The sequence below is a fragment of the Garra rufa genome, chromosome 22, assembly GCF_049309525.1.
Source record: "Garra rufa chromosome 22, GarRuf1.0, whole genome shotgun sequence".
In the NCBI taxonomy this organism is placed as follows: Eukaryota; Metazoa; Chordata; class Actinopteri; order Cypriniformes; family Cyprinidae; genus Garra; species Garra rufa.
In genome coordinates, this window is record NC_133382.1 from 24,815,951 (window position 1) to 24,888,039 (window position 72,089).

Genomic DNA, 72,089 nt, shown 5'->3' on the forward strand with positions numbered 1-72,089 from the left:
AACATAAAATAAGCAAGGGATTTTTAATAAAGAATTTATGAACTTGTAGAAAACTTGTTTCATTTTAAAAAAATTTGCATTAACTATCAAAACAAACTTTTATGATAGCCATTTTGTAAAAACTTCTTCCTTCAACCCCCCCTCCCTCTCTCCCTGCTTCTCCTCCCTCATCTGTCTGGTTATTATTCCTACCTGTCAACTGCTTCCCCAGCCCATACATACACCTTTCCCCCCTCTCCATTTTCCTCTCGCTCCGAGTGAATTTATCACCTCTCCGGTGCCCCCTCTAAACCTGTTAAACGCACTGAAAGGAGGAGCATTTTCTCAGGACCTGACAGAGTCTATGCTGCGCCTGCAAAATGTGACTCATGGAAACAGCAGAGAAAGAGGGAGAGAGTGAGATAGGGCGAGCGAGATATGAACGTAATTGATTCTGACCGCCGAGGTGGGATCCAGGTTTCCCGAGGGGGATCATCACAACGGGAGGCCACACTGTAACACTCCATCTGGGAAAGGGGGTGAGGGAGGAAGGAGGGATAGCTGGAGGTGATAATGATAAAATGCTTTTCTTAATTGCAAATTGCGAGAACTCATTAGTCCTGCAAACTGGCGTGAAAGTGAAAACAGGAAAGGACGACTGGAGTGAAAAAGGGTAAACTCCAATTGTTACTGTGTTTGACTAGAGTCTGTTAATGAAACGTTATAGAAAGGGGGAGTGGCTTAAAATACTTGTTGATATCTATTTTTTTTTCATCCTGTAAAGGCTCCTTAACACCAAGAGCGATAACGATTAACTATAAATAAGATAACTATACTTGCGTGTCTGTTTTTGTTGCATTTACACGACTTCAACAAGTAGATGTCCTCAGCAAGCGTTTCCAGCGCATCTGAACAGTGAATCTAGCGTAAACTATCTAATCTCTAACATAGTCATCAATGTAGTGGAATAAAAACAATACATAACTCTTTTCTACCGCACCTTTAAAGGAGGCAAGACAATGTAGTCGAAACTAGCGCTGAAATCCTGAGGTAATTTTATGTTTTATGTTACTCTGTTTGCTGTGCAATGTCTGTTTGCTTCTCTACAATGTCGCCTGCTATTTCAAATGCACTAGCCCTTTAAAACTGAATGAAGTCTGATTAGCTGCTAATCTTTCCGAAAGTGATCCCAATGATATCGTTCCCATGTATCATTACAGTTGTGGTGCAAACTCCGCTATTCTCTTAAATTTGAGACGTTTTTTAGAACGTTATCTTTATAGTCATAGTTATCGTTCTTGGTGTGAACGGGCCTTAAGAGTGGGAATGGCCATTTGTAAATATTATGGGTGTGGCTTCCAGTCTAAAGCATCTGGCTATTTTTAGCTGCTTGATATTGCAAATTGGTGTGTCTTACCCATAGACTGTAAAAAATATGGACGTAGTGTCCGTGACGTCACCCGTAGGTTTCTGAAGAGCGTTTTTGAAGCCTATAGTGGGCGGGAGTCAGCCGCTACCATCTTGGAATCGCGTCACCGCGCGTCACTCCCGGATAATCAAAAATGGGCAAAAAAGCGGGACGTGGGTGGAGCTGGTTGCTGAAACCACGCCCGCTTAGCGCGACAGTGGTGACAGCGGCGGCAATCCCCCTGTCACTCAAGTGAACACGCCCTTAATTATGCAGAACTTTAAGGCTTAATATAACTTAAACGGATGAGTTCAAATTCACCCCCCTCACAGTTGACATGAAGGGCAAGACTAGCTATATAGACCAAAACCACTTTTTGTACCAGGCTGTAAACATACTTTTTTTCTGCTGTAAAGTTGGGCATTTTAACATGGGGAGTCAAGGATTGACTCTCTTTTGCAGCCAGTCTCTAGCGGCCAGTCGATGAATTGCAGTTTAAGTCACTTTCGTGTTGGTTTCAATAGAGAGAGCGGGAGGTTGCCGCTTGGTCTTACCATATTGTACTACAGGCGTTGAATGCTTAAATCTGACTGGCTGATGAACGTTCTAATGGTGTGCATTTTTTTTTTAAGGAAACGCAAGGCGAAAGTAGTTCCAGGGAGCTCTTGACCCAGTTAAATCCATAGATATATATACGTAGATACCCCATTGGACCGCTCCAAGCACGTAGATGCGTCCGCCATTTTGGAACGGTCCACTTGACGTCATTCACCATACTGTAGGTTCGCAGACCAACGGCTGTTCAGGACTGTGGCATTTCAAATATTCAGTGATTACTATGGTGATTTACAAAGATCTATGGGTGAATGACGTCAAGTGGGCCGCTGCAAAATGGCGGACGGCTTACGTATAAAGGCCCATAGAAACAGTCACTAATGAGGCATCTACGTATATATATCTATGGTTAAATCTACATCACTTCCCCACACGATTTTAGTTATTTCAAAGGTCCTTACAGCCCAAAACAGCAAAATAACCAAAACCCACAACGACACTGGCCAAACAAATAAACACAGTAAACAATAGGATAAAAACGACAGATTATTTCTATGTTTTTGCCACAATATGACATTTTATTATGTACGGAAAGCAAATACTCTATTTTTCCCACTCTCTCTCCCTCACAGATGCACACACATACAGTTTGTACACACATTAGCATACGCGCTAATTTTGTTAGCGCTGCTCTGATGATTAACAACTTAAAAACCACATGACATTTCTCACAAGCGAGGTAACACAGCGTGGTCTTGAAGAAAATGAACTTAGTTTCACTATTAGTAGAGACGATGCTGCCAATCACTTTTGAGAGAAGCACAGACTTGAGAGAGGTCATTTATGAGCTTAATCTCTCTCTCTCTCTCTCTCTTTCTGTCTAAACTTCATTATTAACTGCATTAGTTTGCTATCAACAGCTCAAGTGTCATTACTAGGTCTAAAATCACATTTTGGAACTAGCAACGAAGAGTTGGATGAGCTGTGTAAGAAATTAATCCTATTCACAATAGCGGTTTAAGGACAAAAACGGACGGATGTCTTGAAATATATCATCTGATCGATGTCTTGAGGTGTGGTAACCGTAGTATAAGCGGAATAATTGAGTTTGGTCCATTGAATTCTACGAAAATAATGCACATCGTGTTCGTAATTCGCATTGTGGCCGCATCACCACCTCGGGTGTTCAATGGCCCGTCGTCAATTGTTTTTTACTTATTTTAATGTATTATCTTGCTGTTTGTAGAGCAAACAGTCTTACCGGTTACTGCACGCTGTTATTCTTCTTGTTATTTGCCTATAGCGAATAATGAACCGGAAGTCTCATCCATAGGCTTACTTCCGCGTTGAGGAAAAGGAGAATACTTGTAATGTCTCCTAGGTACTACTCTATATCGCTTCTGACATTTTCCCAGCATCCAGTGCGAGGAATATGCATTAGCTAATTAACCTATCAGATAAGGTTAAGAATTTCAGAGCATGCCTCAGGTAATTGCCATCAAAGGAGCAGAGAAGCATCATCAAAGGTTACATGTGCAACAGTGTGTGTATGGAAGCACAATTTCAAGCACCTCCATGCATCACGTATGTACGGAAGAAGAAATGATGTGTTATGCATTCATGTCTTAACGCGTGTAGGTGGCCGGTTTTTGAATATTAGTTCACGTAGCGCTCACACGCACATAACATCAACATAATATTCATGCACGTCTGCAGGCCTGCGGTATGTCATTAGCCTTATTTGCGAGCGGAGAGCAGAAAGACGTCGGATTGGGTGAATGTAGGTTATCACTCAGGCAGACCTAATTCCCTGGAGCCCCCCCTTAGCTTTCCACTGTCAGGATCCTCCCTGTGGGAAGACATTGGAAAATAGCAAGGGGGTGGGACGGGGGGAGAGAAAATGCTCTACATCCTTTCCTAATTACTCCAGACTGCTCCGGTTAGCCTACCTGGGTCTCATTAAAAACAGTCAAACTTGGAGTACTTTCTCACTCCCCTTTCTAGATTAGTAAATATTGCTCTCATTAGGATTCTAAAGCACTGACAACCGAGAGCCAATTATCACTAATCTATTCCGGGGAATGAGCGAGCGCTGATTGGCTGAGAATGAAAACAGGAGTGCGTTTAATCAACAAGGTAATATCTAACTAAAAATAAACAACAAATATGTATTCCTGAACAACTTTAAAGACTTGGATAGTGTTTACGTAATGACTAAAAGCTCACTTGCTGGAGTTGGGGCCTCTTTGTTGGGGTGGCAACACTTTGACCACTGATGATGAAATCAGGAAGTGTTCTAGATGAGCAGTTTAGTGGCTCTTTTGTCTGTGTGTGTAGTCGTGTGTGTGTTCCAGGTCAGAGTTGTGTGTGGGTATAGTGAGATGTCCTGGGCAGATGGCTACTGTCCCTCTGGGCGGTCTACAAGAGACCCAGTGGAACAGAGTGATTCTGTACCATCTGGACCACACAGCACACAGGAGAGACCAAAAAGCAGCAATGTCACTGACAAGGGCTTCGTATTTACAAGTGTCTCCAGGTGTAGTACAAATATATTGCAATGGGAATAAACATTCATATTCAGACCTCATAGATCTTTTTATAAGTTTTTAATGAAGCACGTTGCATAATATCATCAATATCATGTTCTCTGACCCATAAAAACAAGAATGATGGGAAGCGTATGAAAAATTGCATAATATATGAGACTTATTTTTCTTTCACCACTGGCAAATTGTTTTTCCCTTGTTTTATGCAGAAATCTAACTAGTGTTTGAAAGTTTGTTGAATGAAATAAAAAAAATAGTTTCTGTGGTGGCAAAGATGACTTTTCAGCAGCCATTACTCTGGTCTTCAGTGTCACACAATCCTTCAGAAATCATTCAAATATACTAATTTGATGTTCAAGACATATTTCTTATTATTATAAATGATAAAAACAGTTGTGCTGCTTAAAAATATGGGTCACTCAAAAATGAAAATTCTGTATTCATTAATTACTCACCCTCATGTCATTCCAAACTGGTAAGACCTTTGTTCATCTATGGAACACAAATTAAGATATTTTTGATGAAATCCGAGAGCTTTCTTACAACGGTGTTTAAGTCCCTTTTTAAAAAAAAAATATAATAATCTAACATTACCAATTTAAAGTTGTAATATTTTGAGAACAAAGTAAAAATTCTGAGAATGAAGTTGAAATGTTTCAAGAATAAAGTCAAAATTATGAGAATAAAGTTGAAGTGTTTCGAGAATGAAGTCAAATTTTGAGAATAAAGTCAAAATGTTTCAAGAATAAAGTAAAAATAATGAGAATAAAGTTAGTGTTAAGAATAAAGTCAAAATGTTTCAAGAATAAAGTCAAAATTATGAGAATAAAGTTAAAGTGTTTAGAAAATAAAGTCAAAATTATGAGAATAAAGTCTAAGTGTTTCGAGAATAAAGTCTAAGTGTTTCGAGAATAAAGTCAAAATGCTTCAAGAATAAAGTCAAAATTATGAGAAAAGTTGAAGTGTTTCGAGAATAAAGTCAAAATGTTTCAGAAATAAAGTCAAAATTATGAGAATAAACCTAAATATTTAAACAATTAAATCAAAATTATGAGAATTAAGTCAAAATATTTAGAATATAAAGCTGTAATTATGAGAATTAAGTCAAAATATTTCAACAAAAAAGTAAAAATTCTGAGAATAAAATTGAAATGTTTTGAAAATAAAGTCAAAATTATGAGAATAAAGTCGAAGTGTTTTGAGAATAAAGTCGAAATATTTTGAGAATAAAGTAAAAATTATGAGAATAGTCTAAATGTTTCGACAACAGTAAAAATGACGAGAATTAATTCGGAGCAATTACGAGATTAAAGTTACATTATTTTGAGAGTATATTCTAGCCTTTTGCTTATGTTATATTAATAGCAACAAAGCACAAATTATTATCGCAAATTATTGCGATTACTGGGTGGCTGGCATGCTACAAATAATAAATGGAAGATGTTAAATATTATTTCCAATCATTTACGGTATTATACCGTGAATAAAACAGCTTGTGAATAGTCACTTACAATATATACCATAGAAGAGAAAACAATATAACTTATGTTAATGAGTCTTCAACTTTTAGAACATCTTATGGTTGTGTTTAATTAAATACATGTGAGGAATGAAAGATCGGATGCTGCAGATGTTTTTGCGGAGTAGGTGGTGGAATTTTCACAAAGAAAACAGTATAATTCAATGAAACGAATGTCTCAGTGTAATCAAAAAGATGACTGATTAACATGAATACAGCTATCCGTCCCGTCACATTAAAGAGCGTGAACACATTATTGCAAGACACATTGTTTGCATTTCGCTATAAAACTGACAGATTTTTAAAGATGAGACTTTGTTTTATATTAAAAGTACCAAAAGCACAAAGCTTATTGCTATTAGAGGGTGGCTGGCGCACTACAGACAGGCCAAATTAATGCATTCGAAGACGTGAAATATTTCTGCAAGTATAACACATGGCATGATTTCTGCTAATAAACCCACATATATTCAAATAATATAAAATAAAAATAAATATGGGTCATTCAAAAATGAAAATTCTGTCATTAAATACTTACCCTCATGTCATTCAGCTATGGAACACAAATTAAGATATTTTTGATGAAATCCAAGAGCTTTCTTACAACAGTGATGAAGTGCCATGGTAAAAAAACAATAATCTAAGATTGCCAGATTAAAGTTGTAATATTTTGAGAATAAAGTATAAATTATGAGAATAAAGTCGAAATATTATGAGAATAAAGTTGAAATATTTTCAGAATAAAGTCAAAATGTTTCAACAATGAAGTAAAAATTACGAGAATAAAGTCAAAATTATGAGAATAAAGTTAAAGTGTTTCAAGGATAAAGTCAAAATTATGCGAATAAAATTTAGGAGAAATTATGAGAAAATTTGTATTTCGCTATAAAACTGACAGATTTTTAAAGATGAGACTTTATTTTATATTAAAAGCACCAAAAGCACAAAGCTTATTGCTATTATTGGGTGGCTAACAGATTACAAATAGGCCTAATGAATACAATCGAAGACGTGAAATATTATTTCCAAGCATAATGTCTCTGCAAGTATAACACATGGCATGATTTCTGCTAACCCACATATATTCAAATAAATTCGGGTGGCCCGGCAACTTCTCCCGGTGCTCTCAAGATGGGCTATTTACATGCGCAGGCTATACTCTCAAAATATTATAACTTTAATTGCTATGATTTAATTCTCAAAACATTTTGACTTTAATCTCGTAGTCTTGTAAAAAAAAAAACTCAAAAGAGAAAATGACAAGTTGATTTTTCTGATTAGAATTGTGATATAATCTCGGAATTGTGAGAATAATGTCAGAATTTTGAAATACAAACTCAAATTTACCCTTTTTGCAAACAAAGACTTGGGCTGTCACTTACTTTATAAAAGCATACTGACTCCTTTAAAACCTTTATAAACTGATCTAGTTTTTAAAATATTTAGATATTACATATCATTTACCAATTTGCTTTTTACATTTCAAACAATATTTCTCATTTAATCCTCTATAACATCAAATAAATAGATCATCTGTGAGGTCTGATACATGTCCTCTCTCTCATAAAGTGTTGGTCAACTAATAGCTTGCTAAAGCATCTCATTCCAGTGAATTCGTTCAGTTCACATCACACTCTGGGCTCCAGACAGGCCTGTGTCTGAAATGCAGGTGATGGTTATCTACTTCAGACACACCCTTTACTTCATTCATTCATCTTCAGCTCAGCATCATCTCTCTATTTCTCTTCCTCCGAGCAAACCAGGACGGATCGATATGAGCTTTTCGCTTCCATTAGTCTCCATGCAGGTTAATGCTGCATTAAAACGTCTACATGCTCGCCGTATCTCGGCCGCTTCTTTTTTTGGATGGCAGAACTTTCTCTGTCATTCTTTTAGCAGTATCCATTCATCATAGTTCATGAAGAATTCATCCTCGTCACGGTCATCTCTGCAAATGAAATGGAGGGTGTGCGCGTGCATGCGGTATAGTTTCGCTGTCTCTTCTTGCATGTTTTATTCTCCCCAGCATCGAAATCTCCTCCTACTTCCTTTCTCTCTCCTGCAACCTCCTTTCTGCCTCTCTTTTCTCCAGCCCTACATCCTTCATTTACTTTAAAACAGACACTCTCCTCCTTCTAAAGCTCCATCCTCTAATCCTGTTAGAAGGATGGGCTTTGATCTCCAGTGAGTGATCATGTTTCTGGTGTGAAGAGAGAGAGAGTGGAAGTGAGAAAGAGTGCCACACAGATTAAAGAGGAATATGCATCGCTGTTGACGTTCCTTCACTACCTGCATCTGAAGTGACTGCACTATTGGGACAGAGAAGTTATGATCATTTAATGTAGGCTATAAATCAGAGCCAGAGCTGCTTCGGAAGCACAATATAAAATCTGATAGAAGAACTGTAACTCACAATTATAAGCCGTATAAAATACCGGATGTTGCACTTGCGACCAAAATGATCACGCTGGGATGGGAAACTGCACTTTCTAATCGTTGTTTGAAACGTGTGTGTTAATATTACAATATAATGATGACATACAGTGATAATTTAATGATGTAAGACATTCAAGCAGGCATTATAAAAGCATTAGCACTCCTTCAGTGAATATAGGTTGTTGTATGTAATTCACAGACTAATATGAATCCATCATGTGTCCAGCTGAAATTGATTTAATTCTTGCCTAACACTGCTCAGTGTTCTGTGCAACCTACAAATGAAGTCTTGCGGTAAATGTCTTTGTATGGAATAAGATCAGCTTTAAGATGCTTTTCGCTTGTGCTCATTATGAAAAGGTCGTTGAATACAATAAACACACCAACTATTTCTATCGTTAGATATTTCTTTTTTTATTTAGGCACCAATAATGCAGGAACGATGCTCTCGGGCTTAGTTTAGCTAAAGCCACAAACAGACACGTTTAACTATCACAGTGGCAGAAATGGAAATGCTACCAGACACTTGTGTCATTACTGGCTTTCAATCACTTTAAATATAAGACCACGTTTTGAACAAACATCTCTTTTCATTCTCTTTTTAGGTCGGGAGCAATTCACCAAAGACGAGTTCTACAACGAAGACACTTAAGGGGTAATTTCAACAAGACAAGCAGCATTTATCTGTTTAATGTCTCTTAAGATCAACAATATTGACTTTAGGTTCTCTAAAATATGAATTCAACTGTGAAAGACAAAATGCTGAAATGTCGCTTTGGGATTTGCTGTTCGTTCTGTGTCAAGAATGAAACGTTTTTCAGTTTACTTTACACAGCACCCGTTCAAGTATGAGTGTTACAGAACGAACACCAGTCAAAGGTTTGAACACACTTAAGTCAACTTTGAAATAAGGCAAATGGAATTACACTGCTGTTCGAGTTTGAGATAAGTATGATTTTTAATTTTAACTGAGGGACTCATATGTGATTATTACATAAGGTTCAAACACTCACCGATGCTTTAGAAAAAAAAAAAAAAAATGCATTAAGAGCTTAACTTTTGGAATTCAAAGATCAGAGTCAATTAAACTTACTTTGCCTTCTGGGAAACATGTAAGTATCTTCTGTAGCTTCTAAAGGGCAGTACTAAATGAAAAAAATATGATATTTAGGTAAAATGGCTCTCAATGCATCGTGTTTCCTTCTGGAACATCAATGAGCGTTTGAACCTTATGAGTCTCTCAGTTGTCCTCAGTGAGAAAAGATGAATCTCAAAATCATACAGTCATTGTTGGAAAGGGTTCAAATACACAAACTAAGAATTTGTGGGACCTGAAGGATTTTTCCTATCCTATCACAAAAAAACAACAACTATTAAATTCAACTACTATTTTCTCTTCTGGACTATATGTAAACATCTTTTATGTGAAATATCTCATTCAGGTCAGTACTAAATAAAAAATAACATGCATTTTGTATGATCCCTCTTATTTTGGTAAAGTAATTAACATTTTGCAGATTCTGCAAGGTGTATGTAAACTTTTGTCTTAAACTGTAATCACTTTTTATCAGCTTTAACAATTTTATCTGCTAAATAAAAGTATTAATTTCTTTTAAAGAAAGAAAGAAAAAAATGTATTGACCCCAAACTTTAAACGGTAGTGTATATTGTTAAAAAAACGATTTCTATTCTAAATGAATGCTATTATTTGAAATTTTTTATTCATCAGATAATTCGGAAAAAAGTATCACAGGTTCTAAAAAAAAAAAAGAAGAAAAAAAAGAAAAATTAAATCAGAACAACTGGTTTCAGCACTGATTATAAATCAGCATATTAGAATGATTTCTGAAGGATCATGTGACACTGAAGACCGGAATAATAATGCTAAAAATTTAGCTTTGTATCACAGGAATAAATTCTATTTATTTAATAATATAAAAATACAAAACCACTATTTTAAATTGCAATAATATTTCACAATATTAATGATTTTTCTTTACTTTTAATCAAATAAACGCAGCCTTGATGAGCAGAAAAGACGTCTTTAAAAAACATCTCACTGATCCCAAACTTTTGAACAGCAGTGTATACGATGATAAAATATATTTTATTTTAAGGCTGGAATATGCTACTACTACACAGACTACACACTACCAGAGTTTCGAACACTACCAACTGTTTTAAAATCGGCTAAAAATATCAAATATGGTACTGGATGGAATCAGTCTGAAGCTACAAAAAAAAAAAAAAAAAAAAAAGCACTCATCATACAGTGATTTTCTCAAATTTGTCAACTTCGACCACCCAAAATGGCAGACTGGCTCTAACTTTCGGAAACTAGAGTAAACAATTCCAAACTGCAAATTGGGGTAAAAACCATGTAGTGTATTTTAGCCTTCAAGCAGCCTAGTTTCCAACTCCACACACTCTGGGCAGTCTCTCAACAAAGTAATGAAGAATCCACCTGGGAAGTTTTTTGAACAGTACTGAAGGGATGCCATGTGAGCTGGGCACTTGTTGGCTCCTTTCTTTACTATTTAATGAAAAGTTAGTACATAAAAGACACTGACGTGTAATTTTTTACCGTCTAAAAATGTGTTTCAACATTTTACATTTGTGACCCTGGACCACAAAACCAATCGTAAGGGTATTTTTTTTTTAAATTGAGATTTATACATCATCTAAAATCATCTAAAACTGAATAAATAAGTTTTTCATTAATGTATGGTTTGTCAGGATAGGACAATATTTGGCTGAGATACAACTATTTAAAAATCTGGAAACTGAGGGTGTAAAAACAATCTAAATATTGACAAATGAAGTTCTTAGCAATGCATATTATTAATCAAAAATTAAGTTTTGACATATTTATGGTGAAAATATTTGTAATATTAATTTTGACCCATACAGTGTATTTTTGGCTATTGCTACAAATATACCTGTGCTACTTAATACTGGTTTTGTGGTCCAGAGTCACATTTAAGTGTGCTCAAACCTTTGACTGGTAATGTATCTGAAGCTGAAGGTTTGCTTAAGACATTTAAGACACTGTAACAGGTAAATATATTTCATTGTTAATTTCCTAGAACAAAACAGCAGGGGAAATCTTTGTGTAAATATATATTCTCAATATACAGCTGTATATAGTATTTTTCAGATATATTTGTAATCTATCTATACAAGTATACATATATAACAATTAGGAGGGGTTTTAAACATTCCTTTACCCTGACAACTTTTTATGAACAGAAATATGTTTGAATAGACTGATAATATAAATAAATCACCACACATTTCACCATGAAAAAAAACACAAATATTTTAAATATATAGCATTTCCATCCAAAAATACAATAGAATATTTATGAAACATATGTATGCACACATTCATACTAAATTTAACTGTTAAAGCTTGGGCAAATTGAGTTTCTTAGGGATATTTCACATCCTTATTAGTGGACCTGCTAGTCTTAGACTTAAAAGTCAGCAGAGGTTTTCCGGCAGTATTTATGTTAGCTGTGGAATGAGGATTGAAACTGTGTGATTATGTATATGTGTTTGTGGAATGTCACTGATAATTTGTGTTACTTTGAGTGTTCTTTGACATGTCATTTCAAGCATGCTAATCATGCGCTATTTGTATTCAGACTATAGCAAATTTTCAATTTGTTTGAGTGGCGATGTGTTTTTGATGAGCCTTTGTTAGTCCGCTTCACCTGATTCACTCAGCTGAAGCTGTTACTAACACTGCATCCACAAACCTTAAAAATGATTATCATCCTTAGGTTTTTATATTTGCTGGTAGTTATAATACATCTGCACCTGGACCAAGATTGAATTTACGGCTTGTGAATTTTATAGATTATTTTTGTACGCTTTTATGCATAAAACACATCAAAATGTTAAAGACCAAACATAAAACATTACAAAATTCAAGCATTACAAAACAACATTTGTGATAATAAAAAACAGTGCAAAACAAAACATAACAACGTAAAAGTCTATTAGTGGATATTTTTTTGCATTAACGTCAACACACCCAGCATAAACCACACAGTCGACACATGGAGCGAATAATAAGTTACCCATTTGCAGTTAATTTGGCCCACCAGTAAGCTTGCTCTCCCCTTTGAAGTCCAGGACATCCCATAGCAGGATGGGGTTTTCACAATTGTGCTGCGCCCTCCAATGCTCAATAACGTCCTGTTTCTTATTAAACACCTTACTGCAAAGAATGCAGTTAAACTGGGATCCTACCCTAAGGGATATGCCTTTACTGAGGCCCCTTAATACATGGCCATCCTTACCTATCATCTCCTCTTCTTCCTCCTCTCCTTGACTCTCTTTAGCTTCTTGATGGTGAGAATGGAGGTGGCGTTTGAACTTGGAAAAGGAGAAGAACTCCTCGTCGCAGGTTCCGCAGTGCACTAGGTTGCGTTTCTCATTGAGCTGCCTCCAGTAATGTGCTGCATGTTTGACCAGTTCATCCTCTGCTTCACGGCCTCCACGCATGGCCCCTTCCCTCAGTCGCACCTGGACCTCCTCTCCGTGCACGTACAACAAATGCAGCTTCATGTCAGCAAACGTAGGGGTGATGGCTTGGCAGCGCCCACACTTGATTTGTAGCTCAACGGGGTCGACGCGTTGTTCCGAGGCCTGTTCGTCAACTTCTGAAGACCTGCAAGACAAGGAACATCTAAAGTGTTTTGCAAAAGTATTCATACCCCTACCTTTTGTTTGTTTTGTTATGTTGCTACTTGTTATGTAAACTACTTTAAATTAATTTTTCCGCATCAATGCATCTTTGCAAACTTATTAAAAATAAAACACTTAAATTATTCCATTGCATAAGTATTCAAACCCACCTGTGGCAAATTTAGTATGGGTATGATTTGGAAAGAGACATGCGTCTTAATAAAAGGTCTAACAGTTAAAAATGCATATCAGAGTAAAAACCAAGCCCTGAGGTTAAAAAAAAACCCTGCCCGTAGAGCTCAGAAACAGGATTGAAAAAGTTTGAAACAACCTGGACTCTTCCTAGAGCTGGCTTCCTGGCCAAACTGAGCAATTGATGGAGACTGGTGACCAAAAACCTGATGTTCACTTTAGATGAGCTCCAGTGTCATATGTGGAGATAGGACATACCTATAGAAGGACAAACATCACTGCAACACTCCACTAATCTGGGCTTTATGGCGGTGTGGCAAGACTCAATCCTCTCCTCAGTGAAGGCACATGAAAACACACTTGGAATTTCCAAAAAAAAAGCACCTAAAGGATCCTCAGACTGTGAGAGACAAGATCTCTGGTCTGATGAACCTAAATTCCAAGCATCATGTTTGAAGGAAGCCAGGCACTGCTCATCACCTGTAGAGTAGCATCCCAAAACTAAAGTGTGCTGGTAGCAGCAGGGACTGAGATAGCCTTAATGAAAACCCAGTCTAGAGCATTCAGAACCTCAGACTTGGCAGAAGGTTCACCTTCCAACAGGGCAATGACCCTAAGCACACAGCAAGAGTGACTTATAGACAACTCTGTGAATGTCCTTGAGTGGCCCAGCTACAGTCTGGCCTTGAACCCAATCAAACATTTCTGGAGAAATCTAAAAATGTCTGCCAGCCTCCATCCAAGCTGACAGAGCTTGAGAGATGAAGAGGTCAGAAGAATGGCAGATAATTGCCAAATGCTGATGTCGCATCATACCCAAAAAGACTTGAGGCTGTAAAGGTGCTTCAGCTAAGTACTGAGTTAAAGGTATGAATACTTATGCAACATACTTATTTCAGTTTTTGTATTTTTTACAAAGTTGTGACAAGTCTGTTTTCGCTTTGTTATTATGGTATATGGAGTGTAGACTGGTGTGGGAAAAAAGTAATTTAAAGCAGTTTAACATAAGGCAGCAACATAAAATGTATAAAACGTGAAAAAATTAAAATATGAATAGTTTTGGAAAGCACTGTATGTCAGAGATCGACAACTTTGGTCAAGGAGGACCACTGTCCTAATGAAACACACCCGTTTGTAGCTTTCTAGTGATCTTGAAGACATTGGTTAGATTGTTAAGGCGTGTCTGATTAGGTTTGGAGCTAAACTCTACAGGACAGTGGCCCTCCAGAACTCAAGTTGCCCTGATCTAGATCAAGAACAAGAGAGCTTCAGAAAGAGTGATCGCTCAATGTTTGTTACTTACTCTTCCACAGACATGTTTTCTTCGTGTTGACTGATGGACGGTTCAACTGTGAGTATTACCCTGTGCACCTCTCTCAAGTGGCTAAAGTAGACACCAACATATCCAAATGACTTCTCACAGAATTCACAGCAAAGGCTTTTCCGGGGTCTGCTTTCCGCATGGTGCAGCTTCATGTGAGTGCTAAGACTCCCCGAGTGAGCGTAGGCCTTCCTGCATACCGGGCAGACATAAGGCCGCAGGTTACTGTGGCTGTTCATGTGGCTTTGCAAGTGATGTTTGAACTGAAAGCATCTGTTGCAAGTAGGACATCGGTGCAGCGGACGACTTCCTGTGTAAACCACTCCTCCACCACCTTTACATTCTACCACAGACTGCTGCTGATCTGTAGCTTGCGAAGACTGTGGAGTACTTGATATCTGCTGTCCTAATAAGAGCTCCTGATCAAGGTTCTCCGATGTTGATGAGGACGGAAGCGGAACAAGTTGTGGAATAGTGGTTTCCATTACCAGTACCGGCTTGGGACGAATACTCCGATACTTCTTGGATATGTCCAGCAGCTTTTCTTGGGAGGCAGAATTCAGCAGCCCAGTTGAAGGTTTCTCAGGTACCCTTCTTCTGAAAAACGACAAGGATCTTTTCTTTCGGGCTTCAAAGGCTAGAATATCCTCCATGGTTTTCCTCTTCCTTCCTCGTTTCTTGCCCGGAGGTTTCTTGATTTGAGTGTTGTTCTGGTCTTGGCTTAGGCTTTCACTTTTAACTTGATTGGACTTGATTTTGATGTCTGGAAGGCTTTTCAGGCTGCTTTTGGCTCCGGTCTGCTTGTCTGAGAATGGGGTGCTGGCAAGGCTGGTTGGTGCCAGGAGGGAGTTCTTCACCTTGGCATAGGGCAGGATGGGCAGCTTGCCCTTGGGTGGAGATGGAATGATCTGAACAGCTTTGCTAAAGATAGTGGGCGAGAGGACCGTGATGGCACTGCCAGCTGAGGCTTGACCTTCTATTTGGGTTTTAACTGGTGAGATTTTCTTGACAAGGGAGGTTCCAGAAGGATACTGCTGGTTTTTAAATGGACCGGCTTCGGTTTTTTGATCTGTCTGTGAGCCTGGCAGCATAGGTGCAATGTTGATTTCAGATGACGTAGGAGCGTCAATCATAACAAGCTGCTCAGATACTGGGTCTGAACTCTGGTCTGATTTCACAGCTTGTATGCTTGCAGAAACCTTGGCTGGACTCGGCATCTTGCTGCTGCCTTTTTCTGGAGCGCTCTTGCTTCTCACCGGTTGGTATCTAGGAATAGGCAGCTTAAGGTTCTTCTGGATTGGCTGTTGCTGTTGTGTCTGAGGTAAGGCCACCAATGAGAAGGTCCCCTCTTGTCCAGCCACCTGCATGAGTGCATAGTTCTGGGCAGGGACGAGGATGGATTTGGGGCTGACAGCCGTGGATGCTTCTGGAAGGGCTGAGGGAGGTTGGCAGGACAGAACTGCGGATGATGGAACCACTGCTGGGGCTTTGGGGGCAATGCTGCGAAACTGAAGACCTTTCATTTGGGACTGGGGCCGTGCATCACCTGTCAAAAACAAGATAATGCCTAAGATGTAACAAAAGTGAACTGAAAAAAAGAGGCTCTAACTTCTTTTTTCTTACATACTTGCACACCAATTTACCCTGGGGCAAAGAGTTTGAGCCCTCTTTGATTTAAGCTCTACGTACTGCTCTTGTTCATGCTGCTGCTCACAAAGTCTTATACCTCCTCATGCTTTTTAATGCACACTGACACTCTTGCAGAAGGAATAAGCCACTTTTAAAGCATAGCAGCTGCTCAGCAGCAGACTCGTTATTACATGAACAAGAATAAGAGTTAAACAATCGTCATGACTGTCCACACAACCTTGTGGCCTTCTGCCTAAGAATTGTTCACAAATATGAAAACAACTCAGCAGTGATAAAAGTTTTTTTTTTAATTTATTCATTTGGCAGACATTCATCCATAGTGGCTTACAGTGCATTTGAGATATGCATTTATCAGTTTGCGTTTCTTTTGGAATCAAACCAGTGACCTTGTCACTGCTAGTGCCAAGCTTTAACAGTTAAGTGTCAGGAACAAAATACATACTACATAGTTCGCTATAACTTCTGTACAAAGTTTGATTAATCAGAATTTAGTATGGAGTAGCAAGGTACAACTTATCCAGACATCAGTCAGGAAAAAAAGAGTCAAGTGTAGCTATAAAGATTGCTGATGAAGGTGGAAAAAATTTAAATGATGTTTCAGCACTTAGACGTCTGTAAGCACAAAGAAGCCCATTTAGGCCGCTATAGAATTAATTAGGCTAAAAACAGAAACATCATAAAGAGCTAGGCTTTTACCAGGCCTAAAAGGGGAAGTTGAGAACAGTTGAAGGGGAGGAGAGTACTCTATTTTAGGTGCAAGAAATGGGGGCTTATTTTTAGCCACAGTGTCACATAGAAAAATAAGAGCATCACAGACCAATTAGCAGAATGGAAGGTGAGGAGTTCAAAGGTGAGATCTGGTGTTTTTGTTAGACGGAGGGTTACGCTCCGGGCACCACGTATATCTGTGTGTAGGTCTGTTTTTTCTTGTGAGTTCCAGAATGTGTTTGTGAGAATGAATTTAGTGTGCGTATGTGTGTGTTTACACCCCATGCGTAAAGGAATGCAGGCCAGATGTTGGTCAATAGGTCATGGGGACTTACCTGATAGCCTAACATTACAAAATATCATTTTGTAGTTTCATTTTAAGTGATTATAGGGATAGACAGATACTTGGAAGTGATTTTTAAAGTGAATTTCTTTTTCAAACATTTCATAGTGATTTAAACTCAGTAACAGTTACACATAAACATATAAAAAATGGGGCTCATTTTTTATTTTGTGACTAGTTTTTTAGGTTGATTTCATCTGTATGATGTACATATAAAAAAGTACTCTGCCAATTTATCTAATCAAATACTACTAAAGTCTTGCCAACTACAACAGCAGTTATTATTTGACCCTACTGCATATTATTATTTCTATACTCACTCTGTGTGTGTGATTTCAGAGGGCTGGAACGGTGCTCTTGGGTTTTCATGTCTGCCACACTGTCACTGAAGATCCTGAACAAAAAAACAAATACAGAGAACAGAACTGAACGTCTGCTGTGTAATTAACACAATAGATGCTTTAAATTACAGTGTTTAGAGGTGTCTGCCTGCGTTCAAACGATGTCTTCTCCCCCCACTCTCTTTCTCACTATCTCGATCAAAACCAGAGGACATTCCAGATGTCACACAGGCTCAGATTAGAGTCAAGGCAAAGGCAGAAAAACAACGGGAGGGGAAGGATAGAAAGGGAGTGAAAGACTGTTAACCGAGGAGGAGGGGACACTGAATGAGCCAGGTGAGATGGGAACCAACCTAATGTGTGTGTGGAAGTGGGACGAGGACGGGCGGGATGTCATTTGGCCTGTACATGAAGGTCCTCATCTGTGGCAGAGAGATAGCAGCCTTGAAGTGTGTGTGTGTTGCGGGGGACTATATTTTAGGGAGGGGTTTGTCCAGTACCCTGTAGGTCTGAAAGGAGATGAAAGGAAGGGATCTGCAGGAGATAAGAGAGGTGGACACACATGGCCGTTCTGGCTAGAACATCCATATCCAGCGGCCATGAGTTCCGACTGCCACACACACACACACACACACTTACATACGCAGCACATCTGTCATATCTCTATGCCTCTACAAACTTCCCGATCGCTAAACACAACACCGGTCTGTCGTAGCATATTTTCACTTGTTTAATCAAGCCTGCGTTGGCTAATTCCCCTGTTGTTCTGGGCAAGCTGTGAAGTCGTTAACACGTGTGAAAATAAACAAAATAGGGAAAAGATGAAGAGACAATAAACTGCACATGCTAAAGATTCTTAGCCAAGTTCCTCCAGAAAATTTAACGAGAATGTTCCGTCTCAAAAGAGAAAGTCCACTGATCTGTTTGATATGACAATATGGAGAGTGTTATTTCATAAATTTACCCGGGGAAGCATCATTTATGTTTTTTAAGCTTTCCTATTTAAAGTTAGTCAAACGTCTGGACACATTTGCTTGTTACTACAATTCTTTCAAACTGAAATAATAAAAGAAATAATGCAAAATGGCAGTATTGCAATTATGGAGTTTTGATAAAATGATAATTTGTAGGCACAATTGATATTTTTCTATGTCTACAAAACTAACTTTAAATCAAGTGTGTTTAACTTTTGACTGGAAGTGTACATTGGCACTATATAAGTTTTTATTTCACATTTCTAATTTATCCTCACAATTGCGGGTTTACGTCTTGCAATTTTGACTTTTTTTCTCAATCGTGTAATATAAACCTGCAATTGTGAATTGTGAGAGCATCAATTCTGAGAACATCATTTTTTTCCCTCTCAGAATTGGACTTTATAAATCGTAATTGACAATTGCAAGAAACAAACAAAATAAATAAATAAATAAAAGGACTTTTTTCCTCAGAATTGTAAATATATCTCACAATTGTGACCTTATTTCCCTCAAAATTGAATTTATCTTGCAATTGTGACTTTTTTCTCTGAATTGTGACCTTTTTTTCCTCAAAATTGAGTTTATCTTGCAATTGTGACTTTTTTTTCTCAGAATTGCAATTCTGACTTTATAATATGCAAATGCGAGTTAAGAAAGAATTGTGAGCTATGAAATTTGAATTCTGAAAACATCAATCTTTAATTGTACTTTATAACTTGTAACTGCGAGGTTACATCTTAAAATTCTGAGAAAAAAAGTCTGAATTGCAAGATATAAACTTGGAATTGTGACAAAAAAAGTCGGAATTGTGAGTTTATATCATGCTATTCTAACTTTATAACTTGCAATTCTGACTTTTTTCTCTGAATTGTAAGATATAAACTCGTAATCGCTAGTTATAAAGTCAGAAATGCAAGATGTTAAAAAAAGTCAGAATTGTAACTGCGAGTTTATATATTACAATTCTGAGGAGGAAAAAGTCAGAATTGCAAGATATAAACTTGGAATTTTGAGGGAAAAAAACAGAATTGCAAGTTTGAATCATGCTATTCTAACTCGCAATTCTGACTTGTGAGCTACTAAAAAATAAATAAACAATAAAAATAGTAATTATTTGCAATTCTGAGAACATATCAGTCCCCCCCCCCCCCCTCAGAATTGGATTTTGTAACTCGTAACTGCAAGAAAAAAACCTCACAATTGTGACTTTTCCCTTCAGAGTTGCAAGTTTATCTCGCAATTGTGATTTTTTTTCTCAGAATCTTAAGTTTATATCCAAGTAAAAAAAGTCAGAATTGCAAGGTATAAACTTGGAATTGCGAGTTTATAGTTTGCTATTCTGCTATTCTGAATTTTTTCTTAGAATTGTGAGATATAAACTGGCAGTTCTGACTTTATTCTCAATTGCATAATATAAACTCACAATTCTGATTTTTTTCCACTCAGAATTGCAAATTTGGACTTGATAACAAGCAAATGCACGTTAAGTCAGAATTGAGAGCTATTCTGAGTACATATCAGTCTTTTTCCCCCACAGAATTGGACGTTACAACTCATAACTTGCAATTGTGAGAAAAAAAAACCTTACATTTAATTTCCCTCAGAATTGCAAGTTTATATCTCAAAATTCTGCAAAAAAAATTAGAATTGCAAGAAAAAAGTCAAGATAAAAACTCGCTATTACCTTTTATTTATTTTTTATTTAATGACGGCTTCCAGTAAAAGTATTTGGCACTTAGTTAAAACAAAAATTTGTTCTTAGCCAAAAATGTTCTTAGCCAAGTTCTTCTCAAAAGAGAAACTCCACTGATCTGTTTGATATTACAACATTATCTAATTAGCTATTATCAACAAGCATTATCTGATCATTCATGGGTTTTTAAGCTTTCCTGCTCAGAAAGTATTGGAGATTTCTTTTCTTTTGTATTGTGACATACATAGGAGTCAAACAGAATATTGCACAAGAAAAAAAATTCAGGCTGGGGACTTGGTTCTATATATCAGCTGTTGATTGGAAGGAGACAGAAAAGAGGAAAAAACATTTTATTGCGTTGCTGGATGTGTATAAGGGTGTGTGTTTGAGTGAAAGGTCAGTTGTCTCTCTCAGAAGAGGAGACATTTTCAGAGAAAACACAGAACTGTTTGCCAATCTCTGTTTTTTAAAATTCCTTGTTTAGAAGAGACTGTACCTCTCTCCACAGCAGACTTACAGACACCGTTTTTGCAGGAACGTGGCTCTCTCTCTCTCTCTCTCACACACACACACACACACACACACACACAGTATCTTATCTTGTGACAGCCAAGGCAACAAAATATTAAGCAGAGGAAATGAAAACACTAACATGCCAGTACATCGTAACACGCTACGTACATGCGCCTGCAAAAAGACTGCGCTCTGCAGGAACAATACAGCAGATGTTAAAACATGTCAGTCAACCAGAGCCCCGTAACAAAAGAACCACATGAAATAATATCAACTCTGCATAACACACGCACAAACACACTCTTGAGTAATTAGCTGTCACCTGAGCCAATCAATGTGGAAGGGAAAAAATCTATTCCAATTTCAAAACTACAGGCTTGCCTGTACACGCAGATGTGGACTAATCAATAAGAAAAGCATCCCACATTAGAAAGACGAGAGAATACACAACCAAAATATTCCCACTGACTATAAACCATTTCAATGTAAATCACTGCATACAGAAAGAAATCTCTCCCATAAATGCTGCTGAAAGATATTTTCCAAAATATCCTGACTGTTCTTTTTTTAAACAATGAAAGTGAATGGGAACAAAGATGGTCAGGCTCCCAAAAAGGACAAAACAAAAGTATACAATACTCCATATGATTTGTGAAGTATGTTCCAAGCTTTCTAATATTTTCCTGTGAAATGCAGAATAAAATTTAAGTAATTTTTTAGTGAAAAATGTAGTAGCTTTCAAATCTTTTTGTGCGTTCAAATATTTTGTCAAAATGCGTCACAACAGGTTTGAATTCAATGACGATTTTGAGAGAATCAGATCATAAAAGCGGAATTTACTGAATAATGCGAAATGTCACAGAGTTGGCTAAATTTTGCATGAATAAATCAAAACTAGGTCACTACACTCAAATGAAAATGCGATATGGACTAACGTCAGTGAATATTAAGCTGCAAATATGCTATTTAAATATGAATCCTGCTTGTTTCTGTGTGGATGAATGATGCAGACACACGGTTTCGTTTACTATGCACATACTGAAGAGCACCTAGGGCTGGGCGATATGGCCTAAAAATAAAATCCCAGATTTTTTCACAAAAAATCGGATTTACGATTTAAATCGTTTTTTCCCCCCTACTTCTTTTAGCATGCAAAGAAACCCCAGCTTCTCCACAATATATATGGGCACCATATATTTTGCAATACACATTGCAACTGCATCAGTGATCGCTTTCCACCAGGCCCCATTCTTATCATACCAGACACAGTAAATGTTTGTAAGACAAATAAATATGAGATGGGAGGAAAATATATATTGCCATGCTTTTCTCTTGCACTTATATGGTATACAAAAATATACAATTTTGAATACAGAAATATTAAATGATTTAATAAACTGAAAGGATCTGCCAGCAGGTGATGGTAAGACACTGATTTAATTACTGAATCATTTCATTCATTTGATTCGATTGGTTCATTCAAGAATAAAGCAAGTGACTCTTTATGAATGGGAAATTGAATCATTTCACTAGATTCATTTAAAAACGCACGTTCATTCATAAATGAAACACCGCTGTGTTTGAGTGGAGATGCGCAGCGGCTCAGTTGCGACTTGTTTCACATTACTTTTGACGACGAAATAGAGCAAAATCAGGCAATAGTGTTATAGTCAGACAATGTAAGTCACTTAATAATAACTTCTTGTTTATTTAACTGTTGTAATAAATCAATATCTCGGTGTGATATTGACCTAAAGTGTGTTGAATCATGATACCGAGTGTGAACTTACCCTTCATAGCTCATCTCGGCTTGTTTACAAGAAGATTTATACAGACATTCCCCTTAGTAAAATTACCGATCGCCGCCATCTTGAATTTAGTCACGATAAGTCGAGTGACGAGCAGGAAGGAACTTATCAGGTTATCAACTTATCAGGTTGTAGTTTCCTTCCTGCTCGTCACTCGACTTATCGTGACTAAATTCAAGATGGCGGCGACCGGTAATTTTACTAAGGGGAATGTCTGTATAAATCTTCTTGTAAATAAACTACCAGTGCTTTTTCAAAGTTCTCAATGTCTCGTTTTAAATGTCAGAGCCCTTGGAAGTCTACCAATGAAGTGTGGCGCTACTTTGTGCCTCGTAAATGGTGTAAAACAGTGATTTATTTACATGGCTAGTCCGATGCCCTATTCACCCTCATTGACAACCTGTTGTTAGCATCGGCTAACTAACGCCAGATTTCGGACTGCAGTGGACAAGCCGAGATGAGCTATGAAGGGTAAGTTCACACTCGGTATCATGATTCAACACACTTTAGGTCAATATCACACCGGACTTCTCCTTTAAGTCACAAGTGTATATTAGTAGCAAAAATACATTGTATAGATCAAAATTATCGATTTTTCTTTTATGTCAAAAATCATTATGATATTAAGTAAAGATCATGTTCCATGAAGATATTTTGTAAATTTTCTACTGTAAATATATAAAAACGTAATGTTTGATTAGTAATATGCATTGCTAAGAACTTTGCACAACTTTAAAAGTGATTTTCTCAATATTTCGATTTTTTTGCAACTATAGATTCCAGATTTTCAAGTAGTTGTATCTTGGCCAAATACTGTCCTATCCTAACAAAGCTTATTCATTCAGCTTTCAGGTTATGCATAGATCTCAAAAAAATTCAAATAATTGACCCTTATGGCTGGTTTTCGCGGTCCAGGGTCACAAATCAATAATTAGAGATTCTTTTGGTTTACTAAAATTAAATGGGAGCATTAAAATGGAATCCAAACAATTAATGGAAAACACATTAATTGAAACATTAATTAGTGGAAAATGTGTTTAAAAAACGTTTCATGGGGCCTTAAAATGTAATTTTTGTTAAACTTTTTAAAAATTGCTGTTAAATTATGTATGTTTCATGATTTCGTTTAATTTAGTTAAATTTAACCATTAAAACAGAGTCTAGAAAAATTTTAATGGGGGGAAAAAATAGAAAACAGAACACTTAAAACAGAATAAAACGAAAATGAACTGATGTCAAACCTGGAGTGACAAACTGCAAATGAAACCATTTTATGGAATATTGTGTGTGTGTGTGTGTGTGTGTGTGTGTGTGTGTGTGTGTGTGTGTGTTTGTTTTTGTGACATATCAGGACACAAATTTGTGTAATAACATGGGTATGACATAGGTATTACAAGGAGAGGGTGACTTATGAGGACATTGTCCATGTCCCCACTTTTCAAAAGGCTTATAAATCATACAGAATACGTTTTTTTGAGAATGTAAAGATATGCACAGTCTCCTGTGAGGGCTAGGTTTAGGTGTAGGGAAGGTGTAGGGTGATAGCAAATATCGTTTGTACAGTATAAAAACCATTAGGTCTATGGAATGTCCCCACAATTCACAAAAACAAACGTGTGTGTGTGTGTGTGTGTGTGTGTGTGTGTTTTGTGATTTTTGGAGCTTGTAAATTTTATGGAAAACACTGTTACACTAAATTAAAATTATTATTATAAGTAAAAAATAATAGTTTCCTAATTATACTTCTCAGGCCATATTTTCCATCTGAACGCTTCAGAAAAGGACGATTGAAATGGAAATGTTGCAGGAGTCAAAAGATAACAGTGTGTCATAATTTCTCTTGGCAGTGATTTTTTTTGCTTGAAGACACTGTGGTGAGGAGCCTCATTTCCGCAGAGCCGACCAGACAGGATGCTGTAAATCAAGGTATTGAACTTTGACCCACGCAATGCAGTCGCCAAGGGCAACTCAGTGTGTGTCACCTCTATGGTGAAGTGTTGGAAAGGAAGTGACTGCGACAGTCAAAAAGACTCTCAGCACTTGGGTTGATGTTGCATGAATGTCCACAGTAGGAGGGGGGCAAGTTCTACAATTATGAATTCAGATGAGTAACTGTAGCTCAGAAATTACTTCTAGTTAAAGTGAGAAGGCATAGGCAGCAGGGAGGATTGGTCTTTGATAATAGCATTCACCCAGATTAAGTGATCAGGGAGTATATGAGGAAGGCCAAGAAACTGTAATGAAAGTGTAAGAACCTGTGGCCAGGGGCTAAGTCTATGTGAGTCACCTTATAGAACCTTTAAATGACCTTTTGCTATTTGGTGTGACATTTGTATTCATTAAGTAGGTCACACAGTAGAGAAGACTGCATAAACCCTCACACTCCATCTTCAACCAACTCCCATAACACCACGCTTTCTCATTTCATCACTATGCCCTCATTTCCAAATTTCCCTCCACTTCCTTTTCTTTGCCTCTCAGTACTAGGTTTGCGTGGTTTGCTAATGCTACCTTTAATGATTTCTATTTCCTCTTTTAGAAGAGGTAGTTCACCCAAAAAGGAAAACTGTGTCATTAATTCCTTAGCATCATGTTGTTCCAAACCTGTTAGACGTTTGTTCATCTTCGGAACACAAATTAAGATATTTTTGATGAAACCCGAGAGCTTTACAATCCTGCATAGACAGCAATGCACAGAAAGCTCTTGGATTTCATCAAAAATATCTTAATTTGTGTTCTGAAGATAAACAGAGGTCTTACGAGCTTGAAACGACCTCACTCAGTACCTGTGGCTTAAGCAAAACAACTAAAAGGGTACTAACAAAGAACAAAAGAGAGGAAAACAAAGCAAGGAAGGCCAATGTTACACGAACATAGTCAGAAAAGACCTGCATTAAGCTTTCCTGAACGATGGAAGGTGTGGTTAAAGATCTCGGTCTTCAAATCTGTGTATAATATCTGCACAGAGAGGCCAGGGAAAAGGAGCCTGTTATAATATGCACATTTTTAATGTTAGAGAATATGAAACTGAGCATCAAAGCTTATGCAGATACTCCTGCCTCAGTACTTGCTCAGGTTTTGGGGACCCTAGGGATTTAAGGGTGAACTCAGGTAGCTTTAAAAAAGTAATAAGAGGATCGGTTGTCTAGATAGGGTAAGAAGAAAGTCTGTTTGCATATAAACATGGTCCGTTGTGCGATCAGTGACCAACGTTGCTTTTAAAAAGTCAGACACAAGTGTGTTTCTACTCTCTGCACTTTGGGTTAAAAGGATTGATTAGCTAAAAAAGAAAATTCAGTCGCATTTACTCAATTTGTTCCAATCTCTTTTGTCTTCTGTGGAACACAAAAGGAGATGTTAGGCAGGATGTTCGCATTACTCTTTTCCGAATATAAGATAAGGGGCTGCCAAAGTGCGATAAAAGAAGCAATATGACTCATACAATAGCTTTGTGTGAGGAATAGGGGTGGGAAAAAAAAATCGATATTGCAATATATTGTTGTGCTCTCTGTCGCAATAAATAATCGATACACTAACGGCCAATATCGATATTTTATTACAACACAAATGATTAATTTACCCGTCGTCAGTGTCACTGTCACTACCCAATATCTACCATTCTGTTTGCGGGGGGCGCTGTTCGAGTAAATAGGGGTAAATAGGGGTAAAGTGGCAGAAGCAGCGGCCAGTGAAGAACACAAGTTATCTTACAACATCAGAGAAGAAGCGCAGAAAAAAAGAGAAGTGAGAAGAATGGCGGAAGATAACGAAAAACAAATCAAAGACGCACCCGCTAGTTGAGCATGCTGATCAGTTACGCCTGTTTCACACATACTCCGTCTGCAGTGCTAATGCGTTGAGTATTTTTTTCCGCACCCATGTTAACGGATTAGAGCGTTCACACTGCACGCGGTTGCTGTGCAAGTGCATTGAATAATACGTTGTTTATTATACGTTGAGTTTAAACGTGAATATATCTAGAATTGTATTAGTGTACTGTGATAAAAGAGTATCACAATGCTGAAAAAGCACGTTTGTATTTGAAATCAAAATAACGGATAAATGGTGTGTTTGTGGTAAACAGCCGCGGATCAGGAACGGACTGCAAACGTGTCCTGTGTGAAAGCAAAACGAGTCCGTGCTGCTTCTGCATCGCACACGTAACGCACACGGACTGCATACGCACTGCAGACGGAGTGTGTGTGAAACAGGCGTTAGTGTTCCTCAAGAAGAATATGCATTGATGAGACCACTGTCCAGGTTAACATAAAGCACTTTACAGTAACTTACTACTGACGTTTCAGTATCATGGTTTACACATGTTAGTTAATGTTCATGTTGTTTTTTAATGTTCAGGCACTTTTATCTGTCTAGCTGAACAGTGTTTACATTTAAGACCAGGAGGCAGTGAGTTATTATGCAAATGCATATTTCTTTGCACAGTGTTGGAAATGTTGGCATTAATAAATGCATAAGATTTCCTTATTATGGGTATTTTTTTCTTTTTCAGTCACATATATCGTGATATATCGTTGATGAAATTTCTTCCAATATATTGAATATCGTAGATATCGTGAATCGTGATATTATCGATATCGTGGGCCACATATCGCCACAGAATTGAATCGTGAGTTACCTGTATCGTCCCACCCCTAGTGAGGAACAGACTAAAATTTGGAAGTGGAATATGGTACACAAGCCATATTCCAAGCCTACTTTTGAAGGGTTAGTTCAACCAAAAATGAAAATTAGCCCATGATTTACTCACCCTCAAGGCATCCTCGGTGTATATGACTTTCTTCCTTCAGTCAAATCCAAGCAGAGATATATCAACAATTGTCCTGGATCTCCCAAGCTTTATAATGGCAGTGGACGCGTGTTTCTGTTCAACAGTCCAAAAGAAGTCCAATAAAGCACATCCATATTTAAAACTTAATAATCACTTTTCTCTAGCTTGCGGCAACTGTCATACATTCAAGTTGTTCCAGGTGGATGATGTAGGACTTATGCATTGCGCATGCACCGCTGATCTCGTAAAAAACAATGTTTGTTTACAGGAGCAAAGGAAGCAAACTTTTCCTTACTTTAGCAAAGGAAAACCACTCTTCTCTTGGATTATCTCGAAATGCCTCCTTTGTCATCCGCCCGGAACGGCTTACATGTCTGACAGTTAGCGCAAGCTAGAGAAAAGTGATTATTAAATTTTAAATTAAGGATATGTTTCTTACAAAAATGCATCGATTTGCTACAGGAGGCATTTATTCACCCCCATTATGGATGGATGCGCTTTATTGGACCTCTTTTGGACTGCTGAACAGAAACACCCGTCCACTGCCATTATAAAGCTTGGGAGAGAAAAGTTATTATATGGATATTTTTCTTATAAAAATGCCTCAATTCGCTACAGGAGGCCTTTATTAAACCCCCAAAACCATGTGGAGCATTTTTTATTATGAATGAATGTGCTTTATTGGACTTCTTGTGGACTGTTGAACAGAAACACCCACCCACTGCCATTATAAAGCTTGGAAGATCCAGGACAAATTTTAATATAACTCTAATTGGATTCAACTGAAAGACGTCAGTCACATACTGTACACCTAGGATGCCTTGAGGGTGAGTAAATCATGGGCTAATTTTCATTTTTGGGTGAACTAACTCTTTAGTGAGGGTTTGTAATTTTTGGAGACAGCCCTTTTGTCAACATCCACTTGTATTGTAAAAGAGTAGCATGAACAATCTGGTGAGTAAACGATGACAGGATTTAAATGTTTGGGTGAACTATTCCTTCAAGCTTCAGCATGCTGTTTTACCCCCGATCCCTCTGAAATCTCCCAGGAATCACCCATATTGTGTTCAACAAAGGCACCAGTTGTAAATCCAGACTTCAGAGCGTGTGTCATGTGATGGAGGAGCTGTCTCTCATTTCCCTGCCATAGAGAGAGTCTCTCTGATATAGCAGCTGTTTCTCTGATGAGTTGGAGAATCTGGGAAACATTGTCTGGCGAGATCAAAGAGAAGCGGGGCTGTAATTACCACGGTAACCAACGGTAAAGCTGTTAAATTAAGCAGGCTCAACCTTCAGTCTGTTAATGAGAAATTTCTCTCCTTCTCTCATTAGAGGAGGTATTTATGAGGCGAGTCAAAACCGCACACTGGGGTCTGGAGAGTTATTTATTGATTGAGGGCATTTATCATACCTAAACATTCACTAAATAAAGAGTTAGGCCGCTACAACGGAACTAATCAGGTCAGAACTACGCAACACGCAAGAATACGCTAAAGCCAGATTCAATTAATCACAACAAAAGAACGAATGTTCAAAATCCCATAACCCAACAGCTTCAGAGCAACTTCCAGAAGTAATCTGCGCCTGAGAAAGTGGTACAACTACATAAACACAAGATTTGATAGTGAGGACTGTTTGACAGCTGCCACAATTACTGATGTGCAGCTTTAAAACATTTACAAAAGCTTTGAAAGAGCATGAGTTCTGAATTCTAAAGAAATATGTTGAGAAGATTGACTTTTCCATATTTTGTTTTGAAAAATTGACAGAAACAGCTGTCTATTTTGTAACGAGGTAGCAAAGGGAGTTCTCAGATCTCCTGAGACGCTCCAAAGGGGATTTGTCAAGGCCTTGGGCTCTTGTTGGCTGTAAACACAGGAAATTTACAGCTGGATTCAGCGCTTAAAGGGTTAGTTCACCTAAAAATGAAAACTCTGTCATTAATTACTCACCCTCATGTCGTTTCAAACTCGAAAGACCTTCGTTCATCTTCAGAACACAAATTAAGATCTTTTTGATGAGCTTTCTGACCCTGCATAGACAGCAATGCACCTGAAACGTTCCCAGGATCAGAAAGGTAGTAAGGACATCGTTAAAATAGTCCATGTGACATCAGTGGTTCAACCATAATGTTACAAATTTATTTAACAATTTCTTCTCTTTTGTTTCACTCTTTACATTAGTCATGTTACTCTTGTGAATGGATGTCAAAGACTTACATGGAAGACAAGAACTTTTTCAACAATGTCCCTACTACCTTTCTGAACCTTGAACGTGTCAGTTGCATTGCTGTCTATTCAGGGTAAGAAAGCTCTCGTATTTAATCGAAAACATCTTAATTTGTGTTTGAAAGATGAATGAAGGTCCTACAGGTTTGGAACAACATGAGGGTGAGTAGTTAATGACAGAATTTTTATTTTTTTGCCTGAACTCTCTCTTTAATATTTTATTCCCAAAAATACATGACTAAAATACATGTGCTCTAGTGAGCGGTTGCCCCTAAAGTGACTGACAAGCATCAATGATGCACAAAGAATGAGACTGTATGCTAAGTACTGACTAGAACAGCTCCCCATTGAGACTTTATAAGGACTGGTAATGAAGAACCATGACTTATCAATAATAGCTTAGCATTATTGCAGTGTGCTGCAGCGCAGGACTGAGGTAACAGCAGGGCTAGCAATTCTTACCTCAGCCATATCACTTAAAATAAAGATCAAGTGTGTCACTATGCCACAAGAGAATGAGAATGCACCAGGAAACAAGGTCAAGTGATTGTTTTATACAATAGGATAGAAAACCAAGCTGGCAGCCATAGAGCAACAACAGCAATGGCTTTTTTCCAGTGTTATAGAAACTTAAAGCTATTGCGAAATTTGCAAGGGGGAAACTTTTGTCTAAATCACATGGATTCCTTATGAAATTAATGGATTTCACCCATGAAAATATGATTGCTGTCAGTATGTCTCTATTGTGCCAATGCCTACCTGATCTCATGCCGAAAATGTACCTGTGCCTAATCAGGGTGTCTACAGGTTTGACCAAGTTAAATTTAAGACATTTTAAGACTTTTTAATACCATTTTCAAACAAAATTTAAGACCAAATTGAAAGTCCGGCAAAAGTCTAGCACAAAACTATGAAGATATTTTAAATTATTATTTTATTTAACTGATTTTTCTTGGGAATATTCAACAGAAAACACTATTCCAGAAGAAGAAATTATTTTCTATTCCATGACAATGTCAAGGCTCTCCCACACTTTGAAGCCAATGTAACAAACACGGATTTTGAGTCACGGATTGGATCATTTTTCGGATCAGCAAAAAAAAAAAAAGTTTGTTTTTTCCTAATTACTGAATGCTTACTTTAGGTACTTCTAATCCACAGCAAAAACTACTAGCTGAACTAAAGTTCAGTAACAAAACAAGAACGATTACACAAATGACAAGTGTAAATGAATACAACACAAAGTTAGTAATAAAATCTATAACACTAGTATTCAGGAGCGGAACTTTAATCATTAATTGTAAAAAAACTAGTGCTTCTCACTGCAGGTATTTATAGGACGCTGTCTCTTTAAGGCCAAACGCACGAAACGAATACTGGCACGCATCTCTTTCTCAGCTGTTTCAGTTCACTGAAGACATAAACGACTGTGTTTACCAGAATACCAAAACGGGTATTAAGACATGACTTTGTATGTACGTTTCAGTTCAAATAGAAGTTAAAGAGGAATCAATCTGTGTGAATCGCGCCTCTCTCTCTCTCTCTCTCTTTCTCTCTCTTTGTGGGCGTGCTCGCGTCAGGTGTCTGCGGCAGCGGTAAAAAATCAGCGTGCGTGTTCCCTTTTTAAATTGTTGGAATTGGTAAAGTGGCAAGACAAAACATGTGCTAATTATAAACTTTTACTTTATGATGGTTAAACTTAACAGTTAATCCGCGAATCAAATGCGTGTAGTTGGGCGGAAACCCGCTAAATCTGGCAACACTGAGGCGTTGTCAAGCAAGCGCGTGTCTAGCAACAGAACAGATTTAGAACCCGCGCAGGAGATTCTCCTCAAAACAATAAACTTTTCCTTTTCAAAGTGTAAAAAAACAAACATTTTAATGATGGAGACATTCCCTCTAAAATCAAGATTAAAAAATTAAGACCCTTGGATTTAGATTTAAGACAAATTAAGACATTTAAAGGCCTTATTTTAGGACAACAGAATTTAAGACTTTTTAAGACTTTTTAAGGATCCGCGGCCACCCTGCTAATACGCACCAATAAGTACATATCACTGGAGTTTCCAACTGAAAGGACCACTAGAGGCGGTAAAACGGCGAGCACTTGTAATCATTTCTGTACACAGCTTTGCTTACAGCTCCATGTTTGGCCTTCCAGCTATAACACGCTTGCTCGGTAGCTCAGCCGGCACGGAATTGGACTTAGGATGCGGAAACCTTGAGTATGAATCCTTAAAAAACAGGACTCTCCATGAAAAAGCTGTAAGATGAGAGATCGAAAAACAAGCTAAAAATGCTTGGATACTACTATCAGGTAGGTTTAGGTTTAGTGCAGATAGTACCTTAATTTAAACATCATGGAGCATTAGAGTTACAACGCCACTAAACTAAGTCAATAAGTCAGAACTGTGGTAAAACGTAGAAAACTAACGTCACATAAAACCTACGTCATGTACTGTACTTTCATCTGTTTTGGGACAAAAAACGAATGCTCTTTTAGCGACACTCAATGGATATTCTACATCGAATGTCAAGAAACGTACATGGGGGGTATTTCGTGTCTTGTGGAAAAGTTCCCACAGGTACGTTTTCGTCATGAGATCAGGTTGGCCAATGTGCATATCATCAAAGACATGAATGAAATAATAAATTATGTTCAATTACATGCAGTAAATACCCAAATAATCTTCAGTTTCGCTGTCCCAAGATGGCCCACAATCATCTACTTCCTCCTCTTCTCCTTCCACAGCCCTCCACTCACCTGAAACAGCCACAAAACAAACATTTATACACATTTACTAACCCATTTACACTTAGTCACTTTATGCATTTGGATCGATCGTATTGCTGTCAGATTGAGTACGCACAATCCATTTATACTTGGCAACATAAATGCGTCTTCACATATTGGATATAAATTTGATCCACTACTCCCATGCCATATGCAAACAAAGTTCACTTCTGTGATGCCGGTGCCAGCCAGATAAATTGTCCACATTAGTGTTTCTAGGCCCCCACACTTCCTTACGCTGTCATAGTTCGTTTTAGGAAGAGTAAACTTTATTTGCGCCGCCTGAACAACCAGATGCGTTCATACTTAGTCTTTTCATGTTCTTGTAAATATGAAAAATGACCTAGTGTAAATACCCCCTCAAAGGACCCTTAAACCACATAATCTGTCCAGCACACAGAAAAGACTAAATAAATAATAAGAACGTCCAAGTAAATTATTCACTTGACATTCTTGATCCACACTGACTACCCTTGTTAGACACTCCCCTGTGAAAATGGAAAATAACGAGATACGGAAAGAGAGAAAAGTTCATTCACCTGTCCGCTAACTCAGCAAAAACGACATCTTCAGCCTTTGTGAGCAGCAGAGATAATCAGTTTGGGGCTGGCTAATGTACAGAAGTGAGCAAACATGCTCTCGCACACCAATGCAGATGCTGAAATGTCCACCAACACACATGAAACAAGCCTACACTGTAAACACGCTTTGAATCTTCAGCTGTAAATTATGGATGTTCTGGGTGTAACAGTGTGATAGACGAGGGCCCTGGAGTCCCATCAGGGTAAAACACAAAGCTTACAACTCTCACCTTGGATATATGTGTGTGTGTGTATAGAGGTCAAATGGAGTCAGCACCACACAAGGACACAAGCAGATGCTGAAGCACTCAGTCAATAACGTTTAGCCCCCAGACAGCGTTGACCTCACCGGGAGGTCCGTATGAAATCGCGCTTTACCGACTGTATGACTATAATCTGCTCTACAGTCAAGGGAGAAATTATCTCTTTATAAGATGTATTACTGAGGTTTGCTTATTGATTATTCATAATGCTTCACAAAGTGGCTCTCTATGTCTCTGAATAATGTATAAGAGACTCAAATACATGGTATTAAAATAAAATGAGTCAACTTTAGGGCTTTCATTTAGGAAGTTTTGGAAAGTGGGACATCCTGTGTTTTTGTAATGATTAGGGTAATGAGCATAATGAGAGTGCGATGTTGGTGCGACAGTACAAATTCATTAATCATCTTAAATTTGGCTTGCATTGATCGTTCATCTAAGTGATAATAAGAGCGTTTAAAAAGAGCTTAATCTGAACTTCATGGGCCAAATGAGATGAGGCCAAATGTCTATCGTGCGGTGTTGGCAGCTGCCATAAATAACAAAAAACAATAGCTCTGCAAAGAGATTTCATGTAATGTGCTTCTATAACAAGAATTTATGGTGGAAACATACTAGTTTTTTCTTTTTTGAAGAAGAAATATCATTTGTGCTTGTCATGTATAGTGTGATGTAAGTCTATGAGATTTTCTCGCCTGTTTTATTGTCCACCAGACGAAGCCTGCTCGATCCTTGCCAAAACATTAGAGGTCTTTCGTGAATGCGCTGACACAGAAGAGAAGAAATTGTTAAATGAAGTCGTTATTTTTGTTTTCTTTGCACACAAGTATTCTTGTTGCTTATAACATTAAAGGAGAAGTCTGGTGTGATATTGACCTAAAGTGTGTTGAATCATGATACCGAGTGTGAACTTACCCTTCATAGCTCATCTCGGCTTGTCCACTGCAGTCCGAAATCTGGCGTTAGTTAGCCGATGCTAACAACAGGTTATCAATGAGGGTGAATAGGGCATCGGACTAGCCATATAAATAAATCACTGTTTTACACCATTTACGAGGCACAAAGTAGCGCCACACTTTATTGGTAGACTTCCAAGGGCCCTGACATTTAAAACGAGACATTGAGAACTTTGAAAAAGCACTGGTAGTTTATTTACAAGAAGATTTATACAGACATTCCCCTTAGTAAAATTACCGGTCGCCGCCATCTTGAATTTAGTCACGATAAGTCGAGTGACGAGCAGGAAGGAAACTACAACCTGATAAGTTGATAACCTGATAAGTTCCTTCCTGCTCGTCACTCGACTTATCGTGACTAAATTCAATGATTTATTTACATGGCTAGTCCGATGCCCTATTCACCCTCTTTGACAACCTGTTGTTAGCATCGGCTAACAAACGCCAGATTTCGGACTGCAGAGGACAAGCCGAGATGAGCTATGAAGGGTAAGTTCACACTCGGTATCATGATTCAACACACTTTAGGTCAATATCACACCGGACTTCTCCTTTAAGGTTAAACTAAAGTCACATGGACTATTTTATCAATGTCCTTACTACCTTTCTGGGCCTTGAACGTCTAAGTTGCGTTGCTGTCTATTAGGGCTGTTAGTCGACAAGAAGAGGCTTAGTCGACCAAAATGTTATTAGTGTCTAAAATTGCAAACAAACAAAAAATCCACAGGAAGTGGCAAAGTCACACATTTCTGTGACGGACAGATCGTCAGCAGCTGGTGAGTGTAGTACTTTGAGCAGGACATCCAAATGCGCACCTATCATTCATCTCAAATATGGCTTTTCATCTGAAATTTGTAAGTAGCAACAACTTTACATGGCCGCTCAATCTAATGTTAACCAAGAAAAATGTGTGCTTTCAAGTGTGCGAAGTGTGGAAGCTGAACAGTAGCACACTCACTGCATGATAGATGGATGTGCTGGTGCAGTCACTTGCTCTTAAAATACTTGCTTCTAAAAGTAATACCTCTTTCGAATCTGTAAAGACTCTACATTTATTTATGTGCACTCAGAATAAAAACAAAACGTTGTGCTTTTGTAAACTAATTAAAACAAACAGCTTTCTGTCATCTCGGTCTCTTTAAACTTCAGCGTGAAACTTTGAAACTCTTTGTATACTTGCTGCACAGACATGAAAAATATATCTATAATTTATCTTTAGAGCATGATGCCCAAACTCGGTCCTGGAGGGCTGGTATCCTGCAGATTTTTGCTCCAACTTGCCTCAACACACCTGCTGGGAAGTTTCTAGTATGCCTAGTAAGAGCTTGATTAGCTGGTTCTGGTGTGTCTAATGGGGGTTGGAGCTAAACTTTGCAGGACACCGGCCCTCCAGGACCGAGTTTGGGCACCCCTGCTATAGAAAGTGAAATGTCTATCTTCAAATGAACCAGAAAACACATTTTCTTAGATTGTGTAATCCATAAGAAACATGCGAACAAGCGCATCCACTACTGCGGAGATGATGAGTCAGTGTCACCGACTTCATCTCTTAAGCCGAAAACAAAGAAAGCACTAGTTTATCAATAAATTATTTAAATGTTAAAGCAGTCTCCTAGCTGTTTTTCCCCTGACATATTCATAATTCCTGTTTTCTGTGGCAAGCTTTATATTTTAATTTGTGTTCCAAAGATGAACAAAGGTCTTATAGGTTTAAATAATCAATGACAGAATTTCTTTAAAAATTAGTTCACACAAAAAAACCTCTGTCATCATTTACACACCCTCAGAAGAACATTAGGGTCAGTAAATAAAGACAGAATTAAAATTTTTGGGCCTAGTGTTTTAACTATATTCCCTCTCATGCATAAATGCCCGACGGCGAAAGGCCAAGCCACCTCCAAATGTAAACAATTACTCTTTGATTAAAGCTTTCCACTCCAAACACTGCACAGTGTTTACCCCGATAGAGCCGCCGATAAAATACCAGCAGACAGCCAAGTGTGTGCGCGTGTATTTGTGTTTGTCCACCGAAATGGTTTTCAGTGAACACATGATTATCGCTCTCTCACACACACACACACACACACACACACACACACACACACACTTTATGAGCAGTTCTGTGCTTTGACCTGGAGTTTGTAATTGCACATAGGCTGAACAGTGTGCGACTCCATACTGCATTATAGTGTGACTCCAGCATCCATGATACAGACACAGGCGTTTTTGTTTTTTTTGTCCAACTCTTAAATTTAACTAACAGCACTCTAATGTCCTTTTCTGATGATGTCAACACTCAGCAAAGCTTGATTGTGGTCAAGTCCAGATGAAATCAAAATTGAAGTTAAATATCAAAACTGAATTTTTGATCAGTAATATGCTCTGCTAAGAACTTCATTTGGACAATTTTAAAGGCGATTTAGATTTTTTGCACCATCAGATTGTGTATAAATCTCGATTTCAAAAAATGGTCCCTTATGACTGGTTTGTGGATTAGGGTCACAAATATATGTTGAAATACTTTAACATGACATGACAAAACATGACAAAAACAATTTGAACAGATAATCGCAGTAAAATGTTTGCAGCCTTTTCATAGTCTCTAACTGTAATGGAGCTGCTAAAGGCTGTCAGCACATCACTGAATAAAACAGCAGCAGGTGTTTTTGTTGTCATTTAAAAACACTAGTTTAGCAACAGACACAAACAGATTTAACAGGGTATGGTTAGAATTGCACACAGCTGTACCCAGGCCTAAATTAGACCGGACTGACTGCATGTCAAAAAGACGAGAAGCAAAATTATAGCTTTCAGCCCTGGACTCTAGTATTATACTTCAGTTGGTGAGCTTCAATGATGTCATTATTACCAGCCATGTGACCAAAGGGAAGAGGCCCTGCGCCAGTGATGTCTAATGAAAAGCCTTTTAAAAAAAGCATGGTACTAAAATATGAACGTTTTTAGGGTCATATTATCTTATCATTTGGCCCCGGTATTTTACAGATGGGGTTATTTTCAAAGGCGAAGTTTGTAGTTTTTTGATGTTTAAAATACTTGCCTAAAATTGCAGAATATGCTTTAATCTGAACCAGTCATAGGATGACTTCCAAAAGACTGCATACTGTTTGTCAAACAAAGAGTGTTTGGGAAACCTGTTCGGACACAATTCTGATCTGGGTCATAATGACATAAAAATTACCACTGAAGTAGAATAGTATAACGCAAAATGTCACTGAATTTGCCAAGTTTTGGATGAATAAATCAAAATCAGAAGTGTGAAGCTCAATATAAGAGTACATGAACATATGAACAATCTCTAGAACTGCTCTGAGAGTCACTTCATGAGCATTTTACAGTTTCATTTGAGAAAAACTATCATATCATATACAAACAGAAACTTAAAATAAAAGTTCTGTTTAACTAGAAGAAACTGATATATATTACTTAAGGTCCAAATGCATGTTAAAAAATAAATACACAAATTCACATTGTGTCAATTACATTTATACACTGCCTCCGAAACTTTTGTCCGTCATAAAAAAATTTGGATCAGGTTCGATTTTCTACAGTTTCACATCTGTAGCAAGAATTTTTATAGGAAAGGATGACGAATGCGAAAAAAACGCATATGAAAAATGATGGACTCTTAATGCAATTATGCAATGACCCTTAAATGTAATGATAGTTCTACTACTACTAAAATTATTATTAAAACATTATTTTTTAAAGGAATATTTACCAGAATTCATTTACCAGAAATTGTTCAAAAAATAAATAAATAAATAAATAAAATAATAAAAATTATCAAATTAATTAATTAGAGATACTTTTGATTATTAAAATTGAATAAAAACCATTAAAATAAAATGCAGAAAATTTATGAAAAACAGAATTTGATCAAAATAAAACTGAATTTGAGGAGAAAAAAAACTTTTCATAGGACTTACAAAATGTAATTTATTAAACTTTTAATAAATTGCTGTTAAATTGTGTGGGGTTTTTTTTAGTGGACCGTATCAAATTATTAATTTAATTGTAAATACATAGAAGTCCAAAATAACTTTAATTGTACCAATGAATATTCATTATAAGACAAGAAGTGTGTATGAATGTTTTCATTTCATGTTGACTTTACGAATAAAGTGAAATGACAGAAACTTAATGCTGAAGAATAAAGCAACGAGAGAAAGTTCGGACAGGCCCTAGGCTGCACAGACACAAGTTTTGATGTTATTTCAAACCAACCATTTTATATTTAGCATTTCCATCAGAACTCTGCCTGAACTTGTTGGGCTAAATTTGCTTCTGTGTTTTTAAGCAAGAGTGAGTCACTTCTGAAAATGAATCTGAAGATCATATGCCAGACTAGCAGGATCTGTTTCACCTCATATTAATACTGATTATAGTGTGGCACTTTCGGTCTTCTACTTTGAATGCAAATCAACCCTCTAGTTCTTCAAATAAAATAAATATTTATATTGAAACTTCTATCTTTTTTAAGCAGTTAAAATAGCTGCAAGTGGTTAGCGCATAAAAAGTAGACAAAACGTCCCACTGAATACTGATTTAGGTCTAGGTTCTTGATGCTGCAGTTAAAAAAAAACGTCCCAAGACTCAGCAAGACCATTATCGGTTCAAGAGTCAACACCACCCATTGAGCTCATTCACCTCAATACAGATACTGTATCTGTCCCTGTTTCTCATACAATGTCTCTACTAGTAGGTCTTTGTAGAGTCACTGGAGATTCATGTCTTGACAAAAGGCCTTCGCTCTGTCCATTTGCTCCGCGAGCGCTAACAGCCGACAGCTTTCATTTCCTCGCTTTTGTGTGAGTGTGTGCATGCGTTTGAAAGAGAGGATCTGCAGCGCTGTATGTGAATAATAGATTCAAGCCCGCGGGTTCCCTTCAGCAAGCTCTGTCTGTTTAAGTGAAAGTAGCCTACGGAGACATCTATTACCCTCCTGTCCGTCTCTCTCCTTCTCACTTGTTCTCAAGCACCACATTAAAAGGCAAAAAAATTATTTCCTTTTTAGTGCACGACAAGGTCCAACCGAGTACGAAATCAAATATCACATCTCTCAGGGAATTGATATGAAAGCTCTCAGTTATCTTGATCAGATTTTTCACCTACATAGATGTTAACTATTTAACTGGTGCCAGGAAGTGGCCCCAACTTGAGACCCCCAACTGATCAACCAATTAAAGCCAAGAGTGATCGGCCAACCACCAGAGAGCATTTCGCCAACAGATCAAACTGACACCCGAATACATCTGGCTCTAAACACGCTGCATTCAGCCAACTGAGAAAATGAAGACAGGACAGGAGAATCGAGGAAGAAAGGGAACGATGGAACAACAGAAGAGAGCGGGGAGGAGAAATCCCTTCAAATTGATCCCACAGAGACCCTCAAGGTTTCGTTTCATTTAAGAACCTGGATTAAGCCCTCCAACAAATCACGGGATGTGAGGTAAGAAAAAGAGAAAGAAAAAGGGGGATGTGAGCGAGAGATAATATGTCCTCTGGCTCACACGGAAAACCCCAGTGCTGATGGAACACCTTCCCAGTGATAGAAACTAGGTTACAACTTCATCAATGTTGAAAATAATCCAACACTTTGAAAAGTTTAAGATAATATTATGGCTTAAAGTGTTACGCAGAAACTCCTCGGCAAAGTCCAGAAAATTAATATTTAAAGAGTCTATCTTTTTCCAAATGCATCGGAATAAAATAAGTCCCGTGCGTACATGAACCAGAACCTACTGTAATAAAAATACTACATTTCTAGAGGGATTGTTTCATAGAACACGGTATAAAGACCACACACAGGTAAGAGCAACGCTCATAATCTTCTCCATCCAATTCTATTAAAGGGACATCAGAGAGATCAAATTTGCCTGCATCGTTAGGCATAGAAGAGGTCTTTGTACTATAAAAAAAAACATACTGAAAGTGTCATAGTTTAAAATGTCCCCCTCATTATAAAAAAAGCATTTATTAAATCGAGTTTAAAAAAATGGCTTGTTTGGAACTAAGGTGCAAGGTGACGTCACCCGGGCACAAACATTTCCATAAACACTGCCTCCACAGCAAGGCATTGATGAATACACTTCTTCTCACCATAGGCCCCACCCACTGGCGTTCAGTAGCTTAATAGCTGATCACTTGAATATGCTAAATGAGTGTGTCGCATTGCGTCAAAAGCAAATGTGACCCTGGACCACAAAACCAGTGTTAAGTCCCTGGGGTATATTTGTAGCAATAGCCAAAAATACATTGTTTGGGTCAAAATTATTGATTTTTCTTTTATGTCAAAAATCATTAGGAAATTAAGTAAAGATCGTGTTCCATGAAGATTTTTTGTAAAATTCCTACTGTAAACCTATCAAAATGTAATTTTTGATTAGTAATATGCAGTGTTTCAAATAGATGTATCTCCGCCAAAATATTGTCCGATCCTAACAAACTATACATCAATAGAAAGCTTATTTATTGAGCTTTCATATGATGTATATATCTCAGTTTTGTAAAATTTAACCTTATGACTGGTTTTGTGGTCCAGGGTCACAAATAGAAAATATAGCTGCAAGCAGCGAATACCGGTGTTCAAAGCTTTAAGGCATTTAAGTACATATGCAAAAAGACATGTAGCAAGCCTGTTTTTGCAAATACAGGTAATTTACCATAGAAATATTATGTCTTATAATGTTTATGAAGTTGAATATGAAGTTCTGTCATATGATACAAATATTATGTGTATGTGAGAAAAACCATACAATGCAAAAAATGTGGTAACTTTCCCCAGTGGCAGTTTTCTTTCAAATTTCTCTCAGACCTTTGGGGCTGTAATTGGCCTCTATTAAACGGTTACTCCACCCCAGAATGAAAATTGTCATTAATCACTTACCCCCATGTCGTTCCAAAATCTGCATTTTACTAAAAGTTACCCTGCCCCTTTCAAACATTTTGCGATGGTGAGTCGAAAGTTAAATTTTTTTTTTAATAATTATTGATATTGCACTGGTCTGGTTCCGATAGGGATAGGCCTAGTTCACAAAAATAGGTTTTGAGGTCCAAAATACCCAAAAATTTCACCAGGCTCACGATCGAATCTGAGGCATGTGTTTTGTCCGACGTTAGCCATAGATTCCAACAACATAAGACACTTGAGCATGCGACTGGCGGTTTAGGTATATTTTCGTACTTTTGATCATTGTAGCGCCCCCGTCAGGCCGATTGGGGTGAGCTCTGGTGACTTGGTGATGTGAGTACTACCATCCCTCAAGTTTTAAGTCTCTACGACTTACGGTTTGGTCTGCACGATCGTTTTACAACGTGGAGATCGCTTCTAACAATTACGATAGGGTTTCATTGCTACACGCTTGAACCCCTATTTACAATCACTGCCACTATCCTGTCTACACTAGATACGGTATAACGATGTGCATGTACTTTCTGACACAGTCCACACGCTTGAGTCTGTTGCCAATAGGACAAATGGCGTGAAAGAACGTTAGTTTTGACGCATTTGGTTTAAACGGCTTGTTCACGTCTTTGTACAGATATCAGAAGGAACCCAGCGTAAGTCCAAGTGCATAGTTTAATTTTAATGGCATCCCAAATGGTGTCAGAGGATTGTTCGGACTTTAGAACATGTTGTTTTGAGGCACAGCATCATGGAGAGTTCACAAAGTGTTCATACTGAAAGATGAAGCAGTACAAGATCTGACTACAGCTGCATCACAAACGGTAAGTAAATGATTTCATAATGCTTTGTCTGGAAATTACCGTTTTATTTTTGATTATGTTGTCAAAACACTCACATGCAATAGCGAGGGAGCGTTGATACTGTTTCCTATGCAATGACGTTAACCAATCATAACAATGGCCAATTCCTGAGAAGCCTTAAAAGATCCGCCCCTTAAAAACAGGTCGTTTCAGAAAAAGGGTCAGAATGGGGGCTGAAAGTAATAATTTTCCCACATATTTATGCTTTTTTTGTGCATAAAACTTTATTAAGATTGTAAGTAAACTTCAAAGAACACATTAAAATAATTTTAAAATCCATGTCATGAGCCCTTTAGGAGACTTTTTATGTTCCAGATATATTTGAACTCTTAGGAAAAAAAATAAGGGTAGCTGTTCCTCAGAAGTTCTCAATGCGGCAGCATGGGAACTTGTTAACACGTCTTTGTTTCCAGATGGGGCTCCAGTAAAGTGTATAAGTCAGCCAAATAGATTGGACCTGGAGATTTCATCCAGATTTCACTTTTTTGTGTGCGCAATACGGATCACACAATCAGTGAACGGTTTGTCTTATGTTTTAAGAACATTCACACTGCCAAACTGCAGAACATAAAATGTTAGCAAAAACATGCATCTGAAGGATGTGAAAGATGGAGTGAGTGTGTGAGAAACACATGAGAAAGTGGAGGGGGAAAAAACGAGTCCTGCTGTCCCTCATGTGCTTTAACTCTGCTGGAGAGTTCCTGTTGATGGAGCTCAAGATCCTCATGATGCTGGGGGTTTTTCGGTATAAATTTGTTTGTTTGTCCACCTACAGTTCCTGGGCAAACCCCCTCATATGACTGCAACTATGAAAATATGTCATGTTCGGTAGTTTCCACAGCATGATGTGCTTCTCATGCTCCTCTGGTCTGGCAGTTAAACGGTGCAAGTTGACATCCTTCAGCACTGCCATGATGGATGGCCTACACTCAACATGAATAACTAAAGAGCCTCATAAATTAGCCAATCACTACTAATATCATTACACCCACCCCCACCCACACCCTTTGCCAACAACACAACCACTTAACCGGCTGCCCAAGCATTTCTGCTGATGTCTGTCTTGTGCTAAAAATGAAATTCTGTCATTTTGCAACAGAGTTTATATATTTTGCATTCTAAGCATTACATTCAAGTGATATCCTTAAGCATTACCCTCCCTAAACTCAAATGCATAGAAAACAGCAGGGGAAATTATGTAAAGGGAATTTGCCATTAGTCAAAGCCACAGGTGACCTTACTGTAAAGCCGAGAGACATCACATGCTAAGCATAGTAAATTGATTGTCCCCAGAGCAACCGCATCATTACAGCTAATTCTCAGTGCAGATGAAGAGCCACAGAATGTAAAAATGAAAACCCAATGCAGGCACAATTAAAATCTTTTTGAATAGACATTAAAATATAAAGGCCAAAAATGTACTTAAAGGAGTAGTTCACTTTCAGAACAAAAAATTAGAGATAATGTACTCACCCCCTTGTCTTCCAAGATGTTCATGGCTTTCTTTCTTCAGTCGTAAGGAAATGATGTTTTTTAAAGTAAAACATTTCAGGATTTCTCTCAATATAATGGATTTCTATGGTGCCCGCGAGTTTGAACTTCCAAAATGCAGCTTCAAATGGCTCTAAACAATCACAGCCGAAGAAAAAAAGGTCTTATCTAGCAAAACGATCAGTTATTTTCTAAAAAAAAAAAAAAATTACAATTTATATAGATTTTAACCTCAAATGCTCTTCTTCTCTAGCTCTGTGTGTACTCTGTGTAGAGATCAAAAAGTATATACATTGTAAATGTTTTTAGAAAATAACCAATCGTTTTGCTAGATAAGACCCTTCTTCCTCAGCTGGGATCATTTAGAGCTCCTTGAAGCTGCATTTAAACCGAATTTTGGAAGTTCAAACTCGGGGGCACCATAGAAATCCATTATATGGAGAGAAATCCTGAAATGTTTTGCTCAAAAAACACCATTTCTTTACGACTGAAGAAAGAAAGACATGAACATCTTGGATGACAAGGGGGTGAGTACATTATCTTTTCATTTTTGTTCTAAAAGTGAACTACTCCTTTAAAAGTATGAAAATTTTATCTTGTGTGTGTGTGTGTGTATATTTATATTTACTGTCAAACTATTTGAAAATCTGAAATTCTAACAGTGCAAAAAAATGTATCTAGATACTGATAAAATCACCTTTAAAGTTATCCAAATGAAGTTCTTAGCAATGCATATTACTAATCAAAAATTAAACAATTTACAAAATACCTTCATGGAACATGATCTTTGTTTGCATAGAAGAAAAATGATTAATTTTGACCCATACAGTGTATTTTTGGCTATTGCTACAAATATACCCATGCTACTTAAGACTGGTTTTGTGGTCCAGGGTCACATATGTCTGGGACACTTCCTGCTCTATATATGGTTATTAGCTAGCTCTGCCCATTGCCCAGTGAGTAGATACGAAAAACTGCACTTGTCCCCATATGAATGAGAAACCGAAAGCTCCATGTAATGATAATCACATCCTCTGTAAAAGAGCTGGTGGGATACGGCAGTCGTAGGACTAATGCTGACTCATGACTTCCGCTTTCGTACATGCTTCCTTGTTTTGTCATGGTGATTTACTGCAACTTCCTGAATGTGTTAAAAGCAGCCAGAGTGGGTATGAAAGAATCAGTGAGTGTGAACTATTTCATGGGCAAATGAAAACCAATTTGACTTAAATTATTATTTGTCGTACTAGTCTGTGTTTCAATTGGCATATACTGTACTATGCATCATAATTTAGTTTTAATTCAAAGCCTTGAGTGATTTAGAAAAACAATTCTGAACAAGGCTAAATATAGTCAAGTTTTGAGGGTGAATTAAGAAATAGCTCAGCCTGCTATCTGGAGAGGTAAAATTCACAGATGTTCTCAAGATAGACCCACTCTTGTCCTTTTAAGAATGTAAAGTCTAAATTTTAATGAGTATTAGGAAGAAAATTCTTTGTCTCATGATTTAATCCTGGGATGTCTTTCTGTTTGTTTATTATAAACCCAGCACTGACTCTGCAGAGGGCAAATGATCTTATTCACAGAAGTCTGTAAAAGGACAGGAAGTTTCCGACTACAATGCAGAATGTAAGCGTGAACGAGAGAGGAAGAGATTGAGTCTTTGTGGCGTGCTCCGATCGAGCAGCACTGTCATACTCGCACATGCTGAAGCAGCAGAGGGCGAACATCTCACTCGCTATCAGCTGCTCTGCGCTATGGCTTTATTTAGCCGTGGGAGTTAGGAGGATATCCGGTGGGTGGCGGCCACTTCCTATGTGAGACCGCAGGTTAAGCTTTGGTCACAGGTTTGTGTAGCTCTGCTCGGAAGCAGGTAGCATACATAGTATCTCATGTTACTTGGCAGGCAGAGTGCTTTCTACTGATTGCACGAAGAGCAAGACAGCCACGGTGCTTTAATGTTGCCAGTCTGAGAAATCTTTTTACAATGTGCAAGTGATTTAGACACCAATCTATACAGTTGGGAATCCAAGAGCTTGTTCTCATTCAGAACAGCATGAAAATAAATAAACACAAGTAAATAAATAAAAAAATAAAAAAATAATACCTATACCCCTGGTTTCACAGACATGGCTTAAGCCTAGTCCTAGACTAAAATGTAAGTCTGAGCTGTTTCAACTGAAAGAAACTTGCACTGACTGATCTTAAAATATATCAGTGCCTTTGTTTTGTCTCAAGATGCACACCAGTAATGTTTACACTAAAATGATACTACTAGATATTTCCTTCAAAAATGGGTTAGTACTTGTTTGTTTATAATATATAGCATAACTTTTCTTATAGTATTTATTAAGTTAAAGGATTAGTTCACTCCAGAATTAAATTCCTGATCATTTACTCAACCAAATTTTATCCAAGATGTTCATGTCTCGCTTTCTTCAGGCAAAAAGAAAATAAGGTTTTTGAGGAAAACATTCCAGGATTTTTCTCCATATAGTGAACTTCAAAGGGGATCAGTGGGTTGAAGGTACAAATTGAAGTTTCAATGCAGCTTCAAATAGCTCTACACGATCCCAGCCGAAGAAATAACTGTCTTATCTATCAAAACAGTCAGTCGTTTTCAAAAAAAAAAAAGACAAATTTAGATACTTTTAAATCACAAAAGGCTTGTCTTGCATTAGCTCGACTTTAAGCATTACGTAGTGAAGTAGGTGGAAGTACCAACCCAGTGTTTACAACGCGAACATGCAAAGGAAGTCAAACACCCTTTACCAAAAAAAGTCAGAAAAAGATGTCGGAGAATTTTTGAAGTTAGAAATTAGTGACTTTCCAACATCATACGTAAAGTAGGGCTACACGATTAATCGAAGGCGATTGTCATGTGCATTTTGCCTGTAAACCAGTTGTGTAATCAGTAGTAAATCTCCAGCAGGTGCTTTCAGATGGAGCAGCATTTAGTATACAGAGCCGTAGTTTACTAAAAAGCTACGCTATATCGCGTTCATTATCGCAGATGATTTAATCGCGTGATAAAATCGAAAGAAATCATTTACGATAATGACAGCTGTTTGCGTAGCTTTTTTTTAGTGAACTACGGATCTGTGTAAAAATGCTGCTACATCTGAAAGCACATGAAAATACTACATTTAATAACATGTTTTTACTTCAAACTTCATAACGTCAGTAAAGTGTTTGAAATAAATCCTTCTGTGAGATGGTGTGGCTTTTTACACAGAATAAGACATGCATAGTATTCATAGCATTCTAAGCAGTGATAAAGGCATTGCAGTATATACTGTATTATAAGAAAAACTACAATAAGAAGAACTATACGTAGTCGTAGTCGTGTTTATAAGTCACGTTGAATCAATCAAAGCAGTTAAATCTGTTTATTCAGCTGCAGCAAGCAGCGAAGCTTCTTCGGGCGTATTGAGTTTTTTTTTTTTTTAAGAAAATGACCAATCGTAGAACGATTGAAAGAACCTTATTCCTAGGCTGGGATCATGTAGAGCCCTTTGAAGCTGCATTGAAACTGCAATTAAGACCTTTAACCTGTTGATCCCCATTGAAGTGCACTATATGGAGAAAAATCCTGAAATGCCTTCCTTAAAACCTTAATTTCTTTTCAACTGAAGAAAAAGACATGAACATCTTGAATGACATAGGGGTGAGTAAATTATCAGGAAATTAATTCATTCTTTAAGGTTTATTTACCTTTCTGCATAGCAATAGAATGATTGAATTAATGCAAAAAAAAACAAACAAACATGAACATGCAAAACATGCTTGGTGCCAAAACGTGCCTTAATTTCATTAAACAGATAAAATCTGGTACCAAGAGAACAGGACAGATTATTTTGCTTCCTAAGAAGTTAACCAGCTATATTTAGTAGTTTTTGTGTAGTATTTTTTGTTTATAATAGAAGACTATAATAAACAAAAATACTACACAAAAACTACTAGATTTTACCAAACAAAAAAACATTAATGATGGTGTTAAAGGATTAGTTCACTCCTGAATCAAAATTTCCTGATAATTTACTCACCCCCATGTTATCCAACACAAGGTCGTGTCTTACTTTCTTTAGTTGTAAAGAAATTAAGGTTTTTGAGGAAAACATTTTTCTCCATATAGTGGATTTCAATGGGGATCAACGGGTTGAAGGCCCAAATGGGGTCAATCCCAGCCGAGGAATAAGGGTCTTGTCTAGCAAAACAATTGGTCATTTTCTAAAAAAATATATATACATGCGCATCCGCCACTTCACGCATTAGGTAATCACGTTGGAAAGATCATGCGTGTTTAGTTCTTCATCTGTGTACTCTAGTTTTTTGCTAGATAAGACTCTTATTCCTTGGCTGGGATCGTGTAGAGCCCCATTGAAGTCCACTATATTGAGAACGTTTTCTCAAAAAACCTTAGTTTCTTTGGATGACACGGGGGAGGGAAAATTATCAGGAAATTTTAATTTAGGAGTAAACTAATCCTTTAACAGAGTGTAAGGAATATGAACCAGGAAAGTTCTTCTGATTCCCACCCCTAATAATCTAAGGGAGAGACTAAAAGGATTGCCTTGGCCAAAAAGCTCTTTAAAACGTAGTTTCTCAGTTTTATTTGTTACGCAAGGGTATTAGCTAAAGTTCAAACGCAATGCAACATTAGAAAAATACACAACCCTGATCATATCCTGTTCAAATGAACTCCACCTGTGCGGACAGCCACCTGAAAACATAGAGAAGCTTCCGGTTCATCTCTGTACGGACAGATCTGCTCGCTCAGTTCTGTTCGTTCTGGTATTTGGCTCCGGCACAGCAGGGGGGCAGCAGTGACTTGACTCTCTTTGCAGTTTAAGAGGTTTCAGAGGCTGGGAATGATTACTGCTCATGGGGCAATTAGTCAGTACACCACGGGACTATATTTAGACTGTCTCAGCAGGTCCATCACTGGGTCAGGCCCAAATAACATCGCTGTTTGTTCCGTTCGGCCCCGAGTTTCCATTTACAAAGACTGGCGTTTTTTTGGTCAAAGCGGGGGTGATCGCACATCCAAAGCTCTCTCCCTCGCTCTCTTTCTCTCTCCATCCATCTGTCAGGTGCTCAGAGAGAAAAAGAGTTGGAAGAGAATCCGTGGGAAAAGATAGCGAATGGGACAAAGAGGAGAGATGAACATCAGTATTATAAAACACGAACCATGCTACGTGTCTTTTATTGCAATCGCGCAGTTAAAACATGCTGATAAGATTATATTTGGATCCTACAAGGATTTTACTATTGGGAATATAAGAAATAAATATGAGCTAGCAGATATGTCTTTAAGAGGTCTCCTCTAAACGTAAACCCTCAACAGGATGCATTGAATGTCACGTGACTAGCACTAAACCAACTTTATCATCAAGATTGATCACAGTCTACTTCTGCTGTATCAGCGCCTTTCATCTCCTGTCATGGTAACATGACTGACAGCTCCGAAATCCAATGACAAAACTTTCAATTCTACTTCCTCCCTAGAACGAAAAAGTACTGCCTCATAATAGTCTGGTTCTAAATTATTGCTTAAAGTATTTGAGAAGACAACATTGCTCACTTGAGCACTAAAACTTGAGTTTCACCAATCAGCTTGGCCTTAATCTGAGCCAAACGACTGGTATAGATTTCTCAAATAACTGTTTTCCCATGCCTGCGATCAAGGAAAGCTGAAAAAGAAACCACGTTTCACCACCACCGTTGTCAGGAGGCAAAACGCGGAGAGATTTTTATCCTTAAAAACAGGAGGTTCGCCCACACTCTCACCTGGGATCTCTCTTGGCCAGTGTAAGGAAGCCAGGAGGTTATGGGAGCCTGGGAATGTTTAGTATGAAGAAAGTGATCCGAAAGGAGCTGGAGCTGGGGGAATTGGACAGGAAACATGGAAAGTAACCCTTTCCTGTCTTAAGAGGGTGAGAGAGAAGGGAAAAAAGTGCAAGAAAAACAAGGCATTAAGGATTTGACTTATTTCCACACTAATGCAAGGTTGGAGACCTGTCAGCATAGGTACGGCAGGCAGCAGCCGGGAAAGAATAAATGCTGATATTATGAAAAACATGGAAACAGGCTGAGTCAAAGACTCCATTGTGACGGTTTTATTTTCCACATGGTACAAGACACCAAAACAGTTTGTGTTTGCTTAATTTAAAAGCAAACCGATTTATTACAATCCAAGAAAAAGATCAACATTTAAACACGGAAAAATGCAAAACTGAATGTACTCTTATTGGTAGCTGAATGCATAATCAAATCAGCTAAAACTTGTGAATGACACGTTCAAATTCTGCAGATTTCTGTGGGCACCAATGCCGTGTGGCCCTGTCCGTCAGTAATCAAACCGTATTATTAGCAACTAGCACTTGATTGCTATAATGACCAATGAGGTGCATTGGTGTTTCTGAGAGTTATTTAGAGGCAGAGAACTAGTGGAAGAGAACGGTCACAGGGGAGACGAGAAGACAAGTTAAGCGCTGCAGTGTGTTCTTATCGATTTTTATAAATATTTCAAATCAATTCATGTCTGCGCTGCCCAGAGCATTCCTTTTCTTTAACTCTCCGGCCAGAGCACATTTCGGCAAGATATTGAATGTGACAAACATTACCTACGACAGCTCAGGTAATGATCGCAATCCTGCACACGCTGTGTCACATGATCACTTCCTATAAGGGGAAGGGGGCCTATGGTAATAAGGACAAAACATTAAGGGTCAATGATTTTTAAGATGTTAAAGGGATAGTTAAGCAAAATGTCATGTCATTCCAAACCTGTAAGACCTTCGTTCATCTTCAAATCACAAAATAAGATATTTTTGATAAAATTCGAGAGCTTTCTGACCCTGCAAGGACAGCAACGCAACTGACATGTTCAAGGCCCAGAAAGGTAGTAAAGACATTGTTAAAATAGTCATGTGACATCAGTAATGTTATAAAACTACAAGAATACTTTTTTGGGCAAAGAAAACAAAAATAACAATCATGTATTAATTAGTGCTTCGAAGACTGGTTTGGAAGAGAAGAAACTGTTGAATAACACTTTTTTTTGTGCACAAAAGCATTCTCGTAACTTCATAACATTATGGTTAAACCACTAATGTCACACACTGTAAAAAAAAAAAAAAACAATCTGAAAAAATTTACGGTAAAAAACGGCAGCTGTGGTTGCCAGAATTTTACTGTAAAAAAAAAATATATGGTAGCAACGTTTTAGGTTTTACGGTTGTAACTTAAATTGACATTTAAATACCATAATTTCATTTAATTCTGATATAATGTTAATGTACCAACCTATTGAAGTACTAAAATCTGTTTTGTACTTTTGCAATGCACTGATAACCTCCAAAAGCAGGTGGTGATGAGAAAGTCACATTATGAAATAATGCCCTGCACAAGCAGGTTTTAAATATTAACATATATAGTGCATAGTGTCACTGACACAAACGCTAAACACCATCATGAGAACACACATGAAACTGAACGATAATGCAATAAAAATTATTTAACAACATTAGATGTAACATACAACCCTAAAATGTACAAAACTGATAAGAAAAAACTAAGAAAAAAAAACTTGACTGTAAATTTTATGTTCTTTTGCACTTCCGAAAACAGTATACTACCATAAAATTACACTGTTTATAAGGTAGCTTACCGTTAACCATTTTACAGGTTTTTACTGTAGCATTTTTAGAGTCTTTTACCATTAAATTTAGGGTCATTTTTTACAGTGTTGACTATTTTAACAATGTCCTTACTTCCTTTTTGGCCCTTGAACGTGTCAGTTGCGTTGCTGTCCATCCAGGGTTAGAAAGCTCTCGGATTTCATCGAAAATATCTTAATTTGTGTTCCAAAGACGAACAAAGGTCTTATTGGTGCGTTCACACCGGACGCGAATGAAGCGACAAGCGCGAGTGATTTACATGTTAAGTCAATGCAAAGATGCGAATAGCCATCCTGCGGCGCGAAACGCGCAAGTTCAAAAATCTGAAAAATCTGAAAATCCGCGCCACGTTAACCAATCAGGAGCTTGCTCTAGTAGTGACGGTGGCAGAAATCCGAAACAACAATGGAGGACAAAATCACCATTGCTGTCTGTGGTTACTCGGAGCGGTACGATACATCTTTGGACTTTTGTAGAAACAGGAATAAAAAGGATCTTGCTAGGAAGAAAGTGAGTGAAGAGGTCGGACAATCTGGTAAATTTTAAAAAACGCTCTTTACTCAATTTGACCTACATATATATACACATATTGAGACTACAAGCAAGCTAAAGCTGGCAAATTGAGCTCATTCACCTATTTTACAACTAATTTCCCGCTGACGAGTGGCAGACGCCCCTCCCATGACGCGAATTCGCGCCTGTTGTGAAGAAAATGTCACGCGCAAATGACACGAATTTTACCGCGCGAATGGCGCGAGTAAACTCAAATGTTCAAGCGTTCAACTACGCGCGAATAGCGCATTTTTCCGCGCAAGTCGTGTCCGGTGTGAACGCAACATTACAGGTTTGGATGAGGTAATTAAAGACAGAATTTTTTTTTTTTGGGTGAACTATCCCTTTAAAGAATAAACAAGGGCTTACAGAATGCAGCAGTACAGGCAAAAATGACAAGAAGTAGTCTAATTAGTTCTATCTAGCCAGATAAATATTCCAAAGTCATTCAAAAAGAAGAAGAAGTCATAATTGTTAGATGATGACAACGAAAGAAAAAGTTCACAGAGAATTGCAAATCATTTCCATACAACAAAGGTTCATGGCTATTATGCTCTAATATTATTAAAATGTAATAAAAGCAACAAACAAGCACAAAAGTGGTCTGCAATTTTTTTAGAAAGTCTTCTAAAAAAAAAAAAAAATGTTTTTAGAAAAGTGTTTTTGTCCACACAATGGAAGTCAATGTTACCAAAACTGTTTAGTTACCAACAATCGCATCTTTAATGACACACATGCTGTCATCAACACACCGTCAGTCATGGTAGTCCCTTTCCGTTTTGATGTTTGAAAGCATGTATAAAGGTGCTTCTATGCTCTTTTTGGCCAGTGTCACAGATGTGACAGAACGCATCGAGAACAACAAAAAAAAATTAAACATGCTAGTCTTTCTGTGGTGATGTCGTGAAACGTTGCAGATGTAGCATTGGTTGTCTTCCACTATAACACACTACACAAGATGAAATGATTGAATCTTGCATCCTGATGTACACTGACATTTTGAATCGAATCCCCACAACACCCTACATCAAGCAGATTGTGCCAAAATTGGACTAAAATTGTGTACTTTGAACTGAGCTGGTTAATTTGTTAACAAATCAGTTTTATTGGACAGTCACAGCAGGATAACTAAAAAAAGAACTAACTCAAAATAATGATTCATGCACTTATCTGATTGACTCAGTGATTCTTCTGAAGTGGTTCTTGAGTCTAGAGCAAGATTATACTTATATTTTGCTGTTTCTCTAAAGACTGTTTAAAAATTGATATTTTGTGTTACCAAAAAATATAACAGCATACAGGTTTGAGAAAATAATGAACATTTTTGACTCAACTATGCCTTTAAATGTAGTCCAACTCCTAAAAATTCAGAAACCCATCCAGAATTACATGACTTAATGACAAAGATAACATTCTCCCTGAAAATAACATGGAGAACCCAAAATTGGCATGTAGCAGAGAATAATTTTCCCTGGAGAAATCCCCATGAAATATCCAAAGAGGAAACAACGTGTGTAGGAGGACAGCGAGAGAGATTAAGTGAGTGGAGGAACGAGAGAAGGAAAGAAAAGGGGTTACTTTGGCAATCTGACCAGGTGATAAAACAGCAGACATGCTCGATGGACAGCGTATAAAAAATGTTTGTTATTTATCAGTCAGCTCGAGCGAAATGAAAGAACAGTCTGCCCTGCTTTACGCTGCTCTGTGTATGGGAAACCGATTCAAGCATATCCTTGGGGTGACATAATTTATTGAAATAAAATTCAGATGACTTTAAATATGTATAACAAACACATCATGAGCAGGGCTTACCGAGAGTACATTGGGGATTATATGTAGCGTGACGCTGGCGCTCTTTTCAGCAGATGTCCCGACTGACTTAGAAATAAAGCGGCTGTGATAAGAGAGATGATTCGTGCCGTTTTATGTCACTCAATGCACTCGGTTTAAACACGAGTATAATATTTTGCAATCCCCGGGCAGCTCGAAAAAAATAACTGAGATGACTGAGAGGCTTGCTATCGCCGCCTCTGCTGTCGAAGAGGATTGTGCTTCCTTTAACTTCTGCATTTCAATGGCCCATGGAAACTCTGACATGCACTCTTTTCTCTGTCCAAAAAAAGAGGCAGATATTCAGAAGATTTATGTTTTATCATTTTCCAATGATATGAGTCAAGCTGCGGATACAATATCTTTTTTAGCCAGTGCTCTTATGAGCATACATGGCTCAACAATACATATTATATTTATTCTGCTGACCCGGTCAGGCCAATAATTTTTCTTTGCTCTAGCAACATTTTCACTGACCCCAAGGCAAAAAAAAAAAAAAAAAAAAACGTGTCAGAAGTATAGAAGCGTGGTATATTGCGTGATACAAACTCACAATTATAACATTTTTTTTTTCAGAATTGTGTGATACAGACTCGCAATTCTGACTTTTTTTCTCAAAATTCTGAGAAATAAAGTCAGAACTGCGAGTTTATATCCCACAATTCTGATTTTATATCTAGCAATTCTGACTAAATTCTGAGAAAAAAGTCAGAATTGCGAGTTTATATGACGCAATTCTGAAGAAAAAAGATTGTGAGATGTAAACTCGAAATTGCGAAAAAAAGTCAGAATTGCGAGATACAAAGTTGCAATTGCATGAAAAAAGTCAGAACTGCGAGTTTATATCCCGCAATTCAGATTTTATATCTAGCAATTCTGACTAAATTCTAAGAAAAAAAGTCAGAATTGATAGTTTATCAATTGCGAGAGGTAAACTCAAAATTGCAAGAAAAAAAGGTCTGAATTGTGAGATAAAAAGTTGCAATGACCTTTGTAAACATTAAAATGTATTTTGAAATTGACAAAGATAATTGTATACTATACAACTTTAATACAACTATCAAGTAAGTAAACAAATTAAATAAAATCATTAATAAATGACAAACCATATTTAAGTCAAAACAGAAGAATCATCTGATGCCCTTGGAGGACCAAAAATAAAATAAAATAAAATAAAATAAAATAAAATAAAATAAAATAAAATAAAATAAAATAAAATAAAATAAAATGCGGGAAATTCACAGTTTTCGTGTTTGAATGTTAAATTAAATTATTATTAATCATGCATTGTATGTCTTATTGTTGCAGTGTAATGCTTTTTAAAATTATCATTATGTCAAAGTAAAAAAGAAAAATCTGTATCAAATCTGTTCTAATAACACAATCTGAAAACAATGACAGATATCAAACTTTAGACAAAACTGATGTAATACAGCCCTGGTCCAACTGCGGAAGTAACAGTTGTCAACTGAGACTAATTCATAATTCATTCAGCTACTCATATCTTGTCCTGTCTACAGTTAATGATTGTGCTTAAGTTTCTCCTGCTGCATAATGTGGACTACAGCTGGTCATTGCTAAACTTCCATTCTGGGTCATGTGACCTAGTTTGGAAGCGGGATGGAATTTGTTACTGACCCCTCCTTAAACCAATCCTCCCCCTAACATACACACATTTTGACACGCGCATGTGTGTACGCACAAACACAAACCCACACAGACACGCAAATGAAGCTAGGTGGAGAACATGCACGCTGAGGCACCATGGGTGTGTGTCCACCTCTGCCATTCCAGAGACAATCTTACATATAAACAATACGAACAGACTGGGAAAGAGGAGGAGAGGAAGATACAAAGATAAATAGCGAGAGAACAAGACAGCGGAGGAGAGGAAAGGTAGCGTCCAGCTCGGGCAGCTGTGTGCTATTACTGCTCTCCCCACCCCTCCTCCCGTGGCAGGAAATGAGCAATCATTTAGTAGTGACAGGTACACGCCGAACCACGGCATCTCTCCCCTAAAACCCTGAGAATACTGCACCACAGCCGGCCAGCATTAACCCTACAGACCACCACACGTCAGCGTCTGCCTGAGTCAGATAGGTGTGTTTATTTCTTGTGTTTAACAGAGAAAGACCGGAGAGAACTAGTTGATAATGCACTAGCTCAATGGTTCTTAAACTTAAAGGATTGGTTCACTTTCAGAACAAAACCCCATGGTCATCCAAGATGTTAATGTCTTTCTTTCTTCAGTCATAAAGAAATAATGTTTTTTAAGGAAAACATTTCAGGATTTCTCTCCATATAATGGATATGTATGGTGCCCCCAAGTTTGAACTTCCAAAATGCAGTTTGAATGCAGCTTCAAAGAGCTCTAAACGATCCCAGCCGAAGGTGTCACATGAAGACAGTATTCATTGTTAATTTTGCTGCTTTATAGGCCTTGAACGGTTAAATTCACACACTTGTATGTCAAAATGCCCATCTTAGCAGGTATCTTCGTAAACAGTAATTTAGGGCTTAAGTAAAAGCAAACAGCTCAGAAAGAAAACACACGCGTAACAGTATATTTGATACGGGTAGCTCTTAAAGTAACAGCAGTTTATATTCCTGCTGTCTAATATGTAGTGTTTTTATACATTTGATTACTTTATACAACGTATGTAGCATTTTTATTTTGTCCTAATGCTTGTAATTAGTTTGTTATTCTTTTCTTTTCTTTTTTTTTTTTAATCGCTTACTGTTTACTTGTGTTTTTTAGGCTAGTATTAGTTTTTTGTAATATTGACATGTTATTAGAATGATAGGATTTTGATGGTTTTAAAGTTTTTAGTATCATAAAGACCTTATTTAAAGCAAAAATAACTATATTGTGATACTGTTACTGTAAAATTAAATTATATCATGATATAAGATTTTGGTCATTTTGCCCACCCTTATACAGTACATTTGTAAACCCGTTAATGGTATAATTTATGAGGTCAATAACATTGATTAGACAAACACAGCTTGTCTCGGACATGTGACATGTTCTAAGAACTGTTTGTCCATCTCTGAAAATTAAAAAAAAAATTGTTAGTACACTACCAGTCAAAAGTTTTTGAACAGTAAGATTTTTAATGTTTTTAAAGAAGTCTTATCTGCTCACCAAGCATGCATCAATTTGATCAAAAGCAGCAAAAACTGTAAAATTGTGAAATATTTTTACTATTTAAAACAACAGTTTTTTATTTGAATATATTTTTAAATGTGATTTATTCCTGTGATTTCAAAGCTGAATTTTAGCATCAATCCTCCAGACACATGATCCTTCAGAAACCATTCTAATATTCTGATATGCTGCCCCAAAATGTTATTGCTGTAAACAGCTGGGTAGAATTTTTTTTTTTTTTTTTTTTTCAAATCAGCATATTAGAATGATCTCTGAAGGATCATGTGACAGTGAAGACTGGAGTAATGATGCTAAACATTTTAGCTTTGATCACAGGTATAAATTACATGTAAAAAAAAAAAATATATTTAAATAAAAAAAAAATTTATTTTAGTAAATATATTTCACAATAATTAATGTTTTTGCTGTATTATGGATCAAATAAATGCATTCTTGGCAGGCAGAAGAGGCTTCTTTAAAAAACATTAATAATCTTACCGTCCGAAAACTTGAAGAACAGTATCACATTTCTATCAGATCTTGAAAACAAACAATGGGTAAAAGTTTCTGTGACTGTACAAAGTGCATGAATATTTAATGAGGTAAGCACTATTCAGTTTCAAATTGGCTGTCTGTTACTAAACAATTCACAGAGACAATTGTAGCACCTACGGTTTTACAATACACTGTAGTCAGTAAAAAAAAAAAAGTTTTCAATAGTTTTGAAAGAAGTCTCTTATGCTTACCAAGGCTGCATTTATTTGATTGAAATACAGTGTGAAATATTACTGCAATTTTAAATAACTTTTCTTTTTTAATATATTTTAAAATGGAATTTATTTCTGTGATGTGACTGCAGATGTTTCTCCAGTGTCACATGATCCTTCAGAAATCATGCTAAATTGGTGTTCAAGAAACAATTCTTGTTATCATTGTTTTTGAAAACAGTTGTGCTTCTTCATATTTTTGTGTAAACCTTGACGCATTATAGAAAGTTAAAAAGCTTATTTGAAAAAGAATTGACTTGAAATAGAACTTACTGTCACTTTTGATCTATTTAATTTATCCTTGCTGAATAATGGTATTAATATCTACCAGCTGGAGATGTTTGAGAACCACAGCACTAGCAGAAAGTTTGCTGTTCTTTGTTTCTGAGGGATGCGACTAGGTCCAAGTACCCAGCTGACTGCGCCAGGTCTGGAATGAATGACTTTAGACACAACTGGCGAGCGAGCTGAGCTTTACTGAAAACAGCTTAACAGCTTACAGCCAAACAGCGTTTTCAATAGCGCACTGACATGATGAACTATCACTCCATGATTGTCACTTCCAGGTGAACATCAAAAAAAAGAGAACAGGCCATAACAACAACAAAAAAAAAAAGTTAAATAAGAGCCACACAAATGCATTTTAATAATGTAGCTGACAGAGAGCATTCAGACAGAAAGGCAGCCTGCAGCTTATTCATGCATGCGCCTGATGCAGAGCGACATAAATGTCCTCATTACAACAGCCATGTTGCCTCTAAACAGCCTGTGCAGACTGAACTTCACAAGAAATGGGAAAAGATGTGTTTGGCGCTGGAGGAATTTCACATTAATTCATCCGGGTTTTGCACAGAATGTCTTTAGGTCTCATGGATGATCAATTTTAGATCCGTTCACATGCTGCCAAAACCCTTACAAACAAAATCTAGTTGCTTTACATTACATGCACCATTAGAAATGGACATTATGGCCAATAATTGATTCACGGTCATCATTACATCCACACACAAGTGCTTTATCCAGCTTAATTTAAAAGCTCTCAGTATAACTTGAATAGTAAAATATTTAACATATAAGAAAAAGGCCAAAGTACAACGAAATGCAATTAAATAAGTGCTCTTAATCATTACTGAATGGGCTAATGTGCTAGACCACCAGCTTGGCAAATCACTCCGATTACAAAGTAGTTCTAGTCAGCACTTCAGGTACCGCATACTGCAACAATTCCTCAGACATGCTGAATTCAGCACTGTAAACTGTATTTCACCAGAGAGCAAGAGACAGGTCTATCCGCAAACAGAACAAAAATAAACAAAATCAGCTTCCGTATTGTTTGGTCTGTAACAGACTACTCCCTCAGGCTTGGAAACCTCATCTTAAGAGACAATTAGGCCATGGAGCACAGTACAACTGTCTTATTAGAGCTGTATATGCTTGCATTTATTCTCTAGGAACAGTCACAGCATAACCTTACACCCACATTGTCTTTGATGAAAGTCTCTAGATCATTTAAAATATTTCCAATGGGCCAGAGTGTTACACAACATTCAATAAACAAATACTGTACATTGGGGGTGTGGAATACGCAAAACTTTCTGCAGAGTATTGTGTACATTGGTTGTTGGCGTGACATCGCATTTTCGCTGTCCCACAAGAAAAAATGAATAGAATTAATATTGTCTTTAATTAAAATGCAGTAAATCGTTAAAAATGTATTTTTCCTAAATGGACCTATTGTTATAAAAGCTGCAGTGTTATTCATATTTTTACATTTTTAAGCCAAATGTCAAAATTGGCCTATGGTGTGACTGTCTCAAGCATGGTTCAATAATTAACATTTTTATAAATTAAAAAAAAAAAAGTATAAAAAAGTTAATAAATACCTCTGACGTAATTGTACAAGTGTCTATTTTAGTAAATGGCAATAAGTTTTTATTCATATATTTCTTAAAGTGTAGAAACTTGATACATTTTGTCTCTGAAAACCATGTCCTCTGGTGTGACACCATTTCTTGATTTTAAAGGTCCCATATTGTACACATTTCTGGAGGTTTATTTTAGTTGTTGATGTCCTTAAGAATATATATTTGCGGTATAAGTGCCAAAATCCATCTCAATATATTTTTACAGCTCCTTTTTTAGGAGCTCTGTCAAAAACAGATCGATTTTGGCCCATCTAATTAATATTCATGAGCCTCTCTTCTGATTGGCCTGTTGTTTTCTGAGTGACGCACAGCCAGGCCAATCACAGGTAACTACGGTCATGTATGCTTTAGCCGAGCCCAGAGCCATAGAGAGAGCCTAGCTTGCTGATACTCAACAGGATATTTCAGAATGATCATTAATGTTTTTTCTTTTTCAAACACCGAATGCAGTAAGCTACATAACTGTTGCTTTAGTAAAGCCCCTTTCACAATGCACGCTGATTCCGGAAAATTACGGGAACGAGCGCTGTGTGAACAAAAGCCAGAACCATAAAGGCAGTGTTGTAGTGATGATGCACGTTATCATGCGACTCTTCACGACGAAAAAATACGTGCAAAGTGGAATGAAGCAGCGATCAGACAGAGCCAGCTCCGCACTATCAGCGCTGAAGCACAGTTTGTTCAGGTTAGTTTCAGTTTAGTGAAACGTACGTCTCGCATTACATCTCACATCCAAACGTCACTGTCACAAGGAGGAGTCAGAGACGTGCGGATCCATTTGCAAGGCTTTATTGAGAAGTGTCGACAGGCCTGAATAATCACCAGAAAACAGGAACAACGAAGGTAATCCGGGAAACAGTTCGATAGACAGGCAATGGTCGCAATGGCAGGAAGCAGGAATCGTCAACGGGGTACACAGTCCAGAGTCATACACAGATAATCCAACACAGAGAAATACGCTTAGAATTACGACCATAGGAACAATAAGACTTCGCAAGGTGGCTGTGTGTGTGAGTGGCTTAAATGCAGACAGTGTGATGAGGTGCAGCTGTGACCAGTAATCAGTAAAGTGAGAGCAGGTGAATGCAGTGATTAGAGCAGTGGCTTGTGGGAAATGAAGTCCATGATGTGTGGTGCAAGAGTTCATAATGACAGGATAGACCAGATACGTGACAGAGCCCCTCCCCAAGGAGCGGCTTCCAGACGCTCTAACCACCTAATACAACCTGGAGGGTGGTGGAGCGGAGGCGGAACAGGGGGAGGGATGGAGGGCCAGGTCCATGTAGGGGTACTGGAACCACGAACTGAGGCTGAGCCGACGGAGGGAGAAGCCATGGCGGAGGAAGGGTTGGCTCCTGCATGGGGCCGACCGACGGAGGTGGAGCCGGTGGAGCCCGAGGCGGAACCGGAGAGTCGATGGTCCTGGGCGACACAGAGGATCCGGAGGGCCAAGGCGGAACCCAAGGCTCTGGCGACCCCGGCGGAGATGGAGGTCCGGAGGTACGCAGCGGAGCCGGAGTGACGGAGGATCGAGGCTGTGCCCACGGGAGGGAGGAGGTCCACAGAGCCGGCAGGACGGAGTGACGAGGCGCAGCCGGAGGAGTAGAGTCCAGAGGCGAAGGTGGGGTGACGACTGACCGGGGCGGAGCCGTAGAGACGATGGAGCCCGGAGGAGCTGGTGGGCCGACGGCCGACAACGGAGACGAGGGAGCACAGAGCCGGGGTGGAGCCGCAGGGTCGGAGGACCGAGGTGGAGTCCAGGACTCTGAGACTGGAGGTGATGGTGAGGGATCCTTCAGTCTGAACACCGATGGAGACTGGCAGTCCCACGGCCAGTCCTCTGCACCGAAGGTGGGATGTGGGTGAGCAGAGGGACTGTCAGGAGACAGAGGTGGCAGGACTGGAGCAGTAGGGAGGGTGGGTGGGAACAGTCCATGCATGAGCTCCGTGACCAGAACCGGGCAGACAGGAATCTCAGGACGACTGGATGGAACCAGCGGAGTCTCTGGAAGGCTGGGCGGAACCAGCGGAGTCTCTGGAAGGCTGGGCGGAACCAGCGGAGTCTCTGGAAGGCTGGGCGGAACCAGCGGAGTCTCTGGAAGGCTGGGCTGAGGAGCGGGCTCTGGACGACGCTCTTGTGAAGCGGGCTCTGGACGACGTTCTTGAGGAGCGGGCTCTGGACGACGCTCTTGAGGAGCGGGCTCTGGAGAACTGGACGACCCCAGCGGAGATTCAGGAGGGCTGGGCGGAACCAGCGGAGTCTCTGGAAGGCTGGGCGGAACCAGCGGAGTCTCTGGAAGGCTGGGCTGAGGAGCGGGCTCTGGACGACGCTCTTGTGAAGCGGGCTCTGGACGACGTTTTTGAGGAGCGGGCTCTGGACGACGCTCTTGAGGAGCGGGCTCTGGAGAACTGGACGACCCCAGCGGAGATTCAGGAGGGCTGGGCGTCTCCAGCGGAGATTCTGGAAGAGCAGGCTCTGGGCGAGCGGTCACAGGAGGGCGCTCTGGCGGCGGAGACTCTGGAAGGCTGGGCGGGACCAGCGGAGACTCTGGAAGGCTGGGCGGGACCAGCGGAGACTCTGGAAGGCTGGGCGGGACCAGCGGAGACTCTGGAAGGCTGGGCGGGACCAGCGGAGACTCTGGAAGGCTGGGCGGGACCAGCGGAGATTCTGGAAGGCTGAGCTGGACCAGCGGAGATTCTGGAAGGCTGGTTGGGAGACCAGCTGCTCGAGCCGACAGCAGCGGTGGGTCCTCCACGCTAGACATTAGTCTTTGATATGTCTTGGGTGCAAATTTGGGCGTGGTGGCAGCCACCTTGTGCAGTAGCCCTGGCGTGGCAGCCATCTTGTGAACAGGCTCTACCTCACCCACAGTAAACGGAGATTCACAAAACAGCAAAACAAAATCTATATACTGTGTGAGGGTCCAACTGGGGTCTTCCTCAGGTAAGTTCAAACTGATCTCAGTATCCAATCCGCTCCAAAAACATTCCTTGAGCATAGTTTCATCGCAAGGTGCCAGGTAACTATAAGCAATGAATTTCTCCACATAATGCTCGATGGGACGGCCATCTTGAAAAATGGAGCAGAGTAGACTCACGGGATCGGACAGACTTCCTGATAGCTCCATTCTTGGGTGGTCGTTCTGCTGACGAATAAAGCCGCTGGATCCTTGTATCGGCGAAGTCTTCTGTCACAAGGAGGAGTCAGAGACGTGCGGATCCATTTGCAAGGCTTTATTGAGAAGTGTCGACAGGCCTGAATAATCACCAGAAAACAGGAACAACGAAGGTAATCCGGGAAACAGTTCGATAGACAGGCAATGGTCGCAATGGCAGGAAGCAGGAATCGTCAACGGGGTACACAGTCCAGAGTCATACACAGATAATCCAACACAGAGAAATACGCTTAGAATTACGACCATAGGAACAATAAGACTTCGCAAGGTGGCTGTGTGTGTGAGTGGCTTAAATGCAGACAGTGTGATGAGGTGCAGCTGTGACCAGTAATCAGTAAAGTGAGAGCAGGTGAATGCAGTGATTAGAGCAGTGGCTTGTGGGAAATGAAGTCCATGATGTGTGGTGCAAGAGTTCATAATGACAGGATAGACCAGATACGTGACAGTCACATGTCTTTATGGGTTGTGTGTAAAGCACGCACAGATTCCGGAAAACAACTGTGAATGAACCAAATTAAACAATTCCGGAACAAATCATGGGACACATCCGTGTATTTATCGCAATCACTGTGTGAAAGAGGCTGAATTTGACGTGCCTCTGGTCTCTTATATTCACGTTGTTCTGAAGCCTGTGCAATGATGTAGTTTCGACATCTATAGACTGAACAGGGTTTTCTCGGCTTGTTTTCGTGTTGTTGTTGCTTAGCAATGTTATGGACACGATATTGTCTGGGTTTGACAAAAGGAGGGTGGGAGGGTGGTACGGTGGTTGGCGCTCGGGGCGGTGACTTGAGTAGATCGGACGTCACATCTGTACGGAAGTCACAGTGGCTCGTGAAAATGAACAGCTACTTTAAGCAGGCTTTGTGCAGTTTACTGTGGATCGACTGTTTTGAAACTTATATGGTAGTTACATAGCCCCTAGACCTCAGTTATCATGAAAAAAGCCAGGAAATTTCGATTTTGACAATATGGGACCTTTAAATCGTCCAGTTCCAGAAAAAAAAAATTAGTTTATTAGTTGAAGGACACAATTCATGGTCTCATTTTTGTTTTAAGAATTGTTCAAATATTTAACTTTTTTGGAAACACTACAAAAGTGTTACGTTTTGTTGTCCTTTGGTGTGACACTCCTAAATTCTATTTTTAATTAAAAGCAATATGTTAAATTATGCAAATGTGTCTTAGCTTGGAAAAGCAAGGTCATTAATTGACACAAAAGGCTGAAACATCCTATGGTGTTACAGAAAATGTCATGTACTGTCACAACACAGGACAAAAATGTCACACCAGAGGACAAGGTCTCTTTAAAAAGCATTTTAAATATTTAAATAAGATTAGTTTAACTCCTTTTTATTCTTTTATGATCATTTTCAGTTTTCTTAAATGCAATAATTACATTAATTAAACAATTTTCTGAAGTTTTTGCAGAAAAGATGTACTACTGTTATAGAGTGTCATAAAAATAAGTATAAAATGTAATACTTTGCTATTGAAACAGAAATAATTGAGGGAGAGAAATTAGAAAAAGAAAAAGAGAGGACGTGGAAATATAGAAATATAGTGGAAAATTAACATCCTAAGAGAACGATGCAGACAGTAAATAGAATCAAAATCATGCCTTAAAAGAGCAGCTATATAGTTTAGAAAAATTAATTCACATCTTAATAAATATAGATTTGTTTAAAAAACACATTGACATTGTTTGTAATCAAATTAAACTTTCTTTCTCATTTGACATGCTCAAAATTAAATAGAAATACTTTAATAACTACCATTTTTATCCTTTAGTGTGACGTAATGTCCTATGGTGTACTGTAATGTCCTGTGGTGTGACACACATCTCAAAATATTCTAAAAAACAGTTAAGGATTGCAATAGGGGAGATAGAAATGTCCCTCATCTTAAAATGGTTTAATTTTCAGCAGTTTTGAACAGAAGACAGCTAAGTATATTCTGTATGGGCTTCCATACGATGCATTTAGATGCACATATTTATCACATGCTCCTCATTGTCTCTGAAACTCTATAGCCCATATTGTTTTTCTCTCTGACATACACGCACTCACATAACCCTACTGGATTCTTCTGAGGCCATAACATGCGTTTATGTAATGATAAGTGTCATTTTGAGAAAAAAAAAAACATTATCTTGTTACATCAAACAGCATCCACTGCATCTCTTCAGGCCACACCCGTGCCCTATAGGTCATCGCAGAAATCTCCCCCACAACAGTAACTTTCAATCAATTTAATGTGGAGAGGGTGGACCATGAGTTAAAGAGATCAGTCACTGGGAAGAAAGACAGCATTTCAAAACCATTAAATAACGCTACAAATCTGACTGACCACAGAAACAGCTCTTGGTTACGGTGCACTGATATGCGGCTGAAGAAACAGCAGAAGTTGGGTGTTAAAAATTAAAACTTCATACAATTGACAAGTTGTGCTTCTACAAAAGTTAATGCTGAGTAAGAGTATGCCTTTTTTACTGTTAAGCGCTCCAGAGTGAATTTAAGCATCACAACATTGTAAAGTATGATATGAAAACATATATTAATTTGAGAACTGCAATCAAACAATATTGGTAAATTGAAGGGATAGTTCATCCAAAAATGAAAATTATCCTCAAGCCAATGTATATGACTTTCTTCTTTAAGACGAATACAATCCGAGTTATATTAAAAAATGTCCTGGCTCTTCCAAGCTTTATAATGGCAGTGAATGGCTGTTGAGATTTTGAAGCATAAAGTATACTCCACATTACTCTTGGGGGTTAATAAAGGCCTTCTGAAGCAATTCGATGCATTTGTGTAAGAAAAATCCACATTTAATTGACGTAGGTGAGTGCGGTGATGAAGACAAAAGGGACACAAAGACAGCATAACAAAACACCAGTCACAAATTAGAAGTACAAAAGAAGGATTTGTAAAGGGTAATGTCAGAGGTTTCCAATATAAGCCAAGAGGAGACTGGTTTTCCTTTGCTGTAAACAAAACTTGGCTCTCACGAGACTTTTTTTTAAAATAGATACGTTTAAAATAGATTTTTTCTTACACAATCGCATTGATTCGCTTTAGAAAGCCTTTATTAACCCCTCAGAGCCATGTGGAGCACTTTGTATGATAGATGGATGCACTTTATTGGACTTCAAAATCCTAACAGCCATTCACTGCCATTATAAAGCTTGGAGGAGCCAGGACATTAATTAATAAAACTATTGTATTCGTCTGAAAGAAGTAAGTCATACACACCTAGGATGGCTTGAGGGTGAGTAAATCATGGGGCGGTTTTCATTTTTTGGTGAACTATCCCTTTAAAAAGCAAAATCTGTCTGATTACTGATATTTTTTAGAAATTATAATGTATAATTATAATGCAAAGTACCGACAAGTCGTCATTTATTTCAGAAGAGTAAAAAAACTTGAAAAAATGGCAAGTTCAGGGCAAGAAACAACATGTAAATTAGACTAAATGCCACTTATAGATCTTTAGGGATCCTTACAAACTATGGTATTTCCTCTCTTATGAATCTCTTCAGATACAGGTTTCGTAACCCCATGTCATGTGTGCATGAGTTTGCGTAGGTTTGTGGCAGTAACGATTTACGTGTGGTTTGGGCTCAAGTCTTCTGAAGCTAGGAAAGGCTTGAGACGGTACTCGCTCCACCACAAAACCACAGTAGGAACAAGTGAGTCACACTACAGTCACCTCCTCAGGTGGACAAGGGGAAGGAATGAGTGAGATGGAGAGACGGGGACGGACGATGACTACAAAAGAAAAACATCATGTCGAATGGTACAAACATGAGAAAAGGGAGAAACAGAGACTTGTTTGTGTCTAAGCAATTGTGGATTGTTTGAAAAACAAGGACACTCCACATCGAATTAATTACTGATTTAAATCATATAGAACAGATCCTGACACGGACCAAGAATGCCAGTGGGAACCGTCATTATGGTGTTTCACTGTTTCCTCTCATTCACTTGAGTAACACTGAAAGCACCTATAAACTAAACAGCACTTCCTTTCTGGCATTCGTTTGTCATCCCAAACGGCTAGGCCAGATTTTCACTGGAAAGAGGTCATAATGTCGTAACAATATTGTTATATAAAACAAATAGTTGTGTCTTTTATTTAGTATTGGAGCAACACAGCCAATTTCCTATAAGGGTTGAGCAACAAGGATTCTCAAATGAGCCGTATAAAGACATTTAGACTTTTCCCCCAACATAGTTCTGGCTGTTTACCTGCATGTTAAAGTACAATCATCTCTGGCAAACATCATTATTGTGCAAGATACTTGCACACTAGCTGGAAAGGTGGGCCCAGATGTGCGTAATCAACAAAAGGGATTGATTTATCTGATCAAGTTCCATATGTAACTAATCATTCACTTTTGAAAGAGAAAGAGAGAAAGAGTGATCGAGAGAAAGACAGGCATATGGCTTGTGACTGAATGAAAAGTGCACTTTGCGCAGTAGAACAAATATGAAATGTTACATACATTGTATAAAGTAAATCACATGTATAAAAACACTGCATATCCTTTACTGTGTAAATTATATATTATTATTAAAGTTACAAAAGTGATTTAGTCAAGAGCAGTGAGAGATTTTCTCTTTTGTTGTTTGGTTAACAGGATTGACAGACAAACTGCTGTCACTTTAAGAGCTGCCCGGATCCAATATTCTGTTAGAAGTGTTTTTTCATTCTCAGCTGTTTGCTTTCACTTAAGACCCAAATTACTGTTCATGAGGACACTTGCAACGATGAACATTTTGACACATTGAATTGAGGTCAAAAGTTTACATCTCTCTTTCAGAATCTGCAAAAAGTTAAGTATTTTACCGAAATAAAAGAACATACAAAATGCATGTTACTGTTTATTTAGTACTGACCTGAATAAGATATTTCACATAAAATATGTTTACATATAGACCACAAGAGAAAATAATGTATTATTTATATAAAAGACCCCATTAAAAGTTTACATTCCCTTGATTCTTAATACTGTGTTGTAATCCTTAATGATCCACAGCTGTGTTTTTTTTAGTGATAGTTGTACATATCAGGTAATATTTAGGCAAAATAAGAAAAATGTACACATCATTCTGTTCATAAGTATTTTTTCTTCTTCTAGAACATCAGAGAGCGTTTGAAGTGACTGTAATAGTTGCATATGAGTCCCTCGGTTGTACACACGAAAAGCTGGATCTCAAAATCATACAGTCTTTACTGGAAAGGGTTCAAATACATAAAAGTGCTGGAAAACCAAAGAATATGTGGGACCTGAAGAATCTTTCTGAAGAACAGCAGGAAGTTTCACTGTTCAGGACAAACAAGGAACTCTTGAACAACTAGCACTAAACAAAAAAAAAAAAAAAAGAAGAAAAAAAAAAATTACACAGCTGTGGATTATTCAGGTAAGAATTAAGGGGGTGTAAACTTTTGAATGGGGTATATTTTTATTAATGCAACTACTATTTTCTCTTGTGGACTATATGTAAACATCTTTTATGTGAAATATTTTATTCAAGTCAGAACTAAATAAACAACAACATGCATTTTGTATGATCCCTCCCTCTTATTTTGGTAAAACACTAAACTTTTTCAGATTCAGAAAGGGGGGTGTAAACTTTTGCCCTCAACTGTACAACTATGTATTTAACCAATTAAGGTCTATAAAGCGGCAAAAATAACTGATCAATGATCAATTCTACACATGTATGCGCCTTTCTGATAACGCTCATAAATGGTCTCTCAGGCTGTTTACACTAGTGCATTTTCTTTTTAATACACCTATTGTTTATACTACTCGGTCGTTTTCGACCCTTGAAAACTGAGACTTTCTAAAATGCTGCAGACCACATTTTAGTTTGAAAACTCTGGGGTTAAATTTCAGTGTAAACTTACTAAAATGTAGACTTTTGAAAATGATTTGTGGCTGCCCACATTCACTCCGTGTATCCTTGACAGAGATTGTTTCTGAAACGCAGTTAAAACACCAGTGTAGACGAGGACCGTTTTCATTTTAAAATGTCGCTTTAAAACAAAAAGGTACTAGTGTAAACAGGGCCTCACACTCTTTTGCTGCTGATTCAACAGCTTAAAATCACTTGTTTTTAATCAGCAATGCTTGAAACGTGCAAATGATAAGCTTTTGTGACCACGTAGCACAGCAATGTCACCGCGATAGAGAAGATAAAAAATCTCTACCAGCTGACAAATTACTACAGTTTAATCGTGTCGACCGGTATATAGCACACTCCTAATTGTTCCTAGCAATTACTGTAAAAAAAAATAATAATAATAAAATTATATTTTTATAAATTTAAAATTATATTATATATTTAACACCTGTAGGTAGAAAGGATACATTGACAGAAAGTGACAGAAAATACTTTTACAGTGCCACAAAAAATTTAAATGTTGTCTACTGAATTTTCTACTCATCAAGGAATGCTTAAAGGAAGCACGCTTTCCATAAAATATCAATAACATCAATAAGAATTTATTCTTAAGTACCATATAGAATATTAGAAAGATTTAAAAACTGACTGAAATGGGAGTAATGACTGCTAGAAAATTTATCTTCACCATCACAGGATTAAATTACATTTTTTAATGTATTAAAACAAGTACTAATGTATCTCATACATACAAAAACATAAAATTAACAATACACGTGGTGCCAATGTCAATGTCAACATTTATTGGTGAGCCCTAAAATCAGAATGACACTTCCTAATTTGTTTCAATTCATTGGTCCAAAGCTGAATTTGACTCTACTCTACTTCCTCCCCCCTGTGGGTCTGACTCTGAACCACAGTACATTACATTTGAGCACCACCATGAGTACTAGCACCAGATGTTTACCACAGTAGTAGGTAATTATTCGAATTAAGAAACAAATTTCACTGTAATATAGGCATTCACTTTAGTATTTGTCCCTTGTGGATTTGCCATAATAATATCACACACAATGACATTTGCCTACCACAAGATATGCTTCAAGATAAATGATATTCCTTAAAGACAAATGAGAAATGCCATAAACTACAGTACATAACATAGAATAGACTATATATGTCTGACCAGGAGAATGCAAATGAAAGTGAATTGGAAAGACGCCATCCCCACTGTGAAGCATGGTGATTGCAGCATCATGCTGTGGAGATGCATCTCTGCATCAGGCCCCGGAGGGCTCGTGAAGGTGGATGGGTGAAATAAATGTAGCAAAACAGGGAAATCCTGGAGAAAAAACTGATGGAATCTGCAAGACACCTGCGACTTGGAAGAAGATTTGTTATCCAGCAAGAAGACGACCCAAAGCATAAAGCCAAGGCTACACAGGGATGGCTTAAAAACAACAATGTTAATATCCTGGAGTGGCCAAATCCACCGTCTAGATCTCAAGCCAACTGAGAATTTATGAGCGGGCTTGAAAAAAAGCCTGTCCACTCATGATCTCCATGCAACCAGACGAATCCAGAATAGTTTTACAAAGAAGAATTGGGGAGAAATTACAATGGCCAGATGTGCAAACAGATAGGTGCAGTACACACACAAACTCAAGGCTGGTGGTGTTCATCAAAAATGGACTACGATCTGCCCCCAAATCTCTTGTGAATGCACCTTAACAGTAATGACTTTATTAGCACCCTGACAACAAAAGTTTCCTACAAGCTGCTCTGAGATGCAATACAGCAGCAAATGAAACATTCACCAGTCCATTACCACAGCCACTCTGCCCTCGGTCCAGTGCCACCACATACATAATTCACACTTTTATGCACTTTCCTTGTACAAGGTGTTGGCTAAGGTGAGTTTCTCCAGCATAGGCATTGTGGTGTAAGCGGCAGTCTTGTCGCTCCTGCTTAATCAGTGTATTCTTAACTATCTCAACTACTGGCCATAATCCCTTTACTGATAAAAAGAATGATGATGATGAGAGAGAAAAACTATTCAATGTAAATGAGACACTAGTTTGAATAAGTACAGACATGATTGATTCAAAAGGGTTTGCTTTTAAATACTGCAAATCCTATCTTAAGGATAAATACCTTTCTGCAGCAGAAAAAAACAAAAACGTCATGGACCAAATCAGAGAGCTTTTTAACCCTCCATAGACTGCAACACAACTACCATGTTTAAGGCCCAGAAAGGTAGTAAGGACGTCATTAAAATAGTCCATGTCACATCAGTGGTTTAACCATAATGTTATGAAGCTACACGAATACTTTTTGTGCGCAAAGAAAACAAAAACAACGACTTTAGTCAACATTATCTTCTGTGTCAGTCTTCGATGCACATTGAACAGTTGCACTGCTGTCTATGGAGGGATGCAAAGCTCTCGGATTTCAACAAATATCATTATTTGAGTTTCAAAGATGAATTAAGGTCTTACAGGTTTGGAACAACATGAAAGTGAGAAATGAATAACAGAATTGTAATTTTTGAGTGAACTATCCTTTTAAGAAAGTAAAAGAGGAAACAAATCATAAATTTGTTTAGTAGTTTGCTTCAAAAACGTTGTTTTTAGACTACTGATGAAAGGTTTGGGGTTTTAGTTTATAAAAATATAGTAAAACAGATCCTTTTTAAATCAGTCTAATATGCTGATTTGGTGCTTAAAAAACATTCCTTACTATCACTATTACATTTTTAATGTTTGTGAAAACCATAATACTTTTTTTTTAGGATTTGAATAGAATTTACTGAATAGAAAGTTCAAAAACAACATATACTTGAAATCTTTTGCATTAATGTACAAGCATTTGTGACTTTTGATCAGTTTAATGCATCCTTGCTGTCTAAAAGTATTAATTTCTTACTGTAATGTATTAAAATGTGACCCCGGACCACAAAACCAGTCATAAGGGTAATTTTTTTCTGAAACAAATTGGGATTTATACATTATCTGAAAGCTAAATAAACAAGCTTTTCCGATTTGTTAGGACAGGACAATATTTGGCCGAGATACAAAATCTTGAATCTGAGGGTGCAATAAAAAAAAATCTAAATATTAAGAAAATCGTCTTTAAAGTTGTTATAGATATGCATAGATATTACTAATCAAAAATTAGGGTTGGATATATTTACAGTAGGAAATTTGCAAAACATCCTTATAGAACATGATGTTTACTTAATGATTTGTGGCAAAAAAAGAAAAATAAATAATTTTGCCTATTGCTACATATATACCTGTGCTACTTAAGACTGGTTTTGTAGTCCATGGTCACAAACCTTTCAAACCCCAATATTTTAAACGGCAGTGTACATGTGTATTTAAAATTTTACATTAGCTATCCATGCACAAAAGCAGTAAACTGAGTGTATTTAACTTGTACAGGTGTAGAAAAACGAAAGGATTGTGTTTACAAAAAAATAAAAATAAAAAAGTGTATTGTGAGAGAACATTTGAATGCACTC

The 72,089-nt window shown here is 37.9% G+C and overlaps 1 protein-coding gene across 1 annotated transcript; it reads right to left on the bottom strand.

The window, feature by feature from the left end:
• Positions 1-11,393: 11,393 nt before the first annotated feature.
• On the bottom strand, positions 11,394-32,450 carry znf438 (zinc finger protein 438). Its single transcript, XM_073828720.1, has 4 exons — positions 32,382-32,450; positions 17,673-17,746; positions 14,634-16,197; positions 11,394-13,121 (listed from the first exon to the last, which is right to left on the bottom strand). Exons 2-4 carry the CDS (start codon positions 17,719-17,721, stop codon positions 12,539-12,541), a joined length of 2,196 nt encoding a protein of 731 aa, XP_073684821.1. The 5' UTR covers positions 17,722-17,746; positions 32,382-32,450; the 3' UTR covers positions 11,394-12,538.
• Between the last annotated feature and the right edge of the window lie 39,639 nt (positions 32,451-72,089).

Excerpts from the sequence above, each read along its gene's own strand:
- znf438 (XM_073828720.1), bottom strand. The coding sequence starts at position 17,721 with ATGAAAACCCAAGAGCACCGTTCCAGCCCTCTGAAATCACACACACAG. Across the intron at positions 16,198-17,672 it reads TCTGAAATCACACACACAGA|GTGATGCACGGCCCCAGTCC; the intron begins GTGAGTATAGAA and ends TGTTTTTGACAG. Across the intron at positions 13,122-14,633 it reads GAAAACATGTCTGTGGAAGA|GTCTTCAGAAGTTGACGAAC; the intron begins GTAAGTAACAAA and ends CTTGTCTTGCAG.